At 43.1% G+C, this 72,089-nt stretch overlaps 1 long non-coding RNA gene across 1 annotated transcript; it reads right to left on the bottom strand.

Moving 5' to 3' along the window:
* Positions 1–35,400: 35,400 nt before the first annotated feature.
* On the bottom strand, positions 35,401–43,234 carry LOC310833667. Its single transcript, XR_014558866.1, has 3 exons — positions 43,094–43,234; positions 36,356–36,390; positions 35,401–35,566 (listed from the first exon to the last, which is right to left on the bottom strand). It is a non-coding gene; the product is annotated as an uncharacterized lncRNA (long non-coding RNA).
* Positions 43,235–72,089: the final 28,855 nt, after the last annotated feature.

The following is a 72,089-nucleotide window of genomic DNA, read 5'->3' as shown; positions in this document are numbered from 1 at the left end:
CAGAGACAATTGGAGAAGAGGGATTAACGATCACGTGCAAGGAAGGGGATAAAAGACTAGTTTGCAAGAGCCCATCCTCAGAAAACATTATTTTAACTTGTTTTTATCACACGCTGCCTCCCCATTCATAGTTCTATAAACATCTATCAAAGCACTCAAAGCACCTTTTATCCCTCATAACATTTTGCAAATGCGGCTTCTTATTGATAATTTTATCAGGTTTTCATTAGAGAGTGTGCCGGTGTTTGTGTACTATAGATTTATTCTTTAGGGAATTGCATGGACTCATTTGAAATGTTTACTTTGTCTGGATGATTGAAACTTTTGCTGACATTACATTTCATGGGACTCACCTCTTGGCTTGTTATGGTTGCTTTGTAGAAGGGGTCACCTTGGAATTTTGAGAAAGTGCATTGGTGCCGGTCACAAAATGGTTGTTGTGGAGGCAGGGCATCGCACAAAATGGCTGACATGGGGTATGGTATTGCACAAAATGGCTACCACATTCAATAGAGCAGAAAAAGGTCTAGAGCAGGGGTAGGCAACCTAACGCCCATGGGCCACAAGCGGCCCACAGGGGTCATTTAACCGGCCCACGAGCCACCCTCGAACCGAGCAGCCTGCTCGGCGAGTCCCCACACACTGCGCTAAACCAGCGCGACACAGAGACTCACTGCTGCGGTACCAGAAATAGTGTCTGCGCAGATGCAGATGCCAGAAATTGTGTCTGCACAGACACAGAAGCCAGAATTCATGGGCGCACGAGCAATCCAGCCCATGGAGGGTTCTCCACTGGAGTGAACTAGCCCAGGCAAGGTAAACCTTGCCGACCCCTGGCCTAGAGCCACAAAATAGTATAGTTCTACTAGCATCAGTTGGCATGGGGGCGGCCATTTAGATCAGCCACTGCTTCACTTGATCACAGAGAGTAGCTCTTTGCATCTCTCCTCTGTTCAAAATGGACTGGCATGTGGATGTCCAATTGGGAGATCCAATGAGATGTGCTTATGTTTAATCAGGCTCAGACAGGGTAAGGAGAGTAAATGGCCTCTTGTGCACGGTGGATTTTTTGAGGGGATATTTACTGAGAACATTTGTAGGGCCTATAAGAGGTGCTGGCAGGTTAACGCATTGTCCATTGGAGCCATGTGGGCAAGTCCTCCTTTATAGGATAGATAATTTCTGCAAGGGTATTAACACAGTGCTATACTGCGGAGTGCTGCATTGCGAAAGCTCTGCCCAGTTTTGCTTCCTTGTGGTTTCTTTAACATGACAGAAGCAGCCCAGTACAATGAAGATATATCAGTGAAATAGCCCGTTGGCCTCAACATTTGCCACCTCTGTCCACTCATGTCACACCACTGTCTATATTTGCTTCCTTTGGACCAACAGTGTGCAGCATCATTTAGGTTGGAGTTGAAAAACAAGGCCCACTTAACATATCTTACACTCTTTGAGTTTCATCTTTACCTCCTAAGGTGAGAAGCAGATGTTTCCCTCCATAACAGTGCTTCTATGTTTTGTATAAAATCCACATCTTTAAACAACCTATATAAACCCAAGTATGTCCATGCATTTTAAGTTTAAAATATAAGGGGGGAGGGGGGAAGAAACACTTAGTATACTCTGCAAATTTCAGACCAGGCAAAAGCAGAGTAGGGAATAAACATAGAGCAAACACCAGGATATATGAGAGAGTAAGCATAATGGATCAGAATAAGGCCCTAAATCAATTTTATTTCCACAATTCTAGCTTCATAAAGGGGTGGGTGGCAGTAAACCAATTATTATGCAACTTAATGAACTAATTAGCAAAATCAGAGCAGTAATAGTACTGGGTACTGACTGATCTGAATATAAAAAGTAGAATTAGCTTTCTAGTACTGAAGTTTTCCGTCCAGAAGATTATATAATAACTTTTACAACATTCCTAATTTGGGTGTGCGGGCCATTGGAAGAGAATCTGTGATGGAGAGAAACAGCTTACTAAGTATCTACACACCACAAAGGAGTCGCAATGTGATTTGATAAGCATCATGCATAGCCTGATCTGTACATGTTTCTGTAACTCAAGAAAAACACGGCACCCAATCCTCTGCCACAAGAAGCACAGAGTGTGTAGAATGTAACCTGAGAAATCCTTTACATTTGGAGACTGGTACAAGTCAAACCCTATTCCTCATCTTTTACCTTATCCCAGGACCATGCATGACCCTAGGCCTCTTTGCTGGGTGTGTGTGTTTGGGGTGTGTGTGTTTGTTTGCTTACCCTTGAAGATGAATGCCCACGAGCTTCCTAACACTTGCAAAATTTATGTACATGGTGTTCTTTTAATAAAGCAGCCAAATGTGTGGAAATCTGCAGAATTAGGATGTCCCTGTTTTCATCAGAAAAATGTTGGAGAGTACGGAATAGGATGCCAGTACTTTCATGTTGGAGGGCATGCAGCATGGCCAGTGGGCACAAGTTTCATCTCCACTAATTGCAGGAGGGGAATTAACCTCCACCAGTGTTGTTTCAAAAGTAGAGTCAAGCGGAGATGAAATTCAATTGCAAATTCCCAAACGTTCCAGGAACACCTATAGGCTGAGGCTTACAAGGGCTGAGTCAGCCAAACCCCAAACTTTCATTGAACTAGATGACCCCTGAGAGTACCTCCTGACTCTTCTTTGATTATATGATTCATGGGGCTTTGGCTAAGTTAGATCAAGACAGCCCTGGATCACCTCAATCTGGTTGAGCCACCCAGAAAGATCCAAGGCTGTCAGGGGTGGGATATCAGGCAGGAAGGCTGCAGGGGTCTCTTTCACTCGCATGTTCTCCACAGGCAGTGTGCTGGGGAAGCAGCACCCAGAAGGATTGAATCCTCTGCTTACCTGCTAGTAAGCCATTGGGGAGTAGGAACAACACTGCCCCTCCATTGAAATTCTCAGGCTCAGGCTTATCTATTCAAGGTTATTTACTTATATAGAATGACATGCTCTCTGGATATTTACTTAGGTTTAGAGTGATACACATTGGAACCTCATGAATCAGCTAGAATGGTCCAATATAAGGAAGATACATGCTGTTTAGTTCACATTGGTGATGGCATTGGGCACAGAATTTGTAAGGTAAAGGTAAAGGGACCCCTGACCATTAGGTCTAGTCGTGACCGACTCTGGGGTTGCCGCGCTCATCTCGCTTTATTGGCCGAGGGAGCCAGCATACAGCTTCCAGGTCATGTGGCCAGCATGACTAAGCTACTTCTGGCGAACCAGAGCAGTGCACAGAAACGCCGTTTACCTTCTCGCCGGAGCGGTACTTATTTATCTACTTGCACTTTGACGTACTTTCGAACTGCTAGGTTGGCAGGAGCAGGGACCAAACAACGGGAGCTCACCCTGTTGTGGGGATTCGAACCGCCGACCTTCTGATCATCAAGTCCTAGGCTCTGTGGTTTAACCCACAGCGCCACCCACGTCCCAAAATTTGTGGCTGTAGATAATACTGATAAATATGGAAAGGCTGTTGGATTCTATGACATTTAACCCTCATGAAATGTATTTATCTATAAAAAATATTTATGCACTGCTAATTCATAAAAAAGAGCATTTTTTCCATGCAATAAAAACATTTTAAAAAACAAATCAGAAATTGGATAACTATTCCAGAAAAATGTATTCATAATTGCCTGCATAAGCCTAATGCAATAAAAGAAGTTTTCAGCAGGCATTTAAAAGCTGAAACTGAAGATGCCTGCTGGATCTCTATTGGCAAAGTGTTCCACAAGATTGGGTAGATGACACAAAAGGCTCATTTTCTTGTTATTGTCAAATGGGCCATGCCAACTCAGGAAATGACTAGTGACAGTCATGCAGATGATCTCAGTGACTGAGCTGGGATATAAGGGTTCAGGCCTTCCCTAAGGTACCCTGGACCTAAGTTGTTCAGGTCTTTGTTACTTAATAGAAGGATCTGGCTCTGTAGTAGATGAGCAATCAATGAAGATGTTGTTGGTCAGGTGCCCCCATCAGGAGTCCGGGCATCGCATTCTGCACCATGTAAAATATCTAGGCCCACATGACCCTCTTACTTTTAATGCACACACCTTCCAATTTATCACCCTCTGCATGCAGACACACACCTAGATCTAATGTAGATTGAACTTTTTGTCTCTTTTGATTTACAGCGAGGAAGCTTGACCAGCTTTGTCTTTGTTTACAGAAGCAACAATAAGGAAAAGAAGTGGATTCACTGGTGTACACATTCTAGCCATAAGCCATCAACTAAAAGCCATTGTTGGCCCTCAAGCTGCCTTATAGGCATCCTTTCCCTGACAGGGTGCTTTCTCTGCCAACATTGGAACATGTACCCTTGGTTTGCGTGTGTAGGACCCCAGGCCACCCCTCAAATAACTTCACACATAACACGTAATTTAGTTTTGGTTTTTGGGCACTATTTTGGCCACAACTTTATTAAAATACAAAATCAGTGAGTGGTTGGTTATGACTATCTGTCCCCCCGCCTGGGACAGAACTGACATCCCGAGGTCCGATCGGTAGCCAGTAGAAGAGAAAGTCAAACTGGGGGGTCATTTGAGCTAAGCGTCGGACCCACGCCGCTCACCCCAGTAGCTCCCCGAAAGCTTGCCGGCCCAGATCCTATGACAAGGATTCCCATGACAGGGATTGGGCGGCCCTGGTCCCATGACAGGGATTGGACGAAATCATGGCAAGCCCCAGGATTCCTTTAACGGAATTCCCTTCAGCGCAATGGGAGGGGCAGGCACGGCCTATCCTGACCCCTCCACCACCAGCATATTATAACCAATGCCTAACCGCAACCTTACAAGTTGTGACGAATTGCTGAGTAGTAGGCAAAAACCAAATGGAACAGCCAATCACCAAATGGCAAAATTCCTACTAGGCCCCTGCGCCAAGGCAGACGACCCCATGACAGGCAAAGCAAGGTCAACCGGAAAAGACGCCGGGCGGGCGGGTGATCCGATGCACTCTGCAAAGAGAAAGAGAAACCAGAGTGCACCAATATTTAAAGACCATGGTCCCACCCACCCAATTTGCAACATACAATTTGCCCCAGCAACCCGGTTATCCAATCACAATGCCAGGCAACAACTATTAACCTGCCTGGCAACAAGAGGTCTGGCCCGGTGGCCCACACCGCAACACGTGCTCTCATTTATTGGAGAACACGCTTTGCCAGATCACAAGCCGTGCCATTTTAAACTTCTAAAATTATGTAAATAATGGACTTGCTCATTGAAGGTGAAAAATCAAAGACAGAGATTAATCTATTAGAGGACAGAGTCAGATGCTGCTTCTCCTTGAAAACAGATAGTGAGGATATGTGCATTCTGCATCTATATTTATTTCTTTTGATTTTTAGCTTCCTTGGACCACAGGAGTTTATATTATGGTTGTATTAAAGTCAATTTCTCCTCAGCTGTTCTCTAACAATTAGTACTTTGAGGCAGGGGACAACAAATTTTACATTTTTAACCTAAGTGATGTTCAGGTATTTTACTTTTGCTTGTAAGACAGAACTACCGTAATCCCTCAGCACATTATTTGGGGAGATGCTAACTTGTGTGAACTAACTTCACAGAACTTTTGAGAACATTAAACACAGGGGGAAACAGTGTCTGTTTTACATTCTAATATTGCATTGATATGACTTGGGGCTAGCTTTGTTTATTTTATTTTATTTTCAGAAAAGCACTGTCAAAACTATGTTTTGAAATGGAAGAGGGGGGCATTGTGCAGAATATTTGAATTGTTTCAAAGAGGAGAGAAAAACCCAGAGCAGACTGTTAGAAAGGAACATTTCCAATACAATTTGTCACCCATGCATAAATCTTGCTGACATTTTCAGTCACTTTAATAGCCTGCCCATTTTATAAATCAGTATGAACTTGCACAGTTGCAAAAAGTGTGTATTTTGAACATCTCATTTGCATACTTTACCAAAAGCCAATGAGGCAGTGGAAGGCAACACTGGTGATCATAATAAGTGTTTGGGGAAAGGCAGAGAGATCACTAATGGTTTGCCTTTAGGGATTTCTGTACTCCATAGGGGATGAAAATGAGAAGTATTTTTCAAACAGTAGGGGGTAAAGGTTTTAAAACTAGAAACACATGGAATGATAAAGATGCTAGTGCCACAGGGTGCATAGCGGGGAAAAAATTACAATGTAAAAAATTGTAATTTCAGCATTAGGAAGTAATAATCGTGTTTCATCATTGTTATTAAAGCATGACCCTTAAAGCCACATAAATTAGATATAACTTTTGAAAGAAGTTTATTAATCTTCAATGGGAAATATTTAGAAAGTTTATAATCATGGGAAGAGCAGATTTTCAGTGAAATATATTTTTTGTTTCCTTCTTGAAGGAGACAACTTTCAGGAAAGAGGTCTTTCCTTCTCCTGCTGCATTAAAACAAACAACCTTTTATTTACTCGCGCTCGCTAGCTAATGAGAAATTCATGTACTCTTTTCTGAGCTCATCATGATTTTGTCTTGATCAGTAAAAGACTGAGTAAAAGTTTAGACATTTGCACCTTTAAAATTCGCAAAGAAGACTCATGTGGTGCCTTTAATTTAAACAAGACCAGGTAATTGGTAGTGTTAGATCATGTGGAAAACTGGAATATTGTGCCATGGTTAGTGTCTGAGTGCATAGTCAAGGTAACCTAAAGCAGACTTGTACCACATCCTGTTACCTAGGGCACATTTTGGGTTGCTTCTAGATCATGTGTCTATAGATATTTACCTTCATTGTTGCTATTCACTGTTGACATGTTTTGCTGATTGGGACATTTAATGCCAGCTTTACTTATCATGGAGGATAAGGCTATCAAAGGCATTTGGTTGGCCACTTTGAGAACAGAATGTTGGCCTAGATGGGTCTTTGGCTTGATGTAATAGGACTCTTCTTATGTTGCACTACGTACTGCTTTGCCAGCTTATTTTATTCACTATTTCACTGAGCCTGCTAAGAGTGATGCTGATTGTTCCGACATATGACTGCCTTGGTGGATAAAAGAACCGCATTCAAATTGCTGCTCAAGACATGACATCCCAACTCGCCCATCCCAATCTACCAAATTCTGATGCCGGGAAGAATGCTTGCTCTGATACATAATATGCTATCACACCAATTAGCTGGAATGGGGGTTGAAGAAGCTATTTGAGAAAGAAAATGTTGTGTTTATGACAGTCATGGATATTGCTCACAGAATAAATAGTTGAGGGTAGGGTTGTGAAGGTGGGGACAGGATAGAGATGTGTACAATTATGCACGATGTGAAGAAAATGGATAGATTCTCTTATTTGAATGTTTTTTACCTCCCTTCATTTTAAGCAGCAGATGATTGGAATAGGCTGGAGGTGGGTAGGTGAAAAAGAGAGGAAGTCATGTTATTGGTCTGATACTGCCTGTGAGCTCCCAGGTGACTGATCCTGATTCAAGTTTCAATTTTTGTATGCAGATAGGGAGTTGAGCCTAGGAAAAGGATGGGAATGGGGGTTGAAGGAGCTATTTGAGAAAGAAAATGTTGTGTTTATGACAGTCATGGATATTGCTCACAGAATAAATAGTTGAGGGTAGGGTTGTGAAGGTGGGGACAGGATAGAGATGTGTACAATTATGCACGATGTGAAGAAAATGGATAGATTCTCTTATTTGAATGTTTTTTACCTCTTCTATCTTTGTGTATATTTTCAGTTGTATCTCTTCTAATTTATGCGGTGAACCTCCTTGGGTCCTGCCCTGGGAGAAAAGCAGGATATAAAATAAATAAAATAGTAGTAGAATCAGGAGCCACCCAACAAAGGTGAAAATGTATGAGAGGAAGCACTTCTTCACACAAGGCATAGTTAAACTATGGAATTTACTGCGACATGAAGCGATGATGGCCACCAACCTCAAAGGTTCAAAAGGAGATTAGATGCTTTCATGGAGAATAAAGCTATCAGTGGCTTCTGGTCTTGATGGCTCTGTGTTGTTTCCATGATCAGAGACAGCATTTCCTTGGAATAGATGGGAGAGAGCACCAAGAAAGAACAAATGTCCTCATATCCTGCCTGTGAGTTTGCCACTAGTGAAAAACAGCGCCTTGTTAGTCTGGAGAGAGATTCACCATGAGCCCAAATTCAGATGACATGCTATGACAAATCTTGGCTTAGCTCAGCATGACACAGCAACAAAAGAGACCTGGGTGCAGCATAGTGGCAATGAGATTCTTTCTGGGAGCATGAATGTTTGTGCTGTCCCATTAAACTATAGTTTACCGGGGCATGATGTACAAACCAGACCACAGAGCTGCTACTTGCTTTCCCAATGTTTCTGTGTTTTCAAGAGAAGCACAATGATGAAAAATGTCTCCTATCAACTACAGCTCCATCCCAATAATAGCTGTGCCAGCTGAATGTATCTGTCTTTCTCTTCCACAGCTGTTTGAAGCACAGGAGCCTATTTTGTTGCTAAACTCACCTCTGTAACAACACATCCTGCTTGCTCTGAGTTCTTGAGACTACCAGTCCAACATAGAACACCAAACCTGTCATTCAGCTATGCCCATAATAATAATAATAATAATAATAATGTCTTATATAGACATTTGTGTATATAATATCTCACTATGTATATTACCCAGAACACCTGGCCATTTATGGACCGCTGTGTGGATTAAGTTCAGTAGCATATTTCACAAGCTCTGTTTCTTTAATTAACCTGTATCCCTCAACTTTCAAAAAAAGAAAAGAAAAAAGAAATCCTTCTGTTGGCTTTTCAGGCAGATGGTGTAGGTATGAGGAAAAACCTACAATCCCTTCCTTGGGATGGGATTAATTTACTCTGTCCTCGGAGCCTTTTCTGTCTCTTTAACACATCTGCTTAATATCATGCTGCATCTTAAAATCCTGTTAAACCAGCAAATCTGCTTTCTTCCATGTAATGACTATTCATATCAAGAACCATTACATCCTGCAAACAAACAGATTACAACACACCACTTTTCATCGTAAACAGACCATTTAGAAAAAGGAAGCTGGAGCACATGCATGAGAACAGGTGGGCTGAAGGGGTTTGCCAGACTGCATTTCACACCCAGAAAAACAACACACAACATACTGCAGCATCTCACTTATTCCTGTTGCCAAGAGTTAAATAAAGTCAAAACTTTTTAACAACCGGTACATCAGCTGGATTATGGTGCTGAGCATGGGGATGATAATGACACTTTAACGATTTCCCGGTGAGATTACCCCAATTTGTGTTTCAGCACAAGGTATTTATGCTTTTAAAAAGAGAGTGTCAACTGCCAGATATCCCTGCTACCTCAATTTACCACCAGGTAACTCCAACTGAGAAATGAAGAGAGAAGCACCATCTTAATTGCAGAATGTGATTTGCAATAACCTGTTAGGCAGTGTGGCAAGTCATTTTAAAGTAACAAGAAGGCTATACCGATGCAAAAGCTTAGGTGAGTAAGGCTTTCTTCAGAGCTGTATCAAATTGGACTTAGAAACAGCAACACTCATAAACTTTTGAACTCAGAGCAGATGTGGGCATTCATCGAGTGCTGCAACTGTTCTTGGACTCTACAGCTTCAAAGCAGAGGTAAGGGAATCTTGCGTCTGAGTAATCTCCACCTACCTTGTCATATATGGTATGTGTGTTTGTCCCTCCATACAGAAAGCTAGCATGTGAGAAAGGCTAGACCAGAATGAAGCTAGCTAGCATGCTAATTGTCTGTTTGTAGGAAGATCTGTTTTGTTTTGGGCAGCGGCGTAGCGTGGGTTGTCAGCACCCGGGGCAAGGGAAGTAATTTGCGCCCCCTAACCCGGGGCAAGGCAAGTAATTTGCGCCCCACGCCGTGGCGCCCCCCCACAAGCCTCTATATTCTGCGCTTGTCAGGCTTGGCTGCTGGCCCTCCGTGGCCTGGCAACGGACTCAAGAGACCGGCCGTGGCGGCGCTGGAGGGCTGGTCTGGGGCCCGAGAGAAGCCTCGGAGAGTTCTCGCTGGGTTGACCTCGCAGCCTGGGTTACCCTGCGGGGCTGTTGTGAAAGACGAAGGCGAGCGGCAGCGTGGCTTGCAGCGGAGCAAAGGGCACGACCACGGCGCCGGGACGTGCCCTTTGCTTGTGCCCCTTTGCTGGGGAGGCTGAGAGGGCGCCCCTTTGCTGCGCTCCCCCAGGAGGTCCCCCGGGAGCAGAGCCCGCTGCCTGCGCTGGCAAGGAGGATGAGCCCAGCTGGCAGGCCGGCCAGAGAGGAGCCTTGCAGGCAGCGAGTGGCTGGCTTCTTGCGGGCGGCGGCGGCAGCGCAACTCCCTCCTGCCGCGAGAGGCGGGCAGCAGCCGGGCCTTGGACCTGCAGCCAGGAGCGCTGCCTCTTCCTGCGCCCCGAGGGCTCCCCGCGCCCAGCAACCCGGGGAAAGCACCGCACTTCCACCACTGGCCCTGCTTCCACCACTGGCCCCTGAACCCCAAGGCTGAGGCTCATGGCGCGCACCCCGGCTTGCAGCTCCTCCGCCGCTGTTCCAATGGGGCATCGGCCCACAGGGAAGAGCAGGCGCGCTCTCTGTCCCCAGCTGAAGCCGAGGAGGGCTTCTGGTAGCCCCGGGGTGGGAGGCGGAGGGGGGTCGCTGGCTGCAGCCGCCTCGCCTCCGTTCTCCTCTCAAATCAGACACAGACGGCTGCTGACAGAGAGGAGAAGGGGCGGGGGCGGAGAAGCGCAGCGTGGGCAGCGGGAGGCGGCTGGGGGGGGCTCGCAAGAGAAGCGAGCCCCGCGGGACTGACCAGGTTCCTCTTCCCGGCTCCCGCAAAGCGACGTGCCCGTCTTGTGCTCTCCGCAAAAGGCGCCAGATCAAAGCGGCAAACGGTACAGATCCACACCACGCCCCCCGCGGAACAGTCGTGCCCTCCACATCACAGGCAGCTCAGAGTTAAACTCTGCGCCCGAGGCTCTTCGGCAACTCCGGAGGCGGCGAGTGCGCCCCCCAGATGTTGCGCCCGGTGCGGCCGGCACCCCTTGCACCCCCCACGCTACGCCACTGGTTTTGGGTGTTGTTTGCTGTTATTTGTGGCAGAGCAGTTTACAATCACCCTAGCCTTTGCAGTCTGAAATGATATATTCCAGTGATATTATGGGATTCAGCTGCATGTAAAGACTGGCTGGTAGTGACAGCACTGACTTCCGTGAGTTGTGGCACATGCAGAATCCAGGGGTGTGGAATGCAGGCCTGCAGCTGGCTCAAGTGGGAGGCAGGCAATACAGATGTTTGAGTGCAGCCACATGTCACACACCTTTGCACAGCCAGCCTGAGAAGGGGCTATAGTTCAAATTTGGTCAGCACCCACCCTTCTGTTTTCCATCATCATGCAGAAAAGGTAAAAGCTGGTTACCTAACAGGCTACAGTTCTGCCCTTGTGTACAAGTGCTATATATCAATATAATTCAGGGGCATTTAATTTGGTACCTTTCAGATGTTGTTAGACTACAACCCCCACCATCCCTTTGGCAATGCTGGCTGGGGCTGATGGGAGCTGGAATCTACTGACATCTTCAGGGCACTATGTTGGCTAAAGGTAAAGGTAAAGGTACCCCTGCCCGTACGGGCCAGTCTTGACAGACTCTGGGGTTGTGCGCCCATCTCACTTAAGAGGCCAGGGGCCAGCGCTGTCCGGAGACACTTCCGGGTCACGTGGCCAGCGTGACAAAGCTGCATCTGGCGAGCCAGAGCCGCACATGGAAACGCCGTTTACCTTCCCGCTGGTAAGCGGTCCCTATTTATCTACTTGCACCCGGAGGTGCTTTCGAACTGCTAGGTTGGCAGGCGCTGGGACCGAGCAGCGGGAGCGCACCCCGCCGCAGGGATTCGAACCGCCGACCTTTCGATCGGCAAGTCCTAGGTGCTGAGGCTTTAACCCACAGCGCCACCTGCGTCCCTACTATGTTGGCTACTCCTATCTAAATCAATAGATAACATGTTGACACAGGGAGGAGAACACTGCAGAAGGAGGAAATATTGACAGTTTCAAAGCAAAAAAATTTTTTAAGTGAAAGGCAAAATCCAACCCTAAGCACTTTCCCCCAAATGAGTTCTATAGGAAAGATTTAAGGAGATTCTTTACTCTTTCACTGACATCAATGGAACTACAAAGTGCTTTATATGGGGGTGGAGTGTAACAAAAAAATAGGGTTTGTTTTAATAAAAAGCATCTATTTCTCTCAAGCACCTAAGATATTGAGCTCGTCTATCCAGCTGCTGATGTTTGAGGGTGACTGAGCTGCCTAGTCATGCAAAGCAATTCATTTAGGGATTCCCGAGAGACTGTATAGTTGGAAGTCAACCTAGAATAACAGGAAAAAACAAGAATACACAGATGACACCCGCAATCACGTTAGCGCACATTGCCAAAATTCAACTGCTTGATATCACATGCCCAAGCAATCCTTTATAATAATTGTACCACCACCAGGAATCAGATCTTACAATCCTCCTCCTAGACACTGAGCTACTACAAGCCTTATATATTATTTTTGCTAAGCTAATTTAATAAACTCTTGGCGCAGTTTCCCCATTGATGAAGATGACTAGGGTTGCAATCCTAATAAAACTGAAGGGAGTCTTCTCTTCTCATGAGGTGGCCAAAGTATTGGAGCCCTGAGTGATCACTGGAAGGACAGATCGTGAAGCTGAGGCTCCAATACTTTGACCCAGTGGTATAGGTTAGGTTAAGAGACTGTGACTGGCCCGTGGCCACCCAGTGAGCTTCATGGCTAAGTGGGGATTTAACCTTGGTCTTCCAGGTCCTGGTCCTAACCACTGCACCACACTGGTTCCCATCTTCTGCACAAGTATCTGAAGATGCTCTACTACTTAGCCATAGATGGGCAAATGTCTTAGGTATGTTCTCACAATTTGACTCCACTTTGGAGGTGATAATTTGGAAATGTCAAGAAAGCAGGGAAAGGTTTCAGAACAGCTGTGGTGTACTGCAACACCTGCTCTCAAAGCATCACTTTTGATATGGTGCAATGATCACATTTACTTTGTCAGTCTTTCCAGTGCCCCAGCTTTTACTTTCCTGAGCTGTGGAAATGAGAATTGCTTCAATGAACAATTATGCATTGTAGTCAATCCAACAGATACAGGTGAGAAGTGGAAAGTTATAGTTATGCGATTCTCCACACATCTTAGTTGTAAAGCTGTAACGTGAGTATGAAGAACGAGCTTGTCTGTGACCATAGAGAATGATGCTAATAGAATATGATGCTAGGCTCAAAGCAAAGCTGACCAGGCTATTGGTATGCAGTGCTGGGGATGAGGGAATCCTATCTTACTGTGTACAATGGTGGTGGCAGCAACAGCAAAAGTTTTTCCATAGAGCCGAATGGGTTTGCAAAAAACAGAAAGCAGCTGCAGAAGCTGGCATATTGTGGCATCAAAACTGCTTACTCTCACAGATGAGATTGGCACAAATGAACAGGAGTGAATGTGGGGGTGATGGTAACCGAGCCGAGCTAATCTGCATATATTACAAAGAAAGCAGAGCTTTGCATAGCAATCCATCTCTGAAGTAGGTCCCAGGGAACACCTTTCGTTTCAGTGGGGATGGAGAAGGCAGCTGCAAACGGTTTTGGCAAGACCGACCGCTGCGCTCACATGTCACCCACTTACCGCTGATGACTCTTTGCTTGGTCCGAAGATAGTTTTGCTGCAGCAGGCGGTCCCCTCCAAATGCGCTCTTGGAAAACATCATCACACACCTTGGTATTACTCTACTGTGAGCTGAGGGGAGAAAAGAGTCATCTCCCCATTTAGAGACTCGTAATGTGGCAAAACTGCTGTGGACGTCTAACTTGCAGAATTTTGACATGGAACCGCGGGGGATGGATCTGATGGAAGGATCAGAAAAAGCATACAAAATCTGGGGTTCTGATTTGACCCTTGAGTATATCTAAATAGTTCGAATATGTCCTGTTGTTGTTGTTTAGTCGTTTAGTCGTGTCCGACTCTTCATGACCCCATGGACCAGAGCACACCAGGCACTCCTGTCTTCCACTGTCAAACTCATGCTGGTAGCTTCGAGAACACTGTCCAGCCATCTCGTCCTCTGTCGTCCCCTTCTTTTTGTGCCCTCCATCTTTCCCAGCATCAGGGTCTTTTCCAGGGAGTCTTCTCTTCTCATGATGTGGCCAAAGTATTGGAGCCTCAGCTTCACGATCTCTCCTTCCAGTGAGCACTCAGGGCTGATTTCCTTAAGAATGAATAGGTTTGATTTTCTTGCAGTCCATGGGACTCTCAAGAGTCTTCTCCAGCAGCATAATTCAAAAGCATCAATTCTTCGGCGATCAGCCTTCTTTATGGTCCAGCTTTCACTTCCATACATCACTACTGGGAAAACCATAGCTTTTACTATACGGACCTTTGTTGGCAAGGTGATATCTCTACTTTTTAAGATGCTGTCTAGGAATATGTCCTAAACCCCTTTAAATGTTTTGTTGAATGTGTCCCCCACCCACCATCTTGAGGGCATAGTTAATAATCAAGTCAGCTTTAGCTTCAGTGAAACAAATGGTGGCACCCTCTATTTTCTGGGTGCTGTAAGTTCATTCATACACCTCACATTTAAAAGCAAAAGCACCTGTGTTTGATTAGGATGATGTATGCACCTGTGTCAGGCAACAGTTCTTCCCTAGAGTTGATAAATAGGCATCGGTTCTACTTTTTGGACCTTTATAACCAGTCCTAGGACTTCACAGTAAGGAGTGTTTTAAATATCACATATAATGATGACTCACCATAGTCTATTATTGTCATCCAGACCAGCAAACAGGGTTGTTTTCTTCTTATTACTAAAGTTCATACTTGAGAAGGAGCAAAGTAATGTAATGAAAATGTAAAAAGGGGGGAATTGGCAGAGTAACGAAGACCAGGATGGAGAAGATGGAGCCACTAAAGTCACCCTTTATTGCATGCATGGCGGTCCTGTGATCCTCCAGCCGTTGGACTACAACTCCCATCATCCCTGGCCACTGGCTATGTTGCCTAGTGCTGATGGGACTTGGAGTCCAACAACATCTGGAGGACCAGAGGTTCCTGTCCCTGCTTTATTGTATACAGGAAAACGCATGTAAAAAAACAGCAAATATTTTAAAAGTACTCTAATTAGCAGAAAAGTTCAAGGAATCTGCAGCTTTTATACAGATCTTCCCTAGTAGTGTCTCGCACGGTGCATGCATACGATTTAGACAATTAAATGTGAATGTTTTTCATATTCCACAAGGTGCATTTCATGAAGGTTTTTCTTAAAATGCTGAAGATACATTAAGATAATTGCAATAGTCTAATTAGAGTTTTTCCTAAAAATGGCTTGTCTACTCATGCTTTAATAGATGAAAGATTTTAAAGGGGTTATGGCAAAACAGTTACAGTAATCAGAGAAGAAAAAGTGCTGAAGGTATCATGAAGCTTCATAATTAAACTGAAGCTTACAGCTCAATTAAATTTGAGCATCATTATGCATAAAACATCAGTAGGCATCATCAGGAGTCCAATAAAAGAGATGCTATCAATGTTAACAGCCAAAAGGTAAGGCATGATATAGATTGGACCAAGTCGTCAAAATAAAATGAAGGAAAAGTGTGAATAAATTTGAAGTCAATGGACAATCCTAACAGTCTCTAATAAGCCGATTAATATGTGTCTGACATTGCAGATCGGCTCATCATATGACATTAACATGAGCCTTGGTTTATGCAAAACATAATAAATTAATTTTGGTGAAAAGTTAGGGGTGATTTATTGAGCATGAGATAGAGAGAGAGAGAGATAGGCAGAAGACACCTTCAACTTTCATTGTAGCTTAACTTTCAGTTTTGTACAATAGTAAATAGCTCAATAGTTTTTATATTTGGGTTTGGACACATTGACCTTGATTTTTATTCTCAATTTCCCTCCCTGAAGCTTTACTCATTAGTTGGCTAATGTGGTCCTGTTTTTCAGTTTCGCTGTGTAACTCCTTTGTAAATATGTGGTGAGGACCAAATAAATACACTGTAATTGAATGGTCAAGGTGATTAAAATGAATTGTAAATATACATAATTATTCAATGTGGAATGCTCTCTCTTTCTCCTTGGTTGATGATTGTTTTGTATTAAAGTGGTATTCACAACATGCTTGCTTTATGCACCTCAGTGGAGAGAGACCTAAAATGTGTCAAGTTCTTATAAAATCTTCATGAAGAAATTACTGTGGGATTCATAGATTGTAAATGAGACATCATTGTGTTCTTTTTGTTTCATTGGATCCATTATGCAAGATTATGTCCTCAACATGAAAGTATAAAAAGGTTCTTACCTCTGAACGGGGAAAGTTTAAAACTGCATTTTGATAACAAGTGCTGCTCTTTCTGTTTAATCACACAGCCATAAAAAGTAAAGGTAAAGGTACCCCTGCCCATACGGGCCAGTCATGTCCGACTCTAGGGTTGTGCGCCCATCTCACTCAAGAGGCCGGGGGCCAGCGCTGTCCGAAGACACTTCCGGGTCACGTGGCCAGCGTGACAAGCTGCATCTGGCGAGCCAGCGCAGCACACGGAAACACCGTTTACCTTCCCGCTAGTAAGCGGTCCCTATTTATCTACTTGCACCCGGGGGTGCTTTCGAACTGCTAGGTTTGCAGGCGCTGGGACTGAACGACTGGAGCGCACCCCGCCACGGGGATTCGAACCACCGACCATGCGATCGGCAAGTCCTAGGCGCTGAGGTTTTACCCACAGCGCCACCCGTGTCACACAGCCATACTAGGTATCAATTCTGGCATCTTAAGAATTGTTAACTGGGCCCCCAACTGACAACAAAAAAATGGTGTTGAGGAAGAGGTGGCAGCGGCAATAGACATTTCAGGCACCACAGCCCTCACTCTCTTCTCATTGTGGCCTTCTAGAAATAATAACTGTTGGTCAGGATCAGACCTGAACAATATTAGGAGGAAAGTCAATGTGCTATAATAGAAAATATATGCTTGGGATTCTAACCAGTTCATTCCTCCCACCAACAAGTACAGAGAAGTTTCGGATTTTGTCATACTTTAAACTATTCCTATTTCTTATACACATTAGTTAAGAACCAAACTATATGTAATGCCAGGAGACCATTTCCCCCCTTGCTATGTGTGGGGAAGCCAGTAGAAAAAAGACAGTCACGGAACCGAGAAATTACACAAAACAAATGAAATACCGTGAAAATCCCCGAAACGAGAAGTAATCGACTAGAAATATTATCTTATAGAATGAAACTAAATAACAAAAATCAAAAAGTTTAAGGAAAAAAACCTAGAATTGAAAAAAAGCCTTAACAGGATGCCGGCTACAAACATCGTTTCACTGAACTATTCAGTTTCCTCAGAAGGAAATAGAGAAATCATAAACCTTAAATGACCAAATTCAAAGAAAGAGGGGTAAAACTCCCAAAAATTCTGAAGTATTATAATCCTAGCTCGACCTAGGTGAAGCAAAGCACAGTAATAAAGGACTGAGAACTCAAAGGTACAGTTTCTAAAAGTGAGTTTGCAAAAACAGTTTGAAAACCTAAAAGGCAAGTTTTTGAAACAGCCCAACTTGAAGAAAGCCAAGCACAGTAATAAGGAGTCGAGGACTAGGCTGTGAAAACTCTAGTATTGCCTTTACAAAAAGGTTTAAAAAACCTAAATGGCACAAATTCAAAGAAAGGAATACAAGATAAGTTGTTTTAGATTTTAAACAAACTCAAAAACAGGGCAATCCCATGGAGATGCTCTCCTGACAGTGGTGTTGCTCCTGTTTTCCAGGATGGTACATGGGACACAAGGTTGGGTCAGTGCTGGCATGCTGGCTTCTCCCAGTGTGCCCCAGAAGCCCCAAACTCACCACAGCCTTCCCCCACTGCTGTACCATCCAGGTAAGGGGCAGCAATTGCTCTGTCAGGAGGGAGGCTTGGTGGGACTGGCCTACCACCCTAGTAAATAATTGGAACCTGCCTATTAAATGAATAACTTCAGGTATCACGTCTCCTAAGGGACGCAGGTGGCGCTGTGGGTAAAAACCTCAGCGCCTAGGGCTTGCCGATCGAAAGGTCGGTGGTTCAAATCCCTGCGGCGGGGTGCGCTCCCGTTGTTCGGTCCCAGCGCCTGCCAACCTAGCAGTTCGAAAGCACCTCCGGGTGCAAGTAGATAAACAGGGACCGCTTACCAGCGGGAAGGTAAACGGCGTTTCCGTGTGCGGCTCTGGCTCGCCAGAGCAGCGATGTCACGCTGGCCACGTGACCCGGAAGTGTCTCCGGACAGCGCTGGCCCCCGGCCTCTTGAGTGAGATGGGCGCACCAACCCCAGAGTCTGGCAAGACTGGCCCGTACGGGCAGGGGTACCTTTACCTTTACCTTATCACGTCTCCAATGGGCATGATTTTCTATAGTCTACAAAAGATTCACTCACATGCACAATGAAATAGGTTTTTATTTTTCTTATTCTGATATGTACCGTATTTTTTGCACTATAAGACTCACTTTTTCCCTCCTAAAAAGTAAGGGGAAATGTGTGTGCGTCTTATGGAGTGAATGCAGGCTGCGCAGCTATCCCAGAAGCCAGAACAGCAAGTGGGATTGCTGCTTTCACTGCGCAGTGATCCCTCTTGCTGTTCTGGCTTCTGAGATTCAGAATATTTTTTTTCTTGTTTTCCTCCTCCAAAAACTAGGTGTGTCTTGTGGTCTGGTGCATCTTATAGAGCAAAAAATATGTAATTGAGAGCAGAGCCAGCCCATCACATTTGGTGTGTCAGACACAAAAATTTGACAAAACTGGGGTAGAGAAAGTTTTAAAACTAGGGAGCTGCATTCCTGTCTCGGAACCTTCTGGGACCCAAATGCCAGCAGTAGGTTTTTAACATTGTGTTTTAAATGTTGATACCCACCCTGAGATTTTAGGGTGAAGGACAGGTAATACATTAAAATAACAATAATAATGTTAATAAGAACTAATGAATAACCTGTAGCTTTCTGCTGAAATACTGTAACTTTTCATATCACAAATGTTCTGGTTTCATTGTTTCTCTATCACTGTAGCACAACAGCATTCCTCCAGATGGCAATAATGTGGTAACATTGGGGAATCATCACAGCACAACTAATAAAGCAGAATGTTGTGTGGACAGCCCAGTATATATGCATCACTAATGCGCTATTGTGTCAATGACATGCTGCACAAGCTTGGAGGGGGTGTGAATTGCCATTGATATTTAGTCTCGTAGCAGCAGCAAGCTCCAAAGAACTGAAGGAAACAAGAAAATCTCTTTATCCTCACAAAAGGTGAACCTTGATGTCTGGATCACATGTGAGATTTTCCCATGGAGGAATTATGTTTAAATTTGACATGTTTATCTTAGCTTTCCCTTCTGCCATTAAAATGTACAGGATATTGAATCCTAGGAAGAATGTTACAATAATACCCAAAGGTCTCCCAAAGTCAACAAAAGCAAGGAAATCCATAAAGCCCATAATCTACCCATCCCTAGGTTTTCCTGCCGATGCTCTGATACCTCATGCTCTGAAGATCCTATAGTTTGCTGACTTTACAAATATATATATATATGAAGGTGCAGAGGGCCATATTTCACCCTCTCTCAGAAGATGCTGTTAGCAAAGCGTATATGAGCGAGAGATGGGGGGAGAGGGGAGAATTTTATGACAGGGAAGTTATATAAAAACAAATGTCTTTTTGCATTAGTTTATACCTGAAAACATTACAATACATAGCAACTCCATGGGTTTGGAAAAAAGTTAGACAGAACTTTTTGACAGGTAGGAGAACCTGTGACCTGTTGTGGTCTTTAACTCCCATCTATCTTCTGTCAGCCTGGCGAGTGTTTAGGGGTGATGGGAGTTATAGTTCAACAACATCTAGAGGGCCACAGCTTCCCCATCCCTGTTTCGGCATCCAGGATGAGGAACCTGTGGTCCTCTAGATCAGTGTTTTTCAACCTTTTTTGGGCAAAGGCACACTTGTTTCATGAAAAAAATCACAAGGCACACCACCATTAGAAAATGTTAAAAAAATTAACTGTGCCTATATTGACTATATATAAAGTAATTCTCTTGAATAGGAATCAAATAAACACAAAGAAAGTATTTTATAATTACATCAGAAAAGTGGAGGGTGTCCCCCTGAGGAGCGCCAATCGGCGCCCCTGCTGGCCAAGGGTGGGGTTAAAAACCCTACCCCACCCATACCCAGGACACAGTCCGGCGCCCGCCTAGTGGGCGAAAATTTGACTTTTTTTAATCTTTCGAATTTTTCAATTTTTCCCACAGCACACCAGGCAACATCTCGTGGCACACTGGTTGAAAAACACTGCTGTAGATGTTGTTAGACTACAAACCCAGGTAGCAGGACCAGTGGTCAGGAAGGATGGAGCTATAGTCCTGAAGGTTCTAGAGGTCCATAGGTTCCACATTTCCTGCTGTATATATTTTGTAGAGCTTAACTAGACAATCAGAAGCAACGACTATTTGCAGTGCTGTGAACTCGTAGCTCACTGGTGCATTCCCCCCATGCCAAAGTATACCTTGAGGAGCACATTGAGACACTGGAAAATAAAGAGGCAAAGCAAGTCAGATTTGTGATTTATTGTTTGTTTTGCCCTGTCATTTCTGTCACTTTCCAATGATTTGGTGTTGTTCGGTTTTTGTTTTTGTTTAAAAAAAGGCGCTCCTGCATAAGTAAACAAAAATATTTTTCATTCATAGCTATATAACGTTTCCTGAAACATAAAGGAAACCTACTAATCTGCAATATTCATAAAGAAAAATCTACTAATCTACAATATTCAACAATACATATTATCCACATTGGGAGAAAATAAAGGGATATGTTTGCCTCCTTAAAAAATAATGATGATGATGACAAGCTAACAATGGCCACAGAAGTCACTAGTGTATTCCAAAAATTTCATGCTGTCATCATAAAAACCTGACTCTAGCAGAATCTGTCTGGAGTTGGACATAGCCTGAGTGACCTTAAATGCACATTCTGATCCCTGGTGATTGCACAAATCAAAATAATGTTTTTTTGAAAAAATATAGAAAAAATATGTAAACTGCTTAAGTGACAGAAAAATACTCTCTGGAGGATGTCATTCATTCAGGCTTTCATAACTGTCAGAGGCAATAGTTCTCTGAACTTGTCTTTTTGTTTGTGTTTAAGAGGAAACAGTGAATGTAACCAGTCACTTTAACATCCAGATTAATGAGGAAGCCAGACATCCCACCCCTTGCAATCAAAATATGCCCTTTCCACAGTCGGTTTCCACCTCTTCAACAAGCAACATAATTTACACGGTGGTAGGAAAGGTGGAACTTCTCTGAGCAGATTTTATGCCATGAAAATAAACACATTTACTCAGGAAGATGCCCTGTTGTTTTAAGACTCTTAAATTAGCAAAATGTGTGTGTGTGTGTGCTAACTTCACAATCCCACCCCTCCTGTAGCTGTTGTGGCTTGATTTGCAATCGCTAGTGGAGTATCCTGTACAAGTCACATTTGGATAACTCAAGATTCTTGTACCTAAAGAGGCTCAAGACTCTGCACAAATTAGGAATGATGGGACTGCAGCAGTATAATTCCTCTGGTTGTTCCCCTGAGCTCCTCTGGCCATCCCTCTTTGCCGGAGAACAGAGGTAAATGAGTCCACAAAGCCTGTGCTGCACCTTCTAAAACCAGCCTGCTGCCCTCAAGTATGCCAAAGGACTCTATCATGTTCCCAGTATTGAAGTTAGTTTGCTTGTGTACATGAAATGAGAGGCCGCCATCTTTGTCCTTTGCTGCAGGCAGTCAAATGTCTTGGGCAGTCTTCCAGATTAAGTGGGTGTGTAAATTGTGGTTGCCTTCCCTAACTGAAGATTTCCAGTTCCTAGGACTGACACAAGCCAGACTTCCTCTTGTGTCCGAAACTCTATATTGTTGCTGTATGGTGGTCCCACCCTATAATGTGACAAAATGGGACTCCATCTATCAGTCAGCATATGTCAAAATCCTTGGCTGTGACCACATGGCTAAAAATAACTTGATCAGATGGATAAGGGTCTTGGATAAGGCAGAACTGACTGCAGTATGGAGTAATATCTGTGCTGGAAAGCTATTATAGAAGTGGAGAAGCTTGTTGTCTGAACGATGAAAAGAGGACTCATGCAAAAAGTTTTCCAAAGCAATCTTCTAGACTAATCCCAGTTTCTGAGGTAGTATTATAAAGACAGGTTGTAAATCTGCAGAATCTCTTCCTTCAGTGGAACATCCATTCCTCGAGACTGCTCAGCTTGTATTTATTAGTTTAAGCTTTCTTTAAAACACAAACAAAACAGTATTTCATCACATTTTATTTCTTCCAAAATGATGTTCTTAAAGTACATCTTGCAGATAGATTATCTGTCCCTCACAGCAAAGGCTCACAATGGGAGTCTAATAATTGCTCTTTTTCTAATTTCACTAAATGAGTTATAATTATTTTATGTCTGTTTTATGGTTACTGAATAGTATTAACCTAAGCTCTAATTATAATATAGCTTTCAGAGAAATGTATGGACACTGAATTGATGGACTGCCAGCTTATGTAGGAACATCACATAAAGCAGATATACAGCTAATAGTTTAAGGCGTAGCCTGTTAAAATTCAGGGGCACAACTCATTCATGAATAAGTAACAGGGTGTAAATTCATTGACTAGCTTTTTATAGCACCCGTGATAGACAGGAACATGTGCTCATGATTACTACATGTAAAAACCAATGTACAGTTAAAGACAGAAATGACATTTGCTGATTTGATTGGAATTATTGATTGGAATTTGATAGCAGCATTAGTCAATAGCACGGCGATAATGACTAATATTATGTCTGCTGAGCTATTACAGGATGCATCATCCATGACTACAGAAATATTATGAATATTACCTGCAGTGAGTCTCTCAAATGTTTATTGGAATATATATAGTTCATGTTTGAATCGCAGGCAGATATCAGTGGGTGAAGCTTTCCTCATCTCTGTGCTGGGGAAAAAAAAATCACCTGCTGATTTCTGCCTGCCAAGCAGCTGTTATTTAGTTGCTTGCTAAATCTTTATACATTTTAATATATTTTTTTACCATAACTATTCAGCAGGTGACTGGAAGGAATCAACTGAACAAATATTAACCAGAAACAGAAAAATAGCAGTAAAAATACAAATAAAAGCAGTCATGAGAAGTTTGGGCAACAAGATGGATTTGCCTAGCATCTGAAATATAAGAAAGAATGTGTCAGATCAATGTGCCTCAGGAGAGAGTTGATCTCGCATAAGTAGCCACCTTGTGAAGCCAAGGATGTGCAAAAAGTAGAAAGGGATCTCAGTTAACCGGTAAATTCATATGGGAGAACTTGATGTTTCACATACCCAGGCCCCAGACTGTTTACAACATTATAGACTAAAATCAGAAAAAGATGGAAACCTGGAAAGATCTTTGCTTACTCATGAAATATCACCAGTCTGCCATATTCTGGATCAGCTCACGTTTCCACAGGCAACAGCCTGTAGAACATTATGCAGCAATCAAGGCTGAATGTTACTAGAGCCTAGATCAGGCATAGCCAAACTCGGCCCTCCAGATGTTTTGGGACTACAACTCCCATCATCCCTAGCTAACAGGACCAGTGGTCAGGGGTGATGGGAATTGTAGTCTCAAAACAGCTGGAGGGCTGGGTTTGCCTGTGCCTGGCCTAGATCACCAGTAAGGAACCTATGGCTCTTGAGATGTTGTTGGGCTTCAACTCCCAGCAACCCCAGCCAGCAGACCCAATGATCAAGGATGAGAGAAGGAGGAGTCCAACAACATCTGGAAGGTCACAGATTCTTCACCCCTGGCCTAGGGATGGAGATGCTCAATTGGATGCTCAATAAAGGGGTCATCTTGAAGCACGGCGGATGCTTCAGGATGAGCTGTTCATTGAGTGTTCATCCTGATTTGTTTTCAGGGAGATCAGCTGTCACTGGCTATCTAGCAAAGGTTCATTCTGACCTGTTTGTGGGGAGGTAAGATAACATTGCGTCAAAGCCAGTGCTATCCCACACTTTGCAGTGCCTTTTCCCATTACCTTCCTTATTGCAAAATGCTTTGCTCTTTGGGGGAAACAGTTTCATTGCAGAAGACCTCCTAAACAACTATAATTGCAGAACCTGAATTTACTGGTATGTGATTAAATCCCAGCCAAAAATAGTGACAGCTTGGAAGCGACCAAAGTCTCCGTCCATACAAAGGTGGAAGCTCCAGGTTAATGAGAAATGTGGTAGGCTGGTTTGAAAAGTGGGCATTTCAAAGGTGAATACTGACAGGAGTTATTTCTTTACATGCTTTTTTTAAATAAAAAAATAGGAGCAGAAAAGCAAGCAGCCGATGTCCAGAAAATCAGGGATCACACTAAAATACTGTAACATCTGCTCATTACTTAAAAGCACACCAGGGAGATGTAATCTACAGCAAGAATTCCTCAGAAGGATTTGCAAATTGTATGCAAACAAACCCAACATAAATAGATAGCATAGGTTCCATTCTGTGATAAACTATGCAGCTAAATGGGGAGGTGGGGGTAGTTATAAGCACTTGATTGTAGAAGACAGCCCCAGTTTTAGAGTTAAAAGTGCTGCTTGAATTAGCTGCAGACTAAACAAATTAAATGTGCAAAGCACACCTGGCCCTTATCTGGTCAACTGCTAAACCTTGGAGCATGAGAAACTAAATAAAACCTATCAGCCATTTCCTGGGCAATGTCTTGAACTCTCCTGCGAGTTTATTTTTCAAGACTCAGTATCTGAGGCCTAATTACTTAAAGTACCAGGCATTCATTCGAACCCAAAGGATGAAAATATAAATTGTTTACATGCTTTTTCAAGGAACAAGATGATGCAGTTTTCTTATTTTTGTGGTTTGCCTTGACATCTCTGTCCAGGTGCAGCAGCCGAAGACAGGCAAGTGACAGTTCTCTGAAAAAAAATATGGACAAGCCCATGGCAAGGTAAGTTAATCATAAGTGATGCCGGAAGATCTGACTGCTATCTACTCTGAGCTGCCTGAGTTCTTTAGCCTTTGGAAATTAGCAGACATATCACACCCATTTTCAGTTTAGTGGCAATAGATCATGGTTCCTTCCTACAGGTGTATGCTGTTATTGGACTACAGAAAATATTTGCTTTATTAAAGGGCAGCTTAACCTTTGTTTAAATCTGAGGTGAGCTAAAGGTCACTGTAATTATTTGCTGCATTATTTGTGTCACATTTGAGTTACTAGGAAGGCTGTTGCACACGCATTTGCCCTTTATTAGACAGCTGCTTAAAAAAGAAAAGAAAAGCAAGCAACAAACCTCTCGGATTTTGCATTTGGCATATATTTGGGTGGAAGCAATCACTGTTGCAAAACAATTTTCAAGACTCTCTCGGACTGTGATTGACTGAAAGTGGCATGGGTCAAGGTTCCACTTTCCCAGAGGAAAGGAGAGAGATGGGCAATTTAACATGGCAGCTCCCTCTCCGTCAGCACTTCATCCCCCACCAGTTTTGTTTTTAATGGCTAGAAGCCAAGATACAGAAAAAAGGAAGGGCTCAGAATCTTATAGGACAGAATCGCAGGCATCCACAGCAACAAACAGAGGGAGAAATGGGCTTCAATATAATATTTTAGCCCAGAGGAACAATGAGGGATGAAGTATGTAATGGAGACTGACCATTTTAAGAGATCCAGGACTTACACTTTGGCCAGATTCACACACGCTGCTAAACCATGGTTAACATTAACCACAATTAATGTTAACTATAGTTAATAAACCACAGGTAAAGCTGAGGTGCCTGGCAGATGATCACTTAAACGTTGGTTTATCATGTCACAGAATAGTTAAAAGCACCAGCAAGAGCAGCTGATCCTTGAGAGTGGTTTGAATGTTTTGCCACTGTTGGCTTTGTAGTTTTTGTGTGGTGATGACCCCTTAACAATGGTTAAGAAGGATCTCTTAAGCCATAGTTAAGCTGCTGGGCTGACTGGGTTCACACATAACGCTAAAACATTGTTTAATATAGCTTAATAAACCATGGTTTCATGTTATGTGCGAAGCAATACAGTAAGTGATGATGATAACATAAAATGGGAGTTCTGCAATATGAATAGAGACTTGCTGGGTGGACACAGGGCTTGCGGTCCCAGCAATCCCTCTAAGTGTACCTATGCAGCAGGTAAAGCACTTCTCTCAATGTGCTTGGACCAAATACAATGTTAAGGTAAAGGTAAAGGGACCCCTGACCCTTAGGTCCAGTTGTGACCGACTCTGGGGTTGCGGTGCTCATCTCGCTTTATTGGCCAAGGGAGCCAGTGTACAGCTTCCGGGTCATGTGGCCAGCATGACTAAGCCACTTCTGGTGAACCAGAGCAGCGCACGGAAACGCCGTTTACCTTCCCACCAGAGCGGTACCTATTTATCTACTTGCACTTTGACGTGATTTCGAACTGGCAGGAGCAGGGACCGAGCAATGGGAGCTCACACCGTTGCGGGGATTCGAACCACCAACCTTCCGATTGGCAAGCCCAAGGCTCAGTGGTTTAGAGCACTGCATCACCCACCACAATCTTACCTGCCACCAAATTCAGTCTGACAGAAGTCACCATGAAGTTGTTACAGTAAGTTGCTGGGCGATTTGGAACAGCCCTGAACAGATGCCTGCTTGACAACAGTCACATTCACTGCCTGTGGAGCTAAAAATTACAGCAAGCTGTGTCCCTAGCTGGTTTGGGGATACCCCTTGTTATGGTGCCGGTCAAATAAATGTGTCCTGCTTCTCTCCTTCACTTAGATTCAGGTGGATGGCTAGGGCAGATTGGAAGGGCCTTCGCACAAACACATGTGTGTGCAAAAGTACAGGCCTGGCTGAAAAGCTTAAAACCTGCTGCCACAACATGGGAGATGGATTTGAGAAAAGGGAAATTGAATTGGCCCCACCCCATAGCTTGACCAATCGTGTTTAGGAGTGTCTAGGAGCTAGGTGGAGTCAGCTTCCATTTTGACTTGAAATGTTGGTTTGGGGCTTCTCAGAAGTACATAAAGGCAAGAAGTAGGTGGGGGGCATGCCAGCCCACAATGGCACCCACCCAAGAAGTGCTGGAACTGCGCTAAAGTGCAAAATCTATGTTCATTGCTCCACCCACTTTTGCCTCTGGCCCCGCCCACCTCTCGAATGTGGCCCTTGGAAAGTGGCCCAGAAGGAAATATGGCCCTTGGGGTGTGACAAAGGCTCCCTCATCCCTGCAGAAAAGGGAGCCATCCAAATGGAGTGAATAAACTCCACTGTCAGAGGAGGTCTGGCCGTGAATCTTGGGGTAGCAAGGAAGGACTTGCGCTGTGAGCAGGTGAGAGCTGAACATGGTATTAATCGCCAGTGGTGAAGCCAGCCTTTCTGTTGCAGGTAGTATGGATGGCTGCATTTAGTACCTTCTCAGCTGGAGATAGCTGTAATTTTCACAATAGAAAGCCTGCCTGCTGACAAGATCACCCTTTATTTTCATCGGTATTGATTTGTAGCACTGTTTCTGGTCGAATGCTTACCGCTTGAAAAACGTTAGATTGTGTAAATAAAGCTGCCACCTCCACCTTCAGATAATAGTAAGGGACTGAGTTAATGATAAGGGGGAGGAGGAAATAAAGGAGACCATGCCAGCATTAAATTCTAGTATTTATATGTCTGACAGATGCCATGTGAGCTCCCCACCTTGTAATATCCACGTGCCACTATAACCACTAATAGTACAAATTAAGGTATCATGCTGTTTAGTTCTAGGGCTCTGGGTGAAAGTATCGCTTCTATGCCATTTGTGTAGTACTGTGACTGTAGCTGTGACCTCATGGATAATGAACTGCTAATCTTATTTGGGACAGACCACTAGTAATTTGGCATGGATGCTGCTATTTTATTAGAACCGAGCAAACGTTTAACTACCTAGGATTCACCTAAAGTAGATCCATTTAGGTCATGCTGAGAGGAAAAAGGCCTAATTTAGTTGCAATGGATGCTGGACTGTGGAAGGCTTGCAGGGGAGGGAAAAAAACAAATATGCTAAAAGGCTTTCAGGAGATGGAATCTAATTTTGGATTTATACAGGACCAGCATGGGATGTGTGAAAGGTATACACTCCAGCTTACTGCTTTGCAAAGATGTGGCTATTCCTGTTGATAAAAAGACGGTTTTGTGTTTTTTGTGTGAATCTGGAGAAATAGCCCTCAGTGCCATGGTAGAAGTTCTAATTCCACTATTGGTTATTTTTCATTTATAAACACTGAATTCTGAGGTTAAAATAGGAATAGTCACATATCAAACAGACTGCTGATGTTTATTCATCTGCACCTCACAATCTGAGATTGGTCCGCTGAGAATCTGATGTTGCTTCCGAGAATCTTGAAGACTCCTGATGCTCAATGAAAAGTTGAAGGACTTGCCATATTGATACTGCCACCTGTATCTGCACATAGATATATTGATAGTCATGTTGATAGGACAAGAGACAACTCTGGCTAGCAGGGTTTTCTATTTAGTTATCTTGCTCAGCTATATCCCCCTGCTGCTCAGTTGCTGGGGGAGATTACCAGATTGAGATAGCACAAGACAGATACGTCCTTGTTGCCTCCTTCCTTCTTAGCATGACTTCAAGACTAGCCAACCTTGTCTTCCTACACTGTCAAATGCCAGGAAGGAGTCTTCGGAAATCATTACTATATTAAATAAGTAAATAATAAATCATTTCCAAAATGGCTTCTGGCCCAGGTTTGTAAGAGAAGAGAGGTTTCATTGCCCAGGTGCACAACCTGCACAGGAGATAGGGAGAGGGCCATTCTGGTTATTCTCTTGGGCCTCCCAGCAGCTTGTTCAACATCTAAATGTTGGAACCACTGGTTCATTTGGAGATTTCTGTGAGTAACCCCAGCTCTATCTCTCATTTCTTGTCCTCTGATCCCCAGGAGGCAGTAGCAGTTATAAACCTCTGTTTGAGGGCAGCATTAGAACTAGATGGGGATGGACTTAAACTTAAGCTTAACACAGATATTGCAGGTATGGTTGGTTTGCTGATCTTGACAATCTTGGGGTACAAAGTTTGCTCTGGGTCTGATTGCAGCCCTCCTAAATCTGCAGGTATGTGACCTGGAGTTACTCCTGCAACTGCTTCTTTTTCTAGATGCTCAGGTGGGGCCACTGGCCAGGAATACCTTTTACCAGAGTCATTTGGTAAGCTAGCCTGGAGAAATCTCACTGGACCCCAGTCATGCATGCCTAATTTTCATCTCCATGGATTTTGCCTCTCTTATGATAAATTGTTGTTTCCATTGTTTTTGTGACTGCTTAGTTTTTTTATCGTATTAATTGTGGAATGTCTTCCATACACTCAGTGTGGAAATACAGTATTATAAATAATATAATAAATTAAAAATACCACTGAAAAGCCTTAATGGAAAATTAAAAAAATAACCAAGCTTCTGTTTGTTCTGACTGCGCAACTTCAAAAAAGAGCTGATGTTCACATTTTGGTGAAAATTCAGAGATCAAGCATTTTAAGCCCCTCTGGTGTTCAAAACTGGCACATAAATGGTACATGTTGGTCCTTCTACAATTGTGAACATCTGCTTTGATGTACCTGTTTTGCAAAATGAGCAGTTTCATTTTAAACACATAAAAGAACAAGGGGAAAAATTATGTTCACGTGTGGGAGTCACGATCATGAATTTTCTTGACATGCTGAAGAAGAAGAGGAGATATTTAGATTTATATGACTAGGATGTTAACTTGAGTAATCCTGCTGTTAATTGGTCTTGCCTTTGCCTTAATGTGTTCCTTTAAACAACATCCATGTGAAAGTCATGAAAGATAAGATAAAAGACTGCTGCAGCTTCTATCAGGGATTGTATTACCCAGACCTCCACAGGTCAGGAGAGAGAATTACTCTTTGGAGACACTGATGGGAGCAGAGCAAAGCTAGAGAGACATTTCTAAAAGACCTCACGGCAGGAGATAATGACTTACCACTGTTGGGTTTCTATTGACATTGATCCTTTGTGTGGAAGTTCAGAATGGCAGTGCACAGTAACTCCTTCACATGTGCACATAATGTGGGATGTGAAAAGTTTTTTTATTATTTTAAAAAATCCAGCCTACTTTTTGAAATGATGGTTTGTTTTTGGTTTTAAAAGGTAGTCAACTAACATGAATGAAAAATTGGATCAGAGCTTAACAGTGAAAGATGGAGGATGGAAATAATAACCATCATAATCAGGAGATGCAGAAGTTTTGATGTGACTTGTAAACATTTAAAAATCCACTGCCAAATACTATGTTAAAAACTGATACAGTATGGATGAAAATGTGGTCAAGCTATAGAACCAATCTGTCCATCACAGGACTCCTTCAGATGATCATTTTACTGAAAATTGGGCATTCAGGGTGTTGAAAGCTAGCAATACCTAGAGCAGGCATAGGCAAACTCAGCCCTCCAGATGTTTTGGGACTACAATTCCCATCATCCCTTACCCCCTGGTCCTGTCAGCTAGGGATCATGGGAGTTGTAGTCCCAAAACATCTGGAGGGCCGAGTTTGCCTATGCCTGACCTAGAGGGCAGCAAGTTGGGCGGAAGCTGATCTACACTGTTAATGGGCTGACAAATACAGAGACAGGAGTGACACAGGGCTGTAGCTCAGTGGTGGGGCATCTGCTTTGCTTGCAGGTTCAATCCCCGGCATCTCCAGTTAGGGCTGAGAGAGATACCTGCCTCAGATCCTGGAGAGTCAGTATTTGTCACTGCAGTCAGTTTTGAGCTTGATGAGCCAATGGCCTGACTTGGTATAAAGCAGCTTGCTATGAATTTCAGAGGAGAATTTCAACATGACACTGTCATTTTCAGCTGCAGCCCCACCTTCACCTCCTCCTCCTCCTCCTCCTCCTCCTCCTCCTCTTCTTCTTCTTCTTCTTCTTCTTCTTCTATTACTTGTAGCTGAGTAAGATTATCTTCTATAAACATGGTTTTAACAATGAGTCCATAAGGGACTGTGGAGGCCAATTCTGGACCCACACATCTTTCCACAGTGGGGACATCCTCTTAGCACGTTTCTCCCTTGCGTCCTGAGTTCGTGTCTTCAAAGCCCATGACACCTTTGGTAAAGGCTGTTCTCCAGTTGGAGCGCTCACAGGCCAGTGTTTCCCAGTTGTTGGTGTTTACCTTCACTTCTACCTCAAGGTCACCCATGAGTCTGACAATGCTAGTGAACTGCCAGTCTGTGTAGGCAATATTGAGCTTGATGTGGGTCAATGCTCTGGATGTGAATCAATGTTCTGGCTCTATATAAGGCATCTCCCTTTGTTCCTTACGTTCTTAAGAGAGTTGGGGGAAGCCACTTCTGACCAGGCTTTAAGTTGTATGACATCTGTATATTTTTGGCATCCCCCAAAAGCTGTAATCCTCTTGACTGTATTGTGTCCCCCCACACTCACACACCAATATATCACCTGTGCACTGTGCATTCCTTTATTTTGTTTGTAAACTGTGTTGAATATTTGGCTGTGAAGGCTGAAAATAAATAAAAGTTCCTGTCTGTCAAAAGCAGTGAGAATAAAAACATTTTGAAGCCTGACAATCATCAACTGAAATGAATTAAAGATAAAACTTAAATTTTAATTGTTGCCTTTCTCCTCTCCGAATGTTTTCTTTAAATGCAAATTCTTGGCTGGCTATATTAACCTCGTATAGTCCGGTTGTCCGTCAAGTGCATCATTTCTTGAAAAGCATTTTTTTAAAATTTATGCAAGGCATAGCATTTGAGCAGCTTTCTTAAATCCCAGTAGAACATATGATTCAGGAGAAGTGATGGATGCTGTCCTTAGATGCTGATACAGTGCAAGTCCTACTCATTTAAGGACGACTTTCACTGGAGATCGGCTTGGTGAATTGCGTTGCGTTCTTTCCACTTGTATGCTATTTCAAATTCAGTCCCATTATGTAAACAAGATTTCATGTTCTGATAAGGTAAAGTTCTGCTACATCTCTCTCCAGGGAACCATTTATGCTCATTACGAGCTTGATTCCCACCCCCCGACACTAGATAGGACATTCCAATCTCACCGCCCCCTACTTACTGATACAGAGGAACTCCGGCTTGGTCCATCACACTGGTTGAGGCTGTAAATAATAGTTACGTTCCTTGCCTTCTAATATTAATTACGTTATACAAAGACCATTCTGTTGGGAGCAGTGCCGAAGCAATCGTAAATGAAATAGAGCGACTGTAATGAAGTGGCCCGGGCAGACTTCTCCAGTTTGCATGATAAACATTCCCTTTCTGTCTCTGAGATGGGACCAAGGTAAACGGAAACAAGGATTAACGGACAGTATGCTACTTTACCACACACACACACACACACACACAGAGAGAGAGAGAGAGAGTTCTCAAGCGCAGTGAGAATAACCAAAATACCACCACCCATGTTTACAGTGGGCAAAGTCAATTTATTAGAGCGCTTCATTATGTAGCAGAATCGCTGCCAATGGTAGTCTCCCAGTCAAAGTAAACAGGCATAAAGTGTTCCACATATACAATTTGTGGTGAACAGTTACTTTGCTATTTATTTAATAATTGACCATAAATGGAGTCAAAGTGCAAAAGGGAGGGGGAGGGGGAACCTTGAAAAAACCAGCACACTAAGGGCTTTTTGAAAGATTGATAAATAATGTGGAATCTCAATTAGGCTTTAGAAGGAATGCAGATATTAAAAATTTGGTCAAGAATCTAATTAGCTGGAGGTAATTAAACAGTCTCACACGGGGTCATTAATCTTTTCCACAGACCTTTGATGTTTTGCACACTGTCTTCTAGTCATTAATAAAATTCATAACACTCCTCTTTGTGGTGTTTTATCATCCTGTTTTTCTCTGTAAGAGCATAGAGCAAGTGTCATTGTATCACGAGGGCCTTACTTTAGTTAATTTCTTTCTTTCCCCCCTGCTTCTTCAACTTAACCCTTTCTTAAACAAAAAGAAAATCAATCTAGGCCACAAGTTGAAAAGAGATGCCTCTGATCTATATATTGAAGCACAGTATGTGTGTCTCATTTCCAAGATGCAGAATATAGGAGGTCCCAAGAATCTGCAAACTGTAGATTTTGATTTATGCTTTATTTTATAACCAAGTCCCTATTTTTTTTTTTAAAAAAAAATCAGTCCCTTAACAAAACATTAAGGGGGGTGGTAATTTCTTTGATTTTAGGCTATAACAAGGATCTTGTTTGAGTAAAAATATAAGCTGATCTGCAGCCTTCACTAAACGTACAGGAGAGTTAAAAGTATAATTACATCTGGAATGCAAAGCTCAGCCAATTAGGGAAAAACTAAAAATACTGACTTTGACCAAGTTCTTTGCACAAGATGCAGTTAAGTTCTGTAGAAGAGTCGTACGTTATTTCAATATATTTTACATACAAGTGGTATCCCTAATGCAACTTACTGGATTTGCACTTACCTGCTACTGAAGTAGCTGCACCACACTGGTTGCCATTCAAATCCTTGAACATTCCCTCTCCAAATTGGCTCAGTCCATTGTACAATGTTGCTTTACTTTCTCTATTTTACTTTCTCTATTTTAGGGGGGGGGGCATGCAGATGTTATAACCCCTTAGAAAGAAGAGCTGGGTTGTTTGCCCAATGTAGCTCTAACCTGCAATTGTGCAACTTTGTTTCTTATGTGACACAAGTAGCTCATTAATTAAAGCCTGTTGAGTCCCCATGCAAAAAGAGTAATGCCACTTAACATGTATATTGTATAGTTGTTTTCATCTTCAAAGCACTTTCCAGTTATTAATTAAAGGTCTGAGTGTGGCTTTTAAGCCACAGCTCATATGCGGGGCGGGGGCTGAAGGCTGCAATAGAAACTCCCAAGGGGGAAATAGTGACTGACTCATTCAGAATCCTCCTGCGAGGAGCAATTCAGTCCGTTGAAGCAACTTAGCTGCTATTTTAGAGGTTTTAAAAAATGCAAAGACGGGGATTCTCCAACTTTGTAACAGATCAGATCAACAGTAAATTTGTTCGGCTCGGTTCAAGAATAGGTGAGACAGAACAAAGGCATTAATTATGATTATTGTGAGTGAAGACACACATAATATATAAAGAAGCCTTTCAGCACTTTCTTCTGGCATACTGAACCAGAAGTTGTGTTTGCCATCTGAGGCTGTTCTCAATGTGCCATATCAGCACAACAGGCCTTTTTTAGTGGTGGCTCCACAACTGTGGAATGCTCTTTCCACCCAGTTGTACCTGACCTATCTTTACCATTTTAAGGCCCCAGGCAAATTATTCTTTTCCTCAAGGCTTGTGACCTCTTTCTTGCTTGTGTTTTAGTGGGGTGAGAGATGCATTAGCTGTCTGCAGACAGCTTTCCGGGTCATGTGGCCAGCATGACTAAACTGATTCCGGCGCAACGGAACACTGTGATCGAAGCCAGAGTGCACGGAAATGCTATTTACCTTTCCACTGCAGTGGTACCTATTTATCTACTTGCACTGGTGTGCTTTCGATCTGCTAGTTTGGCAGAAGCTGGGACAGAGCAACAGGAGCTCACCACTATTGCACGGATTCAAACTGCTGACCTTCCGATTGGCAAGCCCAAGAGGCTCACTGGTTTAGACCACCGCGCCACCCACATCCCTATATTTTATGAGTGGGGTGGGGTTAAATATTCATTTTATTCTGATTTTTGTACTTGGGTTTAATGCTTGTTTCACTTTGTAAGTCACATGGTGTCAGTTTTAACAAATGACAAAATAATATACTAATGAACTGAGTGCTGTTTTTTTGGGCGGGTACTGAATTTAGCATACTGGTTTGAACCAGCCAGCCAGTCTTTTGCCTGTGCATCTGTGGGCCATTTTAAATGGAAGCACTAGGTGGTTCACACAACATGGTAAGGCAAACTATGGCTTACCATGCAGGTGTTAATGTGCAGACTCCCAGAGAGGAGCTCGCAGCCATTTTGCTTTTCCTTGGACTTTTCCACACCTGCACCACCCTGAGCCATGTCAAGATTTGGCTTAGCCTGTCATCTGAACCTGGTTCCACTTTTTCCTTGCTAACCACAAGCTGTGGCTTAACTTAGTGTGGCACAGGAGTAACAAAGACCCAGGAGCAAAGTAGATGTGAGCTCCAGAAACCTGAATATTTGAGGCACACTGGTAAACTATGATTTGGTTTACCATGTCAAGGAAACCAGGCCACTATGGTGAACTAAAAAGCCCTCTCAGGACAATTTCTCTATCAGGTGTGTAAACCTTTATTAAAACAAAAAAGAATATTATCTGCTAATTTTCTAATTTTGACTTTTGCATATGCAGTTTTAGGATGCCGGACATCTTCGTATCCAGAAGCTTCTTTCTAAAAGCTGAGAAGTCAAATCTTTTTGGCTTCAGTGTCATCTCAGGATATCCTGCTTCACTGTAAAGGTAACCAACAAGTAGCTGCACACAGAGAAACATACAATTCTGCAACCATTGTAGCATTTCCTGCCCAATGTTCCTATCAGAAAGAGCTAATAACTCTCTCTCTCTCCCCTGTCCCTGAACAAAAGTAAAAGTCAGACTGAAAGTTATGTTTGCACGACAATTTCCTTAGTAAATGTAGTTATAAAAAGTGGACTAAAGAGGGCAGGAGATACTCTTTGGAGAAAAAAAAGTGCAAGTGGCTGCATAGTCAGACTGGATGAGGAAACAATAATATACATTGCAATATATGATAAAGTGATTTATTTTCAATAAAAATCTGTAAAACTGCTTTAGTTACTTTGACATCTTGATTAACTGAGTTTCAAAGATATCTATGTGTTGAACCTTCTTCATGCTGATTGTTTCTAATACTTTATTGCATCTGGTATTGAATATGTATGCATTTTAAAAAAACAAATACGAAAGCATCTGCCCTACTGTAGTTTTACTGGATTTGTCAGGGACAAAGTAGATTAATTTTAGGCCTCAGCCAGGCAACATTTCTGTGACAGTAAATGAAATCCAGGGTCCTTCACTGTTCATTTCCCACCCACTATCTTATTCTTTAGGCATTATTAGATGGCGATATGGTCAGGAAGAAAAATCCATTTCCTCCAATATCATTGAATTCCTTAAAAACAAAAAAATACCCTACCAACAGCACCACCCTAGAAAGTTTCTATATGTGTCATTTGGTGGGTGTGGGGGGGGGGGGAAGAGAGAGAGAAGGAATGAAGTTTACCTTGAAGTAGTATAGAATCTACTCCTTTTCAGATCCTGTAAGAAGAATAAAAAATTGTGTAGCTTTGCATTTGTATCCTGGGGAGTTCTGTAATAACATCTACGTGACTTTTAACAGCTTTGTCCATCAGTAATATATCCAGTACAGTGGTACCTCCGGTTGCGGACAGGATCTGTTCCAGTCGGATCCCGAGGTTTTCACAACCAGAGGTGCCTGTTCTGCACATGCACGCAGTGCACTAGAGTGCTTCTGCGCATGTGCGTGGCACTGTAGAACGCTTCTGTGCATGCACGCACGACAAAACCTGGAAAAATACTTCCGGGTTTGCTGCGAGTGTATCCCGAAGGATACGTAACCAGAGGTGCACGTAAGTAGAGGTACCACTGTATCTACAAATATGGGTTCCTTTTTCCATCATCTTTCCATTTGTTATTCTAGTGTGTCTCATAAGCCTTTCACACAGCACTAATTAAATGCCATCTTGAAACTATACCACCAGAGCACTAACTGCATTTCTGCAAAATGGGATCCTCATAACAGAGGGTCCTGGTTGTGCGCGGGACCCAAGAACTCACCTGACAGGGTTAAAATGGGGGGGGGAGGAGCAAGAAGTCCTGGCCATTTCCCTGGGATCACACCAGGCAATTTTAGCCAATAGCCAGTGGGTGGGGTGATACCAGGGGCTTTAAAAATGGCAGCGTGATGCAAGCAGGGGCACTTGCTTCACACGGCTGAACACCCGCCCACCCTCCCTAATTTAGGTAGAGTCGCTTGGCCTTGCTTTTGTTTGGGTTGCCTGTTTTGGAACAGGGGCTGGGTAGGAATTTTTCCATTTGGCAGATTGACCTTAGTCATTTGGTTTTCACCTACCCCTTAGCAAATCGTCTCAACTTGTAAGGTGGTGGCTAGGCATTGGCTCAGTTGGATTGTGGGGGAGGGGAGGTGCGACCATCACCTGCCCCTCCAGGTGCTGGGTATTCCATTAAAGGAATCTGGGAGTCCTGGATCTTGTCTGAAGTCCACTTGAGGGGCTAGGGCCATGCCAGGACCACAGGAACCCCAGGGTGACCTTAGGTTGGTACCCTCATCGACCTAGCTCCCTCGTTTGGTTTACCCCATTGGACTGCCACCCAGAGAGGTGGAGTCAGTTATAGTGGGAAGTCAATGCCTTAGCCAATATTGCTCACATGATTGTATTTCAATAAAGCTGTGGCCAAAATTTGCCCCAAAACTTAAACTAATATAAGTGTCCGTGTGTATTTATTTTGGGGGTGGGTCTTGGGGCCTTGAGACACAAATGGTTCTGACCAGCCAGATACATTTCTCACCGCACCATCCTTTCCCCCAAGAAATCCAGGGCCACATTAATTAGCTTATCCTTCTTATGAAGAACTGTGCAATAATTATGAACAATTATCAGAGCTCTGCTCCTGTGAAGAACAGTTTTCTTTTCTTTTTTAAAGAAATGGGGCTTCAGTAGCTCTGGCTGCTGCCATCAGCACATGCCTTGGTCACGTCAAGGTTGGGCTTCCACAATGCACTCTGTATGGTGCTGCCTTTGAAGACTGTATGGAACCTTCTATGGTGTAATGCCATAGTGGTGTAGTGGTTAAGAGTTAAGAACGGTAGTCTCGTAATCTGGGGAACCGGGTTCACTTCCCCGCTCCTCCACATGCAGCTGCTGGGTGACCTTGGGCCAGTCACACTTCTCTGAAGTCTCTCAGCCCCACTCACCTCACAGAGTGTTTGTTGTGGGGGGAGGAAGGGAAAGGAGGATGTTAGCCGCTTTGAGACTCCTTCATGTAGTGATAAAGCGGGATATCAAATCCAAACTCCTCCTCTTCTTCTTCTTCTTCTTCTTCTTCTTCTTCTTCTTCTTCTTCTAATACACAACTGTAATGGAGCAGGCTGTGTGCAGAGCACATAAGTCCCATTTTGCACCATTTTTCCTGGCTCCCCACTGGTTTCTAGGCACAATGCAAAAAGTTGGCTCTGAGCTTTTATGCTGTAAATTTTCTGATATCAGAATATGTCAGGAACCATGTTTTGCTATATCAGGAGTGGGAGACTCCCTCCCCCCCCAGATTGGGGGTTATATTCCCATCTTGGTGATCTTCCAGTAGTGGGCAGGACCAGAAACAAAAGTAACAAATGTAAAATTTACCATTGTGCAGTAAACAATTTTGTATACCTGTTTTCACACCCCTTTTTCTCTATCCTCCAGCTAGGGAAGCAAGATAGATTAACAGAGTTCAAAGACACATTCCAGTCAGGCCAAAACACTCAAGGAAAGTCTGAAGCAGCAATGTTGAATGGTGTGGCCCAGGAAGAACAGATGTGGGGTGTGGGTGTGTGAGAGAGAGAGGTTGCTAATGACTTGTGAGCATCTCTTCAATATTAAAGAACTTTGTGACAACTTTGAATGCTTCACAACAATCTCTTCTGTGACTGATTCTTTTCAAGACTGCAGCTCTGCCCATTGCCTTTTCTTTGAAGCAAGTCCCATAATGACTATGTGAAAGATGGTGGGATCAGAGCCTGGAATCGTTTAAAAAGAAAGAAAGGAAAAAAGAACTTGGATATGAACTATATTTATTAGTTTTGGGGATGACCCCATGAGCGCATATCTTTGACCTTGCTAACAGTTTTTGAAATATCAAGGCTATTTCCTCTTTGGAAGAAATGGAGGCAGTGAGAGATTTTACCTTCTTGTGCTCCGTGATCAGTGCAGATGGTGACAGCAGTCATGAAATTAAAAGATGCCTGCTTCTTGGGAGAAAAGCAATGACAAACCTAGTCAGCATCTTAAAAAGCAGAGACATCACCTTGCCAACAAAGGTCCATATAGTTAAAGCAATGGTTTTCCCAGTAGTGATGTATGGAAGTGAGAGCTGGATCATAAAGAAGGCTGATCGCCGAAGAATTGATGCTTTTGAATTATAGTGCTGGAGGAGACTCTTGAGAGTCCCATGGACTGCAAGAAGATCAAGGCTACCCTTTCTGAAGGAAATCAGCCCTGAGTGTTCACTGGAAGGACAGATCCTGAAGCTGCGGCTCCAATACTTTGGCCACCTCAGGAGAAGAGAAGACTCCCTGGAAAAGACCCTGATGCTTGGAAAGATTGAGGGTACAAGGAGAAGGGGACGACAGAGGACGAGATTGTTGAACAGTGTTCTTGAAGCTATGAACCTGAGTTTGACCAAGCTGTGGGAGGCAGTGGAAGACAGGAGTCCCTGGCGTGCTCTGGTCCATGGGGTCACAAAGAGTCAGACACGACTAAACGACTAAACAACAACAACAATTTCCTCTTCATTTTTACAATGTGCTGAACAGGGGCTGGGGGGGGCGGCAGAAGGGAGGAAAATACTTCTCTGAACTAGTTGCTCTTCAATTGGAGTCTTTCTTAGGCCACAGGTGGGTGAAAAAGTGACTGCTTATTGATAACTGAGGCCCCAGTATTTAATCTGACTGGGTTGGGAGCCAGATTGACATGGAACGGGCACTTGGGCCGGGTGGGAATACAGGAGCTGTGCATGACATTATTATTCCAGGAAACTATAGCATGCTGTGGTCTCTTTTCAGTGGACTGGGGGCTCCTCTGAATTCCTATTGAGCCCTGTGCTCATCCCTGCCCAGGTGAGTATAGGCCCTTCATCCATGTTATTCTTGAATTCACATTATTCAGTGGATTTTGTGCCTTTTATTAGTATTAGACCACTTTGACTGGATATCCCCAGCCGATGTGGACAGACTCCTCCGAGCTGGAAAGCCCACCACCTGTCCTCTCGACCCGTGCCCGTCCTGGCTGATTAGAGCGTGTCCAGACGAGGTGCGGGCCCCCCTGGGGGATATCATCAATCTGTCCCTTGGCACCGGGACATTCCCAGGGGAACTGAAGGAGGCAGTGGTGCGCCCGCTCTTAAAGAAAACATCATTAGATCCTTTAGATCTATCCAATTACCACCCAGTTTCGAATCTTCCATTCCTGGGTAAGGTGATTGAGAGAGCGGTTGCTGAATAGCTTGGTAGGTTTCTGGATGAAACATCAGCTCTGGATCCATTCCAGTCCGGCTTCCGCGCTGGTCATGGGACCGAGACGGCTCTGGTCGCCCTAACAGATGATCTCCGCAGGCAGCTGGATCGAGGTGGGTCGGGGCTGCTTATTCTTCTAGACCTGTCAGCAGCCTTCGACATGGTCGATCACGAACTCCTGGACCACCGCCTTGCCGACGTGGGGATCCAGGGCACAGTCCTTCAATGGCTGTGCTCGTTTCTCTCTGGTCGGGGACAGAGGGTGGCGCTTGGGGGGGGAATTGTCATCCCGCCACTCCTTGGTGTGTGGTGTGTCCCAGGGTGCAATACTCTCCCCGATGCTTTTTAACATCTTTATGCGCCCCCTCGCCCAGCTTGTCTGGAGTTTTGGGCTGGGCTGCCATCAGTATGCTAATGACACCCAACTCTATCTGTTAATGGACGGCCACCCAGACTCGGCCCCAGACACACTGATCAGATGCTTGGAGGCTGTGGCTGGATGGTTTCGTGGGAGCCGGTTGAAGTTAAATCCTTCGAAGACAGAGGTCCTCTGGCTGGGACGGGACGACATGGGACTGAGGGGGCAACTCCCATCTCTTGCGGGGGTGCAATTAGTGCCAGCACCGTCCGTTAAGAGTTTGGGTGTAATCTTCGATACCTCCGTCTCCATGGAGGCGCAGATTGCAGCTATAACAAAGGCGGCATTTTTTCATCTCCGCCAAGCTAAGCAGTTGGCTCCTTACCTCTCTCGCCCTGACCTAGCCACTGTGATCCACGCGACGGTCACCTCCAGACTGGATTATGGTAACTCGCTCTACGTGGGGCTGCCCTTGAGACTGACCCAGAAACTCCAGCGGGTGCAGAATGCCGCAGCGAGACTCCTTACGGGGTCTTCGCTTAGAGATCACATTCATCCGGTGCTATATAAGCTGCACTGGCTCCCGGTGGAGTACAGGATCAGGTTTAAGGTGCTGGTTTTAACCTTCAAAGCCCTATACGGCCTAGGGCCCTCGTACCTACGGGACCGCCTCTCCTGGTATGCCCCACAGAGGAACTTACGGTCTTCAAATAAAAACACCTTGAAGGTCCCAAGCCACAGAGAGGTTAGGCTGGCCTCAACTAGAGCCAGGGCTTTTTCGGCTGCGGCTCCAACCTGGTGGAACGCTCTGTCACAAGAGACAAGGGCCCTGCAGGACTTGACATTTTTCCGCAGGGCCTGCAAGACAGAGCTGTTCCACCTGGCCTTTGGTCAGGGCACAGCCTGACTCCCTCCTTTGGCAATCTTTACAAGACTTTAGTTTATGGTTGCCATTAATTTTGATTTTAATTCATTTTTATAATGTTTTATAATGTTGTACTGTTTTAGTGTTGTTAGCCGCCCTGAGCCCGGCTTCGGCTGGGGAGGGCGGGATATAAATAAAAATTTTTATTATTATTATTATTATTATTATTATTATTATTATTATTTTGTCAACCTTACACAAAAGCCAGTGCTCCAAAGCCATGATGGGGAGCCTGTGGCCATCTATATGTTGCTGGATTCCAGCTCTCATCAGCCCTAGCCAGTAAAGCCCATGTTTTGGGATGATGGGAGATGGAATCCAACAAGTTCATGGGAAGGGTGTTTCCACCTGCTCCACCCTTTGCCCTTGGAAGCTGCTGCAAGAAAGAGACTATGAGTCACATCCTGGGATGGGTGTTTCTAGGACAAAGGTGAAACTGTGAAGCTCGCTTGTTATCTTTGTTATTGGGTGCTGCATGCTATTTAAGTAATCTTGTTATATTTATAGTATCAAAAATGGGGAGGTTTCTTTGGTACGTTATTATATTTTTGTTTTTGCTATGTTATTATGAAATAGTGATTCTGTTATTATTTTGCTGATATTAAGAAATTGTTCTTGTTTGTTTGAAACACACCCCAGTTTCTTTGCTGCAAGTTGCTTTGAACATGATTGTATGGAAAAGTCTCATAAAAATAAAATCAATGAATGAATGAACTTCTGAAGAGCCACAGGCTTCCCATCCATGCCCACTGCATCCCTGTGTGACATCCATCTGTGGGCTACAGAAGGGGGGGGGGGGAGACAAGAAATAAGTTGACTGCCTACTTTAATGGCAATAGCTACTCTGTCCCCCACCAGAAACCCATTCAGAGCTGCAACTCTGCATTTCTTCTTTGGCATCCCTTTGCTGTGAAAGTACTGTTCCTTTGTTGCTCATAGCCCAGTCCCAAGAGATTGTGGCTATGTGGTAGTATCATTGAGAGCATCAGAGAGTGCCAGTACCCAGTCCCAGCTTCCCCACCTTCTCATCTTTCTCCCAGTAAGCAGCATAGCTGCCAACTTTTCCCTTTTCTTGCAAGGAATCTTATTCGGAATAAGGGAATTTCTCTTTAAAAAAGGGAAATGTTGACAGCTATGATAAGCAGAAGCCATACCACTGTGGGAAACTAGCAATGTGGCTCCATCCCATCAAGTGAGCCGCTTCTCCATGAACAGGACTCTGTTAAACATCTCACCTAGCTGTCATAACCCAACAGCTTAGCTAAGACCAGAGCTGGCCCTGCCATTAGGTGGAATGAGCTGACTACCACAGATGACAGATGTTGAGTATCAGCAGTGAGTTGTTGGAGGACAAAGGTTTGTGAGCCACACCTCCCACTCTGGACTGCCTTAACCCAACATCAGGTGTAGCAGAAGATGTCACCTTGTCGAAGAGTCAATTACCAGACTACTCAGCTTCTGAACATAGGAGAGGGTGTGGGTATGCTATCTTCTCCTTCACTTCAAGCAGCAAATTGTTTTGGACAAACCCCAGCTAAGATACAGCGAACCAATTCATAAGATTACAAACGGATTTCTCCCATGATGTCAGGATGTGCAGAACCTCTGAGTTCTGTTCCACTTTGGTTGGTCACCTCAGATACTGGAACTGCTTGAATTGCATGTGTTGTGAGGCCTCCAGTGTAGTTGTCACCCATATACTATGCCTGTAGGCATTGTGGAATGGCCTGAATTACTTTTCGGCTTGGAATAGGTTGATGACTTGCTATCGATGGCCATGCTGTAATTACAGCACTGCTTTTAAAAAAAGCGTCAGGATCGTATCTCAGAACACTGCTACAAGTTATGGGTGTGAATGACAACCATATGTATGACTATGGTATCAGATTGCAACCATGGTTATTCTGGCACAGGTTATCAGGTTATCAGTGGACGGAATTTCAAAAGAGTTGCAGAACACCTGGGCTAAATGTCCTACTGTGTCAGATGACAGCCTTGGGAAAGAGATAGGAATGAAAGCCCTGATCTGCCCAAGTGCTTCCTAACTTTTCTGCAGAAGTTTAAAGACTGAAAATATATTGCTTAAATTAAAAGAAGAAATCATATTCTCAGGACGCCAGTTGCTTTGCCAGATTCCAGGTTCTTCTTCAATTTAGCAACCCTGAAGATCCATTTGCCTTATACTAATTTACTAGCTAGCTTTCTAATAAGTGAAATTGTATGTAAATGGATGCTATTTTGGGAGAATTTACTATGACATTTATAGTTAATCACTGTCTTAGGAAGTTTGGATTTGACTTTCCACTTTTTTTTGAATTAATCAGGAATTTTAACTAGCAGCTAAAGTTTCTGGTTTCATATCAGCAGGAAGCAATTGAAGCATAAGTGGTGTTTAGAAAACATAAAGATATGTGATATTTGATATTTAATTTAATGCATGTTTACCAAGGAGACTGAATTAAGCTGATACAGTGCCAGCTTCTATAAGTCCAGGAAGAAGGTCCTGTTGAATAGGGATATCTGTTGGCTATGGCAGATGGAGTTCCATAATTGCACGAAATGTTTTCCTTGGCATTTCTGATAATGGGCAGTCTCCTTTGAATGCCCCAGATGACCTATTGATGGAACATTCATTCTGATTTGCTTGTAGAAAGCTTATGCAAGCCATGATAGTAGGGGCTGATGGGAGCTAGAGTCTAAACATCTAAAGCATCATAGGTTATCCGCCCCTGCTCTCTATATTTTTTATCACAGGTAGGTAACCGTGTTGGTCTGCCGTAGTCGAAGTAAAGGTAAAGGTAAAGGTACCCCTGCCCGTACGGGCCAGTCTTGACAGACTCTGGGGTTGTGCGCCCAGCTCACTCAAGAGGCCAGGGGCCAGCGCTGTCCGGAGACACTTCCGGGTCACGTGGCCAGCGTGACAAAGCTGCATCTGGCGAGCCAGAGCTGCACACGGAAACGCCGTTTACCTTCCCGCTGGTAAGCGGTCCCTATTTATCTACTTGCACCCGGAGGTGCTTTCGAACTGCTAGGTTGGCAGGCGCTGGGACTGAGCAGCGGGAGCGCACCCCGCCACAGGGATTCGAACCGCCGACCTTTCGATCGGCAAGTCCTAGGCGCTGAGGCTTTAACCCACAGCGCCACCTGCGTCCCCGCCGTAGTCGAAACAAACTAATAAAAAAAATTCCTTCCAGTAACACCTTAGAGACCAACTAAGTTTGTTATTGGTATGAGCTTTTGTGTGCATGCACACTTCTTCAGATACACTGAAACAGAAGTCACTTATATATAGTGAGAGGGTGGGGAGGGGTATTACTCAGAAGGGTGGTGGTAATGGGTGATTGGCTGATAGGTGTGGTAAACCTGTTGACGACTGTTAACGACTGCAATTGGTCCTACAGGAAAAAGCAAGGGGTGAGATGGCTAAAAATAACTTTTTCATGTATAATGCAATAAGAATCCAATGTCTCTATTCAGACCAGGTCTCTCCATGGTTTTAAGCTTGGTAATAAGTTGCAATTCAGCAACTTCTCTTTCCAGACTTTGAAAGACAAAGTCTGATAGAGAGGCCTGAGAGTCTACATCCCTGTTTTAACAGTTCAACCTGCAAACTCTCTATAAACCACAATAGTTGGGTTTAAGTTGGTTTGGTCTATTTGATGCCTACTCTAGCCTGCCAACATTCCATTACCTCAGCGTAACTCCAAGGGCAATGATGGCCACACTCACACCCTACATTTAAAGAACTATGGTGCCACTTTTAGCAGCCATGGTCATGGTGTCTCCCCTTCCAGTTAAGTATTTTATTTATTGATTGATTTTACCTTGTGGGCTTATAGCCGAATAAAGTATTATCTATCTATCTTTCTATCTATCTAGCAGCCATGGCTTCCCCAAAGAATTCTGGGACTTGTGGTTCATAAGGGTGCTGAGAGTTGTTAGGAGGGCTCGTATTCCATTCCCAGAGCCACAACTCCCAGAGTTCCCCGTGCAGAGCACATTGATTCTGAGAATTGTAGCTCTGGACAGGGAACAGAGGTCTCCTAACAACAGCCTTGACGAACTGCAGCTCCCAGAATCCTTTGAGGGAAGCCATGGCTGTTAAAAATGGTGTGCTTTAAAGGCATGGTGTGGATGTGGCCAATATGCATACCCAGTTTTAAGGTGGTGAGTCGAACAGCGATGAGAAAATGGGATTAGGAGGACAAGCTGCTATCAGCAGCCCACCAGGTTTGCAAGCTCTCCAAGTCAGGATTCATTTTCTTTATTGACAACAGAAAGTAGATACCTTTAGATAAACCCAGGAGCTAATGAATAAATAATGAGGCTTAATGAATAATTTAATCCCAGTACTAGAATGCCTCTCTCTCCCTTTTTAAAAATTATATATATATATATATATATATATATATATATATATATATATATAATCTGTGGAACTGCAAAATACCAGAGTGTGGTTTTGTGAAATGGAATGGTACTGCAGGGTTAAAGTTACATTTCACAAAAAGCGGGGGATAGGACTCTCTCACCCACCCCTTTTCTGATCTGTGATATAATGGAAATGTCAAATTTGGCATAATAAACCAGGGGAAAAGTATATAAAGTGATGGAGGTGGTTTTTACTTCAGGGTGAAAGAAGAGACCTTGGCCCTTTCCCCAAGGCTTTGCGTGTTCCTTCTGCTGCCAAGCAAGGAATGAAATGATGCCAGGTATATCCAGTTAAGACTCTCTAGCCCTGCACAGATCTCTTGGGAGTTTCTAAAATTATCCTAGCACATGGGCAAGTCGCAAAAGCAATGCTTCTACTGTATGCAATTTGGCTTTGGTGTACTGAGGGCATCTCCTTAGTATCTTCTGTATGGAGGAAAGTCTGCTGGAAGTTGCACCTGGTGTGAGCCTCCAACGTACTTTTAAGAGCCAGGAAAGAAGTACATTTTTATATTTCACTTGGGAATGCGCTCAGCAATCTTGTGGTTTTTGTCACAGAGCCCATGCTGCTCTCTGCTGCAAACATACACCCAATTTAAGCAAGGTACTCAACAGTCTAAAATTGCTTACTCATCCTGAATTTCACAGCCAGGTTGCCATTTAAATTGAACTCCTGGCCATTACATTTCTCCCATTAGAACTCTTAAATAGCTATAGTACCTGAGTAATGGGTGAACCTCCACTCTTAGAAGAAATGGGCTCTGCAGATGGAGCAATTCTCTAACGCCACCCCCCCCCACACACACACTAAAAACTGTTATCCTGAACCTAATAACAAGATCCATTGAAGCATGCCATACTTCCAATGGCATCATTGAGAGCACAAGAGGTCTAACCACTATATCTCAAAAGCCATGCATGTTGCCCTAGTACCTGCAACAATGTCCTGGGCACTTTGAGAAATGCCCCTTTCCAAAGGTATTTGAGTCCATTTTCCTGGAAAAGACATGTCCCAAAGCACCCAATATCCTGGCACGCTTTTATAGCAGTGTGGAAGACACGAGAAGCCTCCTTTCTTCCACTTCTGCTACTGTCATGCCTACCACTACCAGCCAACCAAGTCATGTCAGGTATCTATGATTGCTTCTTCTCCTGCTTAGGTTAAGTTACAGCTAGGGTTTTTCTCTCTCTTAAAAAAATGTTTAGGGGTACTCTCATTTTGACTCAAGAAAATGACAATTGTATAGTTCAAATCGGGGGAAATAAATACAGTAAATGGACAAAAGTACAAAGAACATGCATTACCTTATATTACACAGCTGACAGCTCACAGTAACTTCCACACTGCTTCACACATTAAACGCTCGCTTCCACCTGAGACTCAGGAAACACCGTGATAGGAAATGAGGCCGCCATCAGGGGTAGCAATGAAACTGATGATTCACCAATAGATTCACAAAATGTTTAGGGGTACGCATACCCCTAAGTCCCCCCCAGAAAAAAGCACTGGTTACAGCAAACTTCTGTGACTTCACTACACTTGAGTATTTTATTTCAGTGCACATAGATCTATGATATGTTACTTCTAACTGCTATAACAACAGAATGTTATTAGCGTTCAGTTCGCCATGTTTTTGTACACAAAGCTGCCAATAAAATTCTCACCCAGGATTTCAGACTCAAAAGGCTGGTTTCAAAGACTGAGCAAAGTGAAGGGAGACAATAATACTCTTCTATTCAGCAAGCATATTCTGTGTAAAGTATTATTTCTTTGAGTAAATGATCTCCTAACTTTGCTTGTTACAGATTTTTTTTCCCCGCAAATGTTACACAATAATTATTTTGCTGCAGTGAAACCCCCTATATCTTCCTCTATATGTTTAAAATATTAAAGCCATGCACAGAGGTAAATCCTCCTTGCAGTATATGGCAAATTAGGCAAGCAGTTTCTCAAAACAATTATGAGTTGCTTGGTATATAAATCCCCTCACCTACTGAGCTAAAAATGAATCCTATAAATTATATGCAACTTTCCCACCATGTACTTGCAAAGATTTCTAATACTTTGCATTTATTTACATTTGGATTTCAATAATTTTTGAATTTTGAGAATTATTTCTGTTCATGGATATTGGGCAAATAATGCATTTGTGTTTTTGTGGGGCTTGTTCACGAAACCAACAGAGAAGCTGAATTAAGATTGCTGCAGAAGTGAGCAGTGTTAGCTTCAAAGTGATTGAAAATAGCATGGAATTAAATTGACTTTTCTCCATTATAACTAGTGTGTGTGTATTTGATATTTAATAGTACCTTGGAAATGGACTCAATCTGTGAGTCAGAAAGATGAGCTGGATAACTGGTAAATTTCTAGACAACCAATTGTGTCCATGTCCATCACTGGAGAATGAGAGTGGGCAGTCTGGCAGTGAGGTCGTAAGGCATTGCTTGTGACCTACCTAAAGGATGCTTTCTGCAGATCGCAGGAGAAAAAGGTGAATGATGATAAAGGAGAAATGGTAAATGATGAGAAATGAGAAATTACCTCATACCCAGAATAAAGAAAAGTCAAGCAATTAGCAAAAAGGTTATATTTATAACCAAGAAGAACTTGTGCCAATCAAACCAAACAAATGTGGGCAGGTATGATCTGTACATTCAGGCATGAAATCTTGTGCTTGGCTCTAAGAGTCACCCCAGATGAACACCATCACCCAAGCAGGCATGATGCTAGGCAAATAGCACCTTCCTCTAGGGACATAGCTGTCAACTTACAGATTTGAAAATAAGGGACCAGCAGCCTTGAAAATAAGGGATCAGCAGCCAAAATAAGGGATTTTCCCAGCACAGGTATGTTCAGCTTCTGAGCCCCTCCAAGCCAAAGGCAGAAAGCCCAGCCAGCAGCCAAACAAAGCCTCAAGCGGTAGTTCCCACAGCGAAGCAACCTGGCAAAGGGGATGCAGCAAGGGAAACCACCGTCACTTCTCCGCTGGAAAGCGATGAGGAAAGACGAGTCCCCAGGCAATGTGGCCAACTTGATCAGCATAAGGCATGCAAGCTCCATCCCCCAGTCATTCTTAGACTCCTTGTTGGGTGATCAACGCAGCCAAGCAACACAGTTGGAACCTCCCTCATCCCTGGCCGGCAGGCGGGGAGGGAGAGGAGCTGCTTCCTTTGAAACCCAGGAAATTTAAGGGACATCATCAATAAGCGAGAGCAGCATGGCGCTGGGATAAGGGACTTCCTGCCAAATAAGGGACGGTTGACAGCTATGCCTGCTATGATGGCTGACATAGCTATGTCATGACCTGACCTTTGTCAGCATTCAACAGGTGGCACATGCCACGTCTTGGGAGCACAAAGCCAAGCTGCCACTACCACAGGTAACATGGTCACCCAAGCCAATTGGCAATAGGAGGAGCACCCTGATGTTAATTCAACTGGGTTGGCCTTAATCTGGCTGTTGCCTGTCAGCAGAAAAATGGATTTTAACAAGGTGAGTACCACCATGCCTTGGGGTGCCCACCTTGTTAAAATCCACTTTCCTGCTGACAGGCAACAGCCAGATCAAGGCCAACCCAGTTGAATTAACAGCAGTGTCAAATAGGCAATGATGATGATGGTGATATCCCCAAAGGCCACTCAAGAGAGCAATCCAAATTTCCACATGGTGATTGGCAAAGACCTGCACCACTCAGAGGGCGGGATGTTGCTAAGAGATGAAGAGGAAGTTCTTGTGTGAGGGGTCTCCTTTTTTAGGAGAGCAGCAAGAGGCCACACAGGGAATCCCTTATCCTCCTCCCTTCAGGAGGAGGAAGAGTTTAGATTTGATATCCCACTTTATCACTACCCTAAGGAGTCTCAAAGTGGCTAACATTCTCCTTTCCCTTCCTCCCCCACAACAAACACTGTGAGGTGAGTGGGGCTGAGAGACTTCAAAGAAGTGTGACTAGCCCAAGGTCACCCAGCATCTGCATGTGGAAGAGCGGAGACGCGAACCCGAGTCTACCGCTCTTAACCACTACACCACACTGGCTCTCAAACCTTCCTTGTCTAAGTGGTGGGGTAAATTCACCCCCAACTAAAGACTGGAGGCTGCATAATGAAGGAATATGATCTCTCAGCCTCACACAATTCAGCACAGCACAAGATACATTTCATATCGAGGCTCTGTTCTGTGCACACACATTCATAGGTCTCATCCTAGTTCTCCTTCACTCTATGTGGAATTGCACGTTGTGGATTTAGCACAGCTTGAGGTGGCAACATGTCCCAAGTGCACAATTGTGCCGTGTTTCTGGTAGGCATGTTACCATTGCACATGCCTTAACTGTAGTGTTCTACAGTGCTTTTAGTGCTTCAATTCCAAACATGCCCACGTGTGGCATAATTTGATTTGTGGCCAACTTTTGCCCTTCAGTTTTATATCCAACCTACAGTAAGCAATCACAGGCTAGTGTGGGGCTATCTCCTTTGATCTTCAGCATGCTCAATCTGCTTCCCACTGTGCTGGCTCACAATTTCATTTTAATAGTTAAGTAGTTTGGACATCATTAAAAGAACTGTGTCTGGAGGCAGTGATATGGTGCTGATCAGTTTGTAAAGCAATTCCATGGGAAAAGTTCACAGTTCTAGCCAGATATGATTTGGGGGAAAAGTCTCATTAAAAACAACTTTTAGAAAACCCTCCCTCCTCTCCTATGAATGAATTAAGAATAAGAATAATTTCTAGAGATGCAGTCCTCTATTAATTAATCATTTCCCTTGTAATACTATTCTTCTTTTTTCTGCTTTTGTTCAGATCTTCCAGACTTGTGCTTTAAGTAGCATCTGAGATTTTGATATACGATGCATCAGGATTAAATGGAAACACTTCATTGTGGATGTTTCTGAGGCTGAAGGTTTGGTCAATGTGGCCCACAGGACCCCATCTTCTGCTGTCCCTCTTGACAAGGTCTTGAAAAATGAATTCATAAAACCATGTTATCCTGCCCCAATCTTTGCTGCACTTCTGGTTGGTTGTCTGCAACAACCAGCCCTATAATTACACATCATTCACTTTGCTTTACTACAATGGGAAAGGGTATGTGATACAGGAATTGAACTCCAGTTAGTGGCTGCTTCAATGTGCTGCTAGAACACCACCCAGCACCCCCTGTTTACATGTGGATCTGGCGCTGGAGGTTGCACTGCTTTGCCCTAATGTTTTGCCAGGCTCCAGGCTCAGTTCCTTCTGTTTGCTGCTGCTGTTCCAACGTGATACAATATTTGCGTATCCCTCTTTAGGAGACCCCTGCCTTGGGCTTCTGTTTCTTCCCAACACTGTTCCTGCAATTTACACTGAGCTGTCCTGGGAAGGTTCTCTTCTAAAAAAAAAAGTGTAGTGTCTTGAGTCCGGCAGCAACTCTCAATAAAAGTGGGCTAAGAGATCACTGCAAATCTCTTGTTGATTAGCTGGATTGTAAATGAACACATAAATACCTATAGCAGAGTTTCTGAAAGGTGGAGAAGGAGAAAAGAGAAAGGCTTAGCTTCAGAAGTCTGTTACTATAAATTAAATGTAAATGGCCTATTTCTGATGCCTCTCCCATTCTCCTTTGTGCATACGTTGGACTGCTTACAGATCGAACAATCTGCAGTTTCTTGTTACAATTCACGATGAGATGCTGTGGTTTTTTCCAACAGTTTATTTACAGACCAGGACACTAAACCATAGTTTAATGATTTGATTCAGTGTTTCTTAAACTTGGGTCTCCAGCTGTTTTTGGACTACAATTCCCATCATCCCTGAATGCTGGTCCTGCTAGCTAGGGGTGATGGGAGTTGTAGTCCAAAAACAGCTGGAGACCCAAATTTGGGAAACCGTGACCTATAGGATCACCCCGTCCCCTGTGGACACTCATGTTTAAGAAGCAGCATGTTATACATTGACTTTGGGTTGTTCACTGTAGGGCTGCTATTCAGGAGCTAGTGAGGATGCCTGCAGCATAAACAGTATTTGGATCCATGATGTAATGATAACCCACAAATTCCCAAAGTGGTCTGATCACTACACCATGAAGAAATGGTTTTTTGGCCTTTGCACTACGGTACCTTTGCAACCCCTTTAACACCCGTTTATATTTTCCCACAGCTATTAACACCTCATTAACACATTCCCTAGCAGTTTTAAGTGCATTAGATTTTACTCACTAGAGGGCATCTAGGGTTGCCACCTTTTTTCTGGAAGGAGTCCTGTGTCTTTAACACTTTCAAGACAGGCAAATGTGTGAGATCTTTCTCTGTTAGTCTGGATGCATTCACACTGCAGTTCATTCCATTTCCCTGACTGTTATTTTGTGCATTATATTTGAGGTTTCACACAACATAAAAACAACTTCTGGAGAACTAAAAGAATATAATGGAATATAGTGCAAGTTTAGCTCTCATTTCTGTGTTATATGATTCTGGGGGGGAATCTGTTTGCAGCCCCCTTCACCCAGAAAATAACAGGAGTTTTGCATGGCAACTTGAAAGGATTGGAGCAAACAGTGCTTAAGCTTGGGAGAGGGGGAGAGCTAAAAGAAAGATTCAGAGCAGAGGTTGCTGTTTGATAAAAAAAGGATGGTATTCAATGTCTAAAAATGGATTTGTGGTTGAAGATGGGAGATTTTAAAAAAGAAATCAAGCAAATAGTGAATTCTGGGGGGTGCCAAGTCTATATCTACTGTATACTGGTCCCTCTCGATTGGTGGCATGAAAAGCAATGGAGCGAAAGTTCCCACCCCCCATCACTCTGTTACTCCATAGCATTAAATATTCCCAACGAATCAGGAAACAAAAGCAGTTTTCAGTTTTTCCCCACTGCATTGTTGTTACAGGTAAGCAACAACTTTGGCTTCTCCCCTCCCCAAAAAAGCTTAATAAAAGTTGATTTGGGGGCAGCTAAACTAAATTTGGGGGCGCTGGGCAAACTAAATTTGGGGGCGCTGGGCAGATCTTTGCACCCCGGCGGTGCATATGCTAAAAACGGCCCTTCCTGGAGATGACAGAGATTTACTCTGGTATCTTCTGCATGACAAGTGGATGCTCTGCCACTGAATTATGGCCCTTTCCCCACCACCGCCATGCACACTGAAATATTCATATTGATATCTAATTGTATTTTATTGCGTATTTGATTTCTTATTACATTTTATTGTTAAAATTTGAACCCCACATATTAAAAAAATACTTTAACATCTAGTATAGTGCATGACAGTTGAGCCAGTGTGGTGTAGTGGTTAAGAGTGGTGGACTCGTAATCTGGTGAACCGGGTTCGCTTCCCCGCTCCTCCACATGCAGCTGCTGGGTGACCTTGGGCTAGTCACACTTCTCTGAAGTCTCTCAGCCTCACTCACCTCACAGAATGCTTGTTGTGGGGGAGGAAGGGAAAGGAGAATGTTAGCCATTTTGAGACTCCTTAGGGTAGTGATAAAGTGGGATATCAAATCCAAACTCTTCTAAACAATGGGCAGAAAAATTGCTAACTGGTCTACCAAGATATTCAGCAATTCTCAAGTGGTTTGGGGCAGCTGGGATGTGTGGGATTTGGGAAGCAGCAGTTTAGATAAAAATGGGAGAAGATGTAGTAGAAGTCATGATCCTAGGTGCTCATTCTGACCATCTGTGCTTATGAGTCGCCCAGAATAGCATCCTAATGATGGATGTTCTTCCTAGCCATTTTTTCTCTGCAGGTATGGCTCGCCAATAAGGCACCTATAAGAACAAAACCAATCTGCTGCACTGCATGTGTGGATTAAAACTCCAACAGATGTATATCATTAGTTCCCACCCTGGGAAAGAAAATATTATGTGAAAGCCAGACGGACTACCTATAGTTCTAGTCTAGTGCAAAAATAACATGAAAGAGGAGATTTGAAAGCAAAAGGAATAGATAAGGAAGCATCAGCCGTTCAAACCCCTTAGGTATTCTACCTTCCAGTGAGCACCATCTGACTGACACACTTCTCCATATGTCGAGGAGGAGAAACAACTATTCCCAACTAACCCACGATTATGCCTTCATTATTTTCCTTTAATCTCCTCAGAGTTCCCATAGGATCTTATATTTGTTTAGATTACATGAATATCCCTAGAACAGGGCCATCTTTTTGGGCATCTCTGCAAAATACTGTTCCCTGTACATTTGCACTGTTATACAGTATATTGATTCAAGGTTGCGCTTTTAGTTCATGTGCGCTGCAATGCTAAATATATTCTTTAAAACTGTTTGCTCTTTCTTTTCCTAAAGTTGTATCTCGTAACACGGTTGTTGTGGAGTCCTCCTTGAAAAAGAAAGAGGCCCCTTTTTAGGGGACAAGGATTCGTAATCAAGTCAAAAAGTTGGAGTTGGCATTAGAACTTGGAAAGATAATTTGAAAAGAAAGAGATCTCAAATCCATTTCTTGCACTTTTGGAAGAATGAGCAGGCTATTTGACTTTGAAAGGTGAACATCAGTTTAGCTATTGCAAATAGGTTCAGATCTTTTGCTGGAAGTCTGTAATGAATTGATGCATCATCATCATCATCATCATCATCAACATCATCATTCATTATTTATATGCCACCCATCTGACTGGGTTGCTCCAGCCATTCTGGGCAGCTTCCAACAAATTAAAACACAGTAAGACACCAAACATTAATTAACATATACAATGGTACCTTGGTTCTTGAACAGCCTAGTTCACGAACAACTTAGAACCTGAATGTTGCAAACCTGGAAGTGAGCATTCCAGTTCTCGATATATATTTTTTGGAAGTCGAATATGTCCTGAGATTTCATTTTTAATGTTGCACTTCCATTTTTAGAGAGATCGCACTGATTGGGTCAGTGGGGAGAAGCATTTTAGGGGTAGTTTTTCAACAGCCTGGAATGGATTAAACTGTTTTGCATTACTTTCTATAGGAAAGTGCACCTTGGTTTTGGAATGTTTTGGTTTCAGAATGGACTTCTGGAATGGGTTAAGTTCAAGAACCAAGGTACCACTGTACATGAATGTATTTTAGTCCATTACAAGTGGGTTCCCACAACCAAATACTACAGTGTGCAGTCCTTCTGTCTGGAGATCTAGCCAGTCCATTCCATCCCCATTCCACCTGGCATTCCCTGCTACCCCTTCTCCTGCCTCATCAACCAGTAAGTATTCCACAACCACTGAGCATGCTCATTGTCCACCAGGCTGTTTTCTTGGGTCCTCTTCTCTTTTCCCTCCCTCCTTTTTAAGTTTGTTCCGCCTTTTTCTTTTTTAAGGAGGCCAGATTACAGTGGTACCTCGGGTTACATACACTTCATGTTACATATGCTTCAGGTTACAGACTCCGCTAACCCAGAAATAGTGCTTCAGGTTAAGAACTTTACTTCAGGATGAGAACAGAAATTGTGCTCCGGCGGCGCGGTGGCAGCGGGAGGCCCCATTAGCTAAAGTGTTGCTTCAGGTTAAGAACAGTTTCAGTTAAGTACGGACCTCTGGAACGAATTAAGTACTTAACCCGAGGTACCACTGTAGTGTGGTTTTTGCTGCATAATCATGAGCCTGAGACAGCTTAGATAAAAATATAGATTAGGAAATAGGTTACTTAAAAATGACCGCATTCCAGCAAACTGGAAGAACAATGCAAACTGGTGAGCAGAAACTTCCTCCAACAATTCTAACCAGTTTGATGAGGAAGTAGCTGGCAGATGTGTGGGGAAATGCTTACACAGCTGCTTACTTACTGGAGTAAGCGTATTCACATGGAAACCTCTATTTCTGCACAGGCCATATATTTTAAAAAGTACTAGAATTAATCTATGGTTTATTTCATGTAGTCTGAAGCCATGTACAATTAACATATGATAACTGCAGGATTGGAGAGGGAGAGAAAGAGATTGTAGCTGTTCCTCCCATCCGCAACCTTTAAAAGTTCCTTGGCTTCAGAAGGCTAGCAAAATAAAAGCCAGGAAGCAAAGGAAGTAGCACAAGCTCCACCCTACCCCACATTCTAAGAAATGCATCCATTCAGCCAGAAGCAGTGACAATGTAGCCCTTTGACCCTTTCCTTCCCTCATGATAAAAGTAAAGGTACCCCTGCCCGTACGGGCCAGTCTTGACAGACTCTGGGGTTGTGCGCACATCTCACTCAAGAGGCCGGGGGCCAGCGCTGTCCGGAGACACTTCCGGGTCACGTGGCCAGCATGACATCGCTGCTCTGGCGAGCCAGAGCCGCACACGGAAACGCCGTTTACCTTCCCGCTGGTAAGCGGTCCCTATTTATCTACTTGCACCCGGAGGTGCTTTCGAACTGCTAGGTTGGCAGGCGCTGGGACCGAGCAGCGGGAGCGCACCCCGCCGCAGGGATTCGAACCGCCGACCTTTCGATCGGCAAGTCCTAGGCGCTGAGGCTTTAACCCACAGCGCCACCTGTGTCCCTTTCCTTCATGATACTCAACAGGTAAAACTTGCTCTCTGTGAATAGGAGGATCATACATTTGGTGGCATGCCTTACCAAAGGCACAGAAACACAAGCCAAGAGATTTCCTGGTCAGTTGTTGCAAGTTCAGATTTCATTAGCATATGTGCAAAGTTAGGGTGCTTTTGCTGTTTTTGTTCCAGTGTGTATTGCCTTACATTGAATCTCATTTTATGTTGAATCTCATTTGGAGCGATCTTTTGGAGCTCCTTGCAGTTCCTTTTTTATTTTACTATGCTGAAAATTTTGGTGTCATCAGCCAACTTTGTGACCTCACTGCACACTCCAAACTTCAGGTCATTTATGAGCAAGTAACAGTACAGGTCCCAATACAGTGGTACCTTGGTTGTTGAACTTGATCCATTCCGAGAGTCCGTTTGACTCCCGGAATGGTTCGAAAACCAAGGCGTGGCTTCCGATTGGCTGCAGGAGCTTCCTGCACTCAATCAGAAGCTGCGGAAGCCACGTCAGATGTTCGGCTTTTAAAAAAACGTTTGCAAACTGGAACACTCACTTCCCGGTTTGCGACGTTGGGGAGCGCAAATGTCCGAGCACCAAGGCGTTCAGCAACCAAGGTACGACTGTAGTGATCCTTGAGGAACCCCACATCTTACAGTTGTGAGAGCTGTCCATTCATGCCTACTCTCTGCTTCCTGTTCTTAAAGTAGTTACTCATCCAAAAGAGGGCCTATCCTCTTATCCCATGACTGATAAATTCACACTGGAGCTTTTGGCAGAAGACTTTAAATGTGGATGCATTGTTTATGTAGACAGATGACATGACATGTGTTCTCAGTCCTTTCTTTATCCAGTGAGAAGTAGCTTTCCCCATTCATTGTTACCCCCAGGCTTAGTTGCTAAGTACTTACTGTGAATTGATGCTTAATTAACCACCCACCTCCCCAGTAACCGCTCATTGCTGCAGCAATCCAAAGTTAGTGGATCTTGGTTAAATTGCCCCATGTTTAGCAAAGCAAATATTGAAAACTTTGTTATCTTGTTAATGAGTCACATAATTTGAATTGTTGCTGAAACATTCTTCTGGTAGTACTAAAATACCACAATCATCTTTCAAGTGCTCCTGCTGTGATAATGATTGAAATACAGATTTGGACAGAGAGTTTAGGTCTTGCTGAAAGTCACCAAGCCAATTAAGATTTGAGATGAAGCCTTAAATGCAAAAGGCAACTGTCAGCTCTAGATTTTTAAATGGGAGGCAGACGTTGCTAGCCATTTATTTGTTTACTCTTTTTTAGGTCGTATTTAAATTTTATTTTAGTTTATGCCACTATGTAGAATTGCAGGCTGGTTCACATTTAAAAAAATGGGAGAAACCCAATGAAATCCTTCCCTGCAGGAGACCCACTGGAATTAGCACAATGTTGGCCCAGTATTTCAATGGCTTTAGTACAGGAGATGTCCCTCAAGGATTTTTTCCTTGGTTTTGTTCATATCATTATGAAATTATATTTATGTCTCTATATCTTGCCTCTTGACCAAGACAGCATGCAACATGAATTAAAAACAAGTGATGCAACAAATAAAGTTAAAATAAATTAAGACAGCATCAGAGAATCCAGTTTAGAACAGCAGCAAAAGATCAAATCAAAAACTGCCTGGGAAAATAGTGGTGTCTTCATTTGACTTCTGAAAGCCACAAAGAAGGGTGCAAAAGGAAAAGGAAAACCCACATGTGATATAGTTCTGCCTTTGGTTTTGCACCTGCTCCTCTTCAGAGGGTGGTGGAAACCACTGAATTTGCCTCCTCAAGAAGTAATGGTGACCACCAGCTTGGATGGCTTTAAAATAAGATTAGAAGGATCCATGAAGGATAAGGCTATCAATGGCTACTTGCTATGTTCCACTTACATTGTCAGAAGCAATATGAGCTTCTAGATCAGCCACTGGGAATCACAGGTAAAGAGACTGCTTAGGTCCTGCTCTTGGGCTTCCCAGGGCATCTGGTTGGCACTATGAGAACAGGGTGCTGGATTAGATGGGCCTTTGGTCTGAACCAGCAGGGCTCTTCTATGGCACCCTTAAAAGGACCTTCAATGAAGCTTGTAACTGTCAAGCAGATGTGTATAGGAGCAAGCAATTATTCAGCCAGACCATTTAGAACTTATTTTCCAGAACCAAACTGGTAGCTAGTGAAGTTAAATGCTGATGAGATATGTTGCCAACTGTCCAAACCAGTTAACAGCCTTGCTGTTGTATTCTGAACAAATTGAACTTTCAGAACAGTCTTCAAATGCATACACAAGTAAAGGGCAGTAACCAAGATGTTATCAGGGCATGAATAACCATGGCTCGCTATGTGTATTGGATCAAATGTGTTTTGGGACAGTCCAGTGGTCATCATGATGAGCATGAAGACCTGGGCAACCCGGACAAAAAGGGCATTGGCCTGAATGTTGATATTTTCCAGGACTAAGAACCTGAACTCTGGCAACACCAGGTCTGAGACTATCTCTAGCATCCCAGCTCAGGAGTCAGAAAAACCACAGAAAATTTACCTCCCTGCCTACCAACCTAAGTTTTCATTGCAATAAAACGCAGTGGGACACAGTTGGGCACAGATGTATCACTAATTTCACTTAAACGACAATAGAAACATCAGGAAATTGGGTGTGCCAAATATGGGTGCCATTTGTTCATGAGGACAGAATCATGCTCTATCTACAGCCAACACATGTTTATATAGGAATTTTTTTTAATCACTTATTTAAAGATGTCTGTCCTATCCTTCTAGCACCCATGCAATATTTGGGGCATAATTAAATGGTCAAACTTAATGATTCTCAAGGACCTTTGTCAGGCTGATTCTTGTCAAAATGGCTGTGAAACTATCCTGCGGTCTATGCTTGCAAAAGAATCTCAGTTTGTAGTTTTGCATTAAGGTTTTATATATATCACAATCATCATCTTATTTTCTTGTATTTTCTGGCACAGCTATCAGTCAGTAAAAGGAAATGAGCAGATTTTGAATAACAGTCAAAGAAAATTGGGCTAGTTTTTCAGCCTAAATACCTTTGGATTTACAAAGACAGCTCATAGACAAAGGGGACACAAGCAAAATTCACTGCAATAGATTTCTCCATTCATAATGACAGGAACATCTCTCTCAATATTACTTAGCTAATGAAGGAATAGATCTGCTGTGAAGTTCCTAGGAGGCTCATTTTCTTGAGTACAGTAGTAAAAGTTAGCTGATGAATGACCTAAACTGCTTAATGTTTCTACTTATAACTTCTGAGCAGCAAGGCGTATCTAGGAGAGTACTGAAGGAGCTATCCTCAGGAGGCCCCAGTGTCCTTGTAGGTTGTCAGAGTCAATGAGCCAGGTTTATTTCAAATGGCTCCTTAAATGAACATTTATTTTGTGCCAGTAACACGTTTTTGATTAACAGCTCCTTTTGACTAATTTGCTTCCCAAAACAGCCCAATAAAGGACTCGTTTAAAACATAATTAAAAGCATGTTATTGCTAGTAGTTAATACTGATTAAAACAGGCATTAAGACAATTATCGTTGAAGAAAAGTAAGCACCCTGTAGTTAGTACGGGATCCATGCTTACCATTTCATCCATGGCATATACAGGAATGGGCTGCTTCCTTTTCTTGGTATAACCACCCCAACATTTTACCCCCCCTCCCCATCTCTTTTAACAACCCACTGGTTTTGAAGCATTTATCATGTATTTTGGATATAAGATGAATATCGCGAAATGACCAACTTTAAATTCGGGTCACTGCTAATGTTACCTTTCCCCACATGTGCTTTGCAAAGGCATCCAAGGAATCATCTAGGAAATAGATATGAATGATCTTCTGTTCAGTGTCAGTAAGTAGGAAATGAATAGAAGACTATGATGAGGTTCCAAGAACTCTGCAACACGCAAACCTCATGCTTGTTTCTGAACACTACTGCATGATAAAGGCCTGCATCTTCAACCAGTTTCCAGACTGCTTTAATAAAGCACATTTTGAAATGGGACTAGAGAAGCATTGGGAAGCATAAAGTTCCCTTGAATGGTTGTCAGGCATACTCAAGCTGTGTCCATATGGCATCTTCTCCTGGTGACTGTAGTGGTGAATTATTAAGCGGTGGAAGAATGCACCTCTAGGATGCAGGACCAGTCAACATGTAGGTTTTTTTCCGGGGTCACTAATCTGAATTGGGTTGACTGCACAGATCTGTATGGATTTAGGCTACCATTTGCATTTTTTGTGGCATAAACACAGTCCCTACATTTGGGAGACTGATTTATGGTGCTTGCCTGACAATCACAGACCCTCAGCATGAAATGCCCTAATGGGCAAGCAAGTAGATGGTTGTTTGTATGGAACATTTCCAAGATTGCTCTTCAGTCTGAAATACAGGATGTTGCATCTTCAGTGATTACTTCCACTGTTTTGTTTCCTGTGTGCTGAACTAGAAACACAATCGAATCTTAAAATGAGCTATGGTTAGTAAGCCTGAGCCAAAACTACCCACTTATTTTTTGTGTGCTTGTTTTCATGACTGTCAAAAAGCATCTCCCATCTTTGGCAATTTATTTGACAGAAGTTGTGAACATCGCCGCATCATTTCAGTGGTTTTAGTGCCTTGTTGCTGATGATGATTCTTCTCTGTGCTGTTTTCCTTCTCCCTTGTCTCCATTTGCTTTCATTTGATTTTGTCTATGGGTATCTATAACACTATCCCATCAGCTGTAGCATCATTAAACCATCGGCAAAATCATGTGGCTCTTCTCAGCCAATCTGATTAAATGGAATGGAGGGCAAATGAGTCTGAGGAAAGACAGGAAAGACAAAAAGAGTGAAGGGGCAATCGCCCAGGGGAAAAAAGCAGCCACCTTGCAAAATAAAAGCATTAAACAGATTGACACAGCACACATTTCTAGCATGGTGAGTATTATAGCAAACTTGTTTGGCTGCATCAAATAAGCTAAATATAAAGTTTATATATAGATTAACTATATATATAATTTATAGTTAACCACAAAGGCTGATCACCGAAGAATTAATGCTTTTGAATTATGGTGCTGGAGGAGACTCTTGAGAGTCCCATGGACTGCAAGAAGATCAAACCTATCCATTCTTAAGGAAATCAGCCCTGAGTGCTCACTGGAAGGAGAGATCGTGAAGCTGAGGCTCCAATACTTTGGCCATCTCATGAGAAGAGAAGACTCCCTGGAAAAGACCCTGATGCTGGGAAAGATTGAGGGCACAAGGAGAAGGGGACGACAGAGGACGAGATGGTTGGACAGTGTTTTTGAAGTTACCAACATGAGTTTGACCAAGCTGCGGGAGGCAATGGAAGACAGGAGTGCCTGGCGTGCTCTGGTCCATGGGGTCACGAAGAGTCGGACACAACTAAACAACTAAACAACAACAACAACAACAAAGTTAATATACAAAGCAGTGAGCATTCAGTGCAGGTGTGATTTTTAGCCAGTAAACATTTTTGCAGAAAAATAACAGAATTCTTGCTTTTTAAAACCTCTGTTAAAAAAGAAAAGAAAAAGGAGGATAGCTTCATCTTCCCCCATTCCCAACTGATGGTTCTGCAAAGTCTTTGGATCTTTTACCGAATGCAACTGAACTGAAAGAAAAGTTCCATATTGTGCTTATGTTCTTTTAAAAAATAATAATCCTGAAGTGTTGGCACTATAACAGCTCTGCATGGCATAGAAAAGAGTGATCTGATATTTAATCTTCTTTTAAATAATAATAACAATCTCAAAGCCTTTGTACATTGAGCTCTAAGTGGAAGGGACTGTTTCTTATCCCTCAATTTTGACTAGTGATGCCTTCCAGGTTGGAAGACTCCTGCCTCACTCTGTTTCCCATCAGCACTCCTTGACTACTGCCATGTGGTGCCAATTTGTTCCTTCTGCTGAGAAAACAGAAGAGGTTTGGATTTAATTTTAAGCCTTGACACAGACTTTAATTTGCTAAAAAGGAGTTGTACCATGCTAGGAAATCTTGGAGGAGACACTGAGGCTGATGAGCGCACTCACTTGGAAGCAAGCTCCATTGGAATCAATGGGACTTACTCCCAAGTGGATGTTTGTGGTACAAGCTGTCAGTGCAGTCTGTCTCGATTACTGTTTCGTTTCCCCTTTTCAAAGAATAATATAATTTCCCTTTTCTGCACTGGTATTTTATATATATTACAAGAGGAATTCTTATAGAGAGCCAGTGTGGTGTAGTGGTTAAGAGCTGTAGACTCGTAATCTGGGAAACCGGGTTCGCTTCCCCGCTCCTCCACATGCAGCTGCTGGGTGACCTTGGGCTAGTCACACTTCTCTGAAGTTTCTCAGCCCCACTCACCTCACAGAGTGTTTGTTGTGGGGGAGGAAGGGAAAGGAGAATGTTAGCCACTTTGAGACTCCCTCGGGTAGTGATAAAGTGGGATATCAAAGCCAAACTCTTCTTCTTATATTATTATTTTTTCTAGTTTTCTAGTCATAGAAAACAATACTAACCAATTGTGTAAAATGTTTACTTGCAATTAAAACAGAAATGGGGGTTTGCTTCTGGTACAACTCCTGGTGTCACATAGGGATGGGCAAAGCTATCAATTTCATTTCTCCAGCTTACTCATTTTTCCAATCGTAAACTCAGCTCCCCACATTTCCATAGTGTGGAAATTCTTCAACATTTTAGTGTTGATTTCCCCTAATAAACACGTTTTTGCATCCAGTTTTATATGATATTTTCACTAATATATAAGTCCACATATATTTCCCACTAATATATTCATTTTGGTACATAATGTTTGGTTGAAAAACTGCATTGCAAAATTCAGAGAAGTGCATTCGGTTCACTTATTAGTTTGAAAACTGCAAATTTGGTAATTTCTCATTGAAGTCCATTGCTAAATTGTCATAACTGTTCACCTGGGTTTGCCACCTGATCTCTGAGTACTTTGAAGAAATATTGAATATGTCTGAGTCTGAAAGCCAGATTTTGTGGCTGCACAAACGTCAATCCATCATGACTTCGGTTTCAAATACATATGAGTGATGGAAAACAATTTTGGGGACACTGAAGAGAAGCAATAATGATTTTACAAAAAAAGGTGGGTTGTGTTGTTTAAACCTGATTCATACTTGTGTATTTTGCATGCCATAAACTGCCTATTCACATGGTCTCCACTTCTCTAATTAACTGTGATAATACAGAAAACAGTTCAACAAGAGAGCAACAACTAGACTATAGTAGGGATGGGGAACATGTTGCTGGCAGTCCAGTTGCTGCTTGACTGCAACTCCCATTATCCATGATCATGTTGGCTGGGGAGCTGGAGTCCGACAACACATGGCGTATAGTCTTATCAAGGTCTTTATAGCGTACCAATTATGCCCCGCGGGTATAGCAAATGCCTAAGTATATAATTTGCCATATAAAAAAGTTGGTCCATTACCATCGTTGCACATACAGTACATTGTAGACCAATAATGTCATAAGAAGCATCTATCTAGTCCAGCATTCTGTTCCTACAGTGGCCAATCAGCTTCTTTTCCAAGTGATGAAAATGTTTTGGGTAACTTTCCTTTTATGGTTCTAAGACCAATGGACATTTCTGGCTTCTTGTGAATGCCTGTTTATATAGAACTTCATGGGCTGATATTGCAAGATTTGGGGGCAACAGGTAATAATAATAATAATAATAATAATAATAATTTATTATTTATACCCTGCCCATCTGGCTGGGCTTCCCCAGCCACTCTGGAAGGCTTCCAAAAGAATATTAAAATACGGTGATACATCAAACATTAAAAGCTTCCCTAAACAGGGCTGCCTTCAGATGTCTTCTAAAAGTCTGGTAGTTGTTGTTCTCTTTGACATCTGGTGGGAGGGCGTTCCACAGGGAGGCAGCCACTACCAAGAAGGCCCTCTGCCTGGTTCTCTGTAACTTGGCTTCTTGCAGTAAGGGAACCGCCAGAAGGCCCTCGGTGCTGGACCTCAGTGTCCGGGTAGAACGATGGGGTGGAGACGCTCCTTCAGGTATACTGGACTGAGGCCATTTAGGGCTTTAAAGGTCAGCACCAACACTTTGAATTGTGCTCGGAAACGTACTGGGAGACAATGTAGGTCTTTCAAAACCGGTGTTATATGGTCTCAGCGGCCGCTCCCAGTCACCAGTCTGGCTGCTGCGTTCTGGATTAGTTGTAGTTTCCGGGTCACCTTCAAAGGTAGCCCCATGTAGAGCGCATTGCAGTAGTCCAAGCGGGAGATAACCAGAGCATGCACCACTCTGGCGAGGCAGTCCGCAGGCAGATAGGGTCTCAGCCTGCGTACCAGATGGAGCTGGTACACAGCTGCCATGGACACGGATTTAACCTGTGCCTCCATGGACAGCTATGAGTCCAAAATGACTCCCAGGCTGCGCACCTGATCCTTCAGAGACACAGTTGCCCCATTCAGGACCAGGAAATCCTCCACACCTGCCCGCCTCCTGTCCCCCAGAAACAGTACTTCTGTCTTGTCAGGATTCAATCTCAATCTGTTAGCCGCCATCCATTCTCCAACCGCTTTCAGACACTCACACAGGACCGTCACCGCCTTCACTGGTTCTGATTTGAAAGAGAGGTAGAGCTGGGTATCATCCGCATACTGATGAACACCCAACCTAACCCCCCTGATGATCTATCCCAGCGGCTGCATGTAGATGTTGAAAAGCATGGGGGAGAGGGCAGAACCCTGAGGCACCCCACAAGTGAGAGCCCAGGGGTCTGAACACTCATCCCCCCCCACCACTTTCTGAACATGGCCCAGGAGGAAGCGGAACCACTGTATGACAGTGTCCCCAGCTCCCAGCCCCTCAAGACGGTCCAGAAGGATGTTATGGTCGATGGTATCAAACGCCACTGAGAGATCCAGCAGAACTAGGAAACAGCTCTCACCTTTGTCCCTAGCCCGCCGGAGATCATCAACCAGTGCGACCAAGGCAGTTTCAGTCCCGTGATGAGGCCTGAATCCTGACTGGAAGGGATCCAAATGGTCCGCTTCTTCCAGGCGTGCCTGGAGTTGTTCAGCAACCACTCGCTCAATCACCTTGCCCAAGAATGGAAGATTTGAGACTGGGCGATAGTTGGCCATCGTGGCCGCATCTAAAGATGGTTTTTTAAGAAGCGGTTTTATAACTGCCTCTTTCAGCGGGTCTGGGAAGGCTCCCTCATGGAGGGAAGCATTCACCACCCCACGAAGCCCATCGCCCAGCCCTTCCCAGCTAGCTTTTATAAGCCAGGATGGGCAAGGACCAAGGAGACAGGTGGTTGGTTTCACTCGTCCAAGCAGCCTGTCCACATCCTCGGAGGTAACAGATTGGAATTGATCCCACGCTATTTGCTAGACAGGACTCTAGCACTCTCCTGCCCTGGCCCTGCTCCCACGGTGGCGTCTACCTCTTCCCGAATCTGAGCGACTTTATCTAACCTTGAACTGAGTGTAAGCCCAAACAAACCCATATCAGGGTCCTGTACTAAGTTTTTGTATCCACTACCCAAAGTACAAAATCTTTCTTTTCTTTCTATTTTACCAGCAGAAACTGCCTTTCTATTTTAATTGATTTATTATAACTTTTAAAATCTTAAATTGATTGCAAGATTAGGCTTCCTGCAGCCTTCCATGTTACACGGTTGAGGGGCTTATTTTAAGTGTATATATGTTTTTAGTGCAGTTTAAAATAAACATCTTACAGTTTGGGTTTTTTCTGGGGAGCTAATGGGATGGAAAGGGTTCTCTTTCTTCGCTAGAAAATGGAGTCAAACAGGAATGGCACAAAATAATGTAGAGCATTAATCCCTATCATCTCCACCTGCACCATGTTTGCTTGTTTCTTTTTTGAACACAGATAACCACCAGATGGCAAATACTTGTAAGTTTATAACTTCAGAGCCTGTACTTACTCTCTGACATAAAACATCTGAACAAAAATCACAACGATGGGGATCCGGATGAGTATATTCCTTGGAAACTGCTGTTTCCATGTATTTCCATGTTCTATTTCTATGTTCTATAGCTGATTCATGATTATGAAAATCACAGGGAAAAGAGACTTATTTGTTTTACAGGGAGCCCTCTTGCCAGTTTATCTATTCATGTTGTTGCTTATCACTTCGGTCTTTGTGAGCTCTCCCTCCACAAGCACACACAACTCCATATCTATAATAGGATGGGGGGGGGGGAGAGGTTATTCCTAAGAAGATAAAAATAACGAAGTTCCAGGAGCTTCTCCTGAATTTTTGGTGAACTCCTTTTTTTTTACCGTAATAACATGCTATATAAAGTTTTTAAAATCTTACTCAGAGAAATAGCATTCCTGTGGAAAGTTTCTGTGAACTGCATAAGAGTCAAATGTAGCAAACATAAAAAGGGCAATTTAAAAGAAATACACTGATGCTCAAATTTAATTGGAGCAAGTTGTGTCATGTTTGGAGATTATCTGCTACTGTAGTTGGGGAGTAGATCAATCTCCATGACCAGTTCAGTTGTGATTGGCTGTGATTACAGTGGGTGAGGAGAGAGAGAAATGTATAAACCGGCCTTCCCCAGTCAGGTACTCCCAGATGTTGCTGGACTCCAGTTTCCACCTTTTCATGGATAGCTCAGTTGGTTAGAGCATGGTGCTGATAACACCAAGGTTGCAGGTTTGATCCACGTAAGCAACAGCTGCATATTCCTGCATTGCAGGGTTTGGACTAGTTGACACTCAGTTCCTTCCAACTCTATGATTCTATCATTCTATGAAGCCCAGTCATCTATGGCTAATGGTTAGGAGAACTGAAGTCCAACAACGTCTGGGGGGCATTAAATTGGGACAGGCTGGTATTAACTATGTGCTTGGAGTCAATCTAAGTAAAATGACTTTGCATAACAAAGGACCAAATCAAGTTATTATGGAAAAAACCCTTGTCATTTTTTTGGGTAAACATATTGTTATATTGTTAAAAGTCTGGGGTGTTAAGATGTGTGCCAGACTCATCTCATTTCTAGATCCAGCAAGTTTTATAATCAAGTCTTCTAATTCTTAGATAAACTGGGCTAGCTTCCAGTTGGGGTGATAGCTTGGACAATGAACCATTAAGAGAGATTAAGGGGCTTGGTGGGAGACAGCAAATGGGTGGTGCCCCTCCTTCAACAAATAAAACGAGGGTTATGGGGAGAGAGTGTTACAGCAGTGATGTGACCTAGAAACAGCAAGCGGAGAGAGTGAGCCATGCCAGATCTCTGCTTGAATCCAAGGCTGTGGTTCTGGGAGAAACAAGAATCTTTTGGGGTGTTGATGTTGGGAACCTCTCTATCATAGGCTCAGGTTGTATATATATGTAAATAAAACATATATTCTGAAGACACCACAGTCCCCACTGTGCCACATTCCCAAAAGGGAATATAAACTCTGGGTAAGATCCTGGACCCCCTAGACTCTCAGACCATTCAGAGATTGGGGAGGCATGCAACAATATTATTGTTACCAGTATTTGTTAAAGTGTGTTTGTGTTCCTTTCAACAGCACAGAAATATTGCCTGCACCAATCTTCTTACTTATGCTTCTTTCACACAGACATACCCGGACACAAACTTCCATTATATCCTCCAAAAATTCCAACAGGAGCCAGAGGTTGCTTTTCAACAATTAATCTGCCCCTGCTCAAAATCATCCCCGGCTTTGTTTAGCTGTGGGGTCTCTTCAAGCGTGTTGATTTTTACTGTCCTGGGACTTAGATTGGTTATATAAACTGAAACAATCTCACTGTTTAAATTCTGAAGACAGATCTTTTCATTCTGTTTGCAGCCAAATAACAATGCAAACATGTCACAAATATTGCAGTCGACACGGTGTGCGGTCATTGTAAAAGAGCATTTCTGAAGCCGATTCCTCGGTCATTCCTTTACAAGTTACTGGAAACATTTCATTGTTATGTGTATCTATTAGTGAAGAAAAATAAGCTTTTCATATTTACACAAGGCTGATGGCGAGTTACTATGACTTTTCATTTATTAGTTGTTTAGTTAATCAGAAAGCTGTGATATCATGGCTGCTTTCATAGACTGCAGCAAAGCAAAAAAGAAAAAGAAGACACATAGTCTGATAGTGAAACATAGCAATGCAAACTAAAAGAGCAAGCCTATGAGTTCAGTATTAAAGTGTTTACAGCATTAGAATAACCCAATGGCTCCCAGGAATTTCAGCATAAACTTTCAAGAAAATACACACTGAACCTTAGTCTTTTGCAAAACAAATGTCAGCAAGAAGCAACTTTTCTGTGCAAAACTGATGTTTCATGGCAATGTACTAACGAAAGAATCCAGTTGGTGCTCATCAAATACAAAGAACCCACTCAGCAAATAAGATTATTCTTAAAATTCTCTTTCAAGCACAGCATATAGATAGTATGGATGAGTACAGATGACCAACTCAGAGAGAGGAACATGTAGGGGAAGGCTTATTACCCTTTCACAAGGCCTTCAGCCTTTGTCATCTGTTAGGGGTATGCCAGCCTTTTGAGACCAATGGGCACATACTGAATTTTGGATGTCAGTCACAAAATGGGTGTTGTGGTGGTGGGGGTACATGCATGACCTGTCACAAGCAGACTGCCACAAGGGTGTCTAACAATAGCTTCAGCATAGGGGAGGCTGCGCTAGGGATCAAATGCTTATTTCACTCTATAATGCACATCAACCTCTGACTTTTGTCTTCTGGGTTTCTGGGAGTTTTCCTGTTGTTATTCTGTCTCTCACAGCTACAATAAACCTACCATTAAAATTATGGACTGGACATTTTTTTTTTTTTGGTCAGAGGGCAAACGGGCAAATTTAGCAGGGGATCAAATACTTCCCCCCCTCACTGTAGGTATACCATAATGTATAATAGCAGTTATAATACCAGTGTAAGCTACCACATATAATACAATTACAATATCAGTTGTTGGGAATCACAGGTGGGATGTGTGCTGTTGTGTTCAGGTTTTGCTTGTGAGCTACCCATGCACATTTGGCTGGCTACTGTGAGAACAGGATGTTGGGATAGATGGGCTTTTGGCCTGACCAACAGGCCTCATCTTCACACACACACACACACACACACACACACACACACAGTCTATAGTCAGAATAGCTGAATGGAACAGAATAGCTAGCTGTCCTTGCGCTTAGCTAGCTAGTAGTAAGTGACCTTGTTAAAAAGCCTGCAGTATACATCTTGAGAAAAATCAACATGGGCAAGATAATCATTCCTTGTATATATAAAAGAAGGAAGAAGGAAACAAAGGGGCTCATTAATTCTCTAAAAAAAGAAATACCAAAATCCAGAGCCAAAAATAATCTTCTCGACAGCAGCTGATACTCATTGTGCATCACACTCATGATGAACCTACGGCACCAGAGTCCTTGTAATCTGCATAGAAAACAAACCATGGGGGGAGGGGACATTGCTTGTAGAAACAATATAGGAAGATAGGACAAAGATTTTGGCTAAGCCATCCAGAAAATAAAGCACTAACGTTTCTAAGACATGCTATAAAATAGACAGTCACAAACTGGCAGACTCTCCCCCCTTATCTTTCTCTGCTGATATGTGTCAGTCCTCTCCATACATTTAATAGAGAGCATAAAATATAAGATTTCAAGCCTATCAACCAGTTAAATACATAGAGATTTGTGGTTTGTAAAAAATATTTTGCTAGCTGGGTATGTGTGTTTGTAGTTTTATATTTCTTAAGCAGTTTATAAATTCTTTGAAATAAATAAAATATAATAAAAGAAAGCTTTATAATTCCAGAAGAGGGAGTGGAATAATATGTTTGAAACTGCATGATATAAATTCTTGTTATTGCTTATTAAATCTATATCCCACCTTTCCTTTCAAATGAGTCCAGGGTGGCAAACACATCAGTGGCAAAATAATAAAATGAAAATGTGTTTTTTTCTATATGGAATTGTTTTAGATGCTTTTATATATGTTACAATTCCAAACAGGAATCTCCATGCCCTCTGTAGGGAAGACCTTAGATAGTGCTACACAGCTGATCCTATTGAACCACTTTGGTAGCAGCAACCTGAATATTGATGTTCACATTAAATGCCCAATCTCCTTGCTCCTGTCCTGTGTTTCCACACAGATCCCTTTTGCAAGTGCCGGAGAACCATACAAGTTTAGCAGGCAGGGACAGAATAGCCCTCTTAAACAACTATCCATCAATTCTGTGAGATTTTTAATGTACAACCCATTACTCATCTGGCAGGCAGAGAAAACATCAAGCTCATCTTGCTATGGCTTCACAGCTATCACTTTTTCAAATTTACCATCTTAGGCTACATTTCTTAAAGCTGATCCTATATATATGGTTCACTCCAACATAAACCCTATAAGCTACTGGGGATCATTCCTTAGGAAGCGTGCAGAGTATTGCAGATTGAGGCTGCTTCCATGCTGGAACTTTAAGTGTTTTTATTAAGGCACCAATCACTTCATTTGAAGTTGTAAGCAGAATTAAAATGATAGCTCAACCCTGTCACTAATATTGCACTTTATCCCCATTCACTTCTAGCAATGTCCACCCACAGATGGACATGTGACCGTCTGAATCCTGCATCCAGTAGACTCTCTTGCCACCAAAATCAGCTCTGAGGGCAAAGAAGACAGGCCTGGATGTGAGCAAGGATAAGTAAGACTTATCCCAGTGGTCAGGAAGCTGGAACTTCTCCCTTTGATTTAGCGAATCACAACGGGAGGCAAAAGAAGTGGGGAACACAAACACAAAACACAAACCTCCCAGGAGAAACACTTCTCTCTTGTTTTATAGTATCCCACTGGCCAGCAGGGTGGCCCTTTGCTTTGTGGCTCCCTCCACAGCCAGAGCTGCTTGGCTTGCCCAAGTGATGATGCAGCTGCCGTCCCCTTGAGATTAAGTGCATCTGCTGTGCAGCATTCTCGATCTCCTCTGACCTGGGGCATAGGAATCTGAGTGCATTTCCTAACCCAGGTCTCATTAGTGTGATACAATTAGATTACCGAAAAATGTGGTTGACAAAAGGCACATATTATGTCTAATTTGCATTTGCGGTATGAAAATGGCTTCAAACTGAAATTTCATAAGGCCACGTCTTGTCATTTGTCATGCGATGCATCTCATGAGAAAAGCAGCAGATTACGAGGAGCCATTTCAAACACTCAGATACACAGTAATATTCTCTCTTGGTTTTGTGGCAATCCCATTCAGGACTTTTAGCATCTTTCATTTCTCAGCTTCCTTTTCCCTCTGTATATTAGTTTTCCTGATTATCACTATGTCATATGAAGGCTGCACAAAATGTTATGAGATGGCACCAACCACACCATTTTACTTGTTTTGAAAAGTTTGTGACAAAAGGTGTTGTTCTTATTTTGACAGGTTTGCATCAAAGACGGGGGGAAATGTTTTTCAGAAGTTAATTTTATATCTATCTTGTCATAAACAGACAAAGTCCATCCAAATTTCCTGTTTCTTCTGAGACTACTTTTT

This window comes from Podarcis gaigeae (genome assembly GCF_964106915.1).
Source record: "Podarcis gaigeae genome assembly, chromosome: 1".
Lineage (NCBI taxonomy): Eukaryota > Metazoa > Chordata > Lepidosauria > Squamata > Lacertidae > Podarcis > Podarcis gaigeae.
This window is presented reverse-complemented; position numbering and strand designations above follow the sequence as displayed.